At 44.2% G+C, this 72,089-nt stretch overlaps 1 protein-coding gene and 2 pseudogenes across 7 annotated transcripts; 1 reads left to right on the top strand and 2 right to left on the bottom strand.

The window, feature by feature from the left end:
• Or1u2-ps1 (olfactory receptor family 1 subfamily U member 2, pseudogene 1) lies at positions 14,013–14,876 on the bottom strand (annotated as a pseudogene).
• On the top strand, positions 34,395–34,893 carry Btf3-ps8 (basic transcription factor 3, pseudogene 8; annotated as a pseudogene).
• A 15,357-nt stretch (positions 34,894–50,250) lies between these two features.
• On the bottom strand, positions 50,251–71,797 carry Ptgs1 (prostaglandin-endoperoxide synthase 1). Of its 7 annotated transcripts, none has more exons than XM_087648675.1 (11): positions 71,728–71,797; positions 71,534–71,629; positions 65,616–65,732; positions 65,150–65,290; positions 64,839–64,982; positions 62,235–62,416; positions 62,064–62,147; positions 60,095–60,302; positions 57,738–58,024; positions 53,338–53,485; positions 50,251–51,529 (listed from the first exon to the last, which is right to left on the bottom strand). In XM_087648675.1, the coding sequence occupies exons 1-11, from the start codon at positions 71,732–71,734 to the stop codon at positions 51,174–51,176; spliced, it is 1,770 nt and encodes a 589-aa protein (XP_087504801.1). In that variant the 5' UTR covers positions 71,735–71,797; the 3' UTR covers positions 50,251–51,173.
• Between the last annotated feature and the right edge of the window lie 292 nt (positions 71,798–72,089).

The following is a 72,089-nucleotide window of genomic DNA, read 5'->3' as shown; positions in this document are numbered from 1 at the left end:
CCCGTCACATAATTGTCAAAACACCAAACGCACAAAATAAAGAAAGAATATTAAAAACAGTAAGGGAAAAAGGTCAAGTAACATATAAAGGGAGACCTATCAGAATCACACCAGACTTCTCGCCAGAAACAAGAAGGCCAGAAGATCCTGGACTGATGTCATACAGACCCTAAGAGAACACAACTGCCAGCCCAGGTTACTGTATCCAGCAAAACTCTCAATTAACATTGATGGAGAAACCAAGATATTCCATGACAAAACCAAATTTACACAATATCTTTCTACAAATCCAGCACTACAAAGGATAATAAATGGTAAAGCCCAACATAAGGAGTCAAGCTATACCCTAGAAGAAGCAAGAAACTAATCGTCTTGGCAACAAAACAAAGAGAATGAAAGCACACAAACATAACCTCACATCCAAATATGAATATAATGGGAAGCAATAATCACTATTCCTTAATATCTCTCAATATCAATGGCCTCAACTCCCCAATAAAAAGACATAGATTAACAAACTGGATATGCAACGAGGACCCTGCATTCTGCTGCCTACAGGAAACACACCTCAGACACAAAGACAGACACTACCTCAGAGTGAAAGGCTGGAAAACAACTTTCCAAGCAAATGGTCAGAAGAAGCAAGCTGGAGTAGCCATTCTAATATCAAATAAAATCAATTTCCAACTAAAAGTCATCAAAAAAGATAAGGAAGGACACTTCATATTCATCAAAGGAAAAATCCACCAAGATGAACCCTCAATCCTAAATATCTATGCCCCAAATACAAGGACACCTACATACGTAAAAGAAACCTTACTAAAGCTCAAAACACACATTGCACCTCACACAATAATAGTGGGAGATTTCAACACCCCACTCTCATCAATGGACAGATCATGGAAACAGAAATTAAACAGTGATGTCGACAGACTAAGAGAAGTCATGAGCCAAATGGACTTAACGGATATTTATAGAACATTCTATCCTAAAGCAAAAGGATATACCTTCTTCTCAGCTCCTCATGGTACTTTCTCCAAAATTGACCATATAATTGGTCAAAAAACGGGCCTCAACAGGTACAGAAAGATAGAAATAATCCCATGCGTGCTATCGGACCATCACGGCCTAAAACTGGTCTTCAATAACAATAAGGGAAGAATGCCCACATATACGTGGAAATTGAACAATGCTCTACTCAATGATAACCTGGTCAAGGAAGAAATAAAGAAAGAAATTAAAAACTTTTTAGAATTTAATGAAAATGAAGATACAACATACCCAAACTTATGGGACACAATGGAAGCTGTGCTAAGAGGAAAACTCATAGCGCTGAGTGCCTGCAGAAAGAAACAGGAAAGAGCATATGTCAGCAGCTTGACAGCACACCTAAAAGCTCTAGAACAAAAAGAAGCAAATACACCCAGGAGGAGTAGAAGGCAGGAAATAATCAAACTCAGAGCTGAAATCAACCAAGTAGAAACAAAAAGGACCATAGAAAGAATCAACAGAACCAAAAGTTGGTTCTTTGAGAAAATCAACAAGATAGATAAACCCTTAGCCAGACTAACGAGAGGACACAGAGAGTGCGTCCAAATTAACAAAATCAGAAATGAAAAGGGAGACATGACTACAGATTCAGAGGAAATTCAAAAAACCATCAGATCTTACTATAAAAACCTATATTCAACAAAACTTGAAAATCTTCAGGAAATGGACAATTTCCTAGACAGATACCAGGTATCGAAGTTAAATCAGGAACAGATAAACCAGTTAAACAACCCCATAACTCCTAAGGAAATAGAAGCAGTCATTAAAGGTCTCCCAACCAAAAAGAGCCCAGGTCCAGACGGGTTTAGTGCAGAATTCTATCAAACCTTCGTAGAAGACCTCATACCAATATTATCCAAACTATTCCACAAAATTGAAACAGATGGAGCACTACCGAATTCCTTCTACGAAGCCACAATTACTCTTATACCTAAACCACACAAAGACACAACAAACAAAGAGAACTTCAGACCAATTTCCCTTATGAATATCGACGCAAAAATACTCAATAAAATTCTGGCAAACCGAATCCAAGAGCACATCAAAACAATCATCCACCATGATCAAGTAGGCTTCATCCCAGGCATGCAGGGATGGTTTAATATACGGAAAACCATCAACGTGATCCATTATATAAACAAACTAAAAGAACAGAGCCACATGATTATTTCATTAGATGCTGAGAAAGCATTTGAAAAAATTCAACACCCCTTCATGATAAAAGTCCTGGAAAGATCAGGAATTCAAGGCCCATACCTAAACATAGTAAAAGCCATATACAGCAAACCAGTTGCTAACATTAAACTAAATGGAGAGAAACTTGAAGCAATCCCACTAAAATCAGGGACTAGACAAGGCTGCCCACTCTCTCCCTACTTATTCAATATAGTTCTTGAAGTTCTAGCCAGAGCAATCAGACAACAAAAGGAGATCAAGAGGATACAGATCGGAAAAGAAGAGGTCAAAATATCACTATTTGCAGATGACATGATAGTATATTTAAGTGATCCCAAAAGTTCCACCAGTGAACTACTAAAGCTGATAAACAACTTCAGCAAAGTGGCTGGGTATAAAATTAACTCAAATAAATCAGTTGCCTTCCTCTACACAAAAGAGAAACAAGCCGAGAGAGAAATTAGGGAAACGACACCCTTCATAATAGACCCAAATAATATAAAGCACCTCGGTGTGACTTTAACCACGCAAGTAAAAGATCTGTACAATAAGAACTTCAAGACACTGAGGAAAGAAATTGAAGAAGACCTCAGAAGATGACAAGATCTCCCATGCTCATGGATTGGCAGGATTAATATAGTAAAAATGGCCATTTTACCAAAAGCAATCTACAGATTCAATGCAATCCCCATCAAAATACCAATCCATTTCTTCAAAGAGTTAGACAGAACAATTTGCAAATTCATCTGGAATAACAAAAAACCCAGGATAGCTAAAGCTATCCTCAACAATAAAAGGACTTCAGGGGGAATCACTATCCCTGAACTCAAGCAGTATTACAGAGCAATAGTGATAAAAACTGCATGGTATTGGTACAGAGACAGACAGATAGACCAATGGAATAGAATTGAAGACCCAGAAATGAACCCACACACCTATGGTCACTTGATTTTTGACAAAGGAGCCAAAACCATCCAATGGAAAAAAGATAGCATTTTCAGCAAATGGTGCTGGTTCAACTGGAGGGCAACATGTAGAAGAATGCAGATCGATCCATCCTTATCACCTTGTACATAGCTTAAGTCCAAGTGGATCAAGGACCTCCACATCAAACCAGACACACTCAAACTAATAGAAGAAAAACTAGGGAAGCATCTGGAACACATGGGCACTGGAAAAAATTTCCTGAACAAAACACCAATGGCTTATGCTCTAAGATCAAGAATAGACAAATGGGATCTCATAAAACTGCAAAGCTTCTGTAAGGCAAAGGACACTGTGGTTAGGACAAAACGGCAACCAACAGATTGGGAAAAGATATTTACCAATCCTACAACAGATAGAGGCCTTATATCCAAAATATACAAAGAACTCAAGAAGTTAGACCGCAGGGAAACAAATAACCCTATTAAAAATGGGGTTCAGAGCTAAACAAAGAATTCACAGCTGAGGAATGCCGAATGGCTGAGAAACACCTAAAGAAATGTTCAACATCTTTAGTCATAAGGGAAATGCAAATCAAAACAACCCTGAGATTTCACCTCACACCAGTGAGAATGGCTAAGATCAAAAACTCGGGTGACAGCAGATGCTGGTGAGGATGTGGAGAAAGAGGAACACTCCTCCATTGTTGGTGGGATTGCAGACTGGTAAAACCATTCTGGAAATCAGTCTGGAGGTTCCTCAGAAAATTGGACATTGAGCTGCCTGAGGATCCAGCTATACCTCTCTTGGGCATATACCCAAAAGATGCCTCAACATATAAAAGAGACACGTGCTCCACTATGTTCATCGCAGCCTTATTTATAATAGCCAGAAAATGGAAAGAACCCAGATGCCCTTCAACAGAGGAATGGATACAGAAAATGTGGTACATCTACACAATGGAATATTACTCAACTATCAAAAACAACGAGTTTATGAAATTCGTAGGCAAATGGTTGGAACTGGAAAATATCATCCTGAGTGAGCTAACCCAATCACAGAAAGACATACATGGTATGCACTCATTGATAAGTGGCTATTAGCCCAAATGCTTGAATTACCCTAGATCCCTAGAACAAAGGAAACTCAAGACGGATGATCAAAATGTGAATGCTTCACTCCTTCTTTAAATGAGGAAAAAGAATACCCTTGGCAGGGAAGGGAGAGGCAAAGATTAAAACAGAGACTGAAGGAACACCCATTCAGAGCCTGCCCCACATGTGGCCCATACATATACAGCCACCCAATTAGACAAGGTGGATGAAGCAAAGAAGTGCAGACCGACAGGAGCCGGATGTAGATCGCTCCTGAGAGACACAGCCAGAATACAGCAAATACAGAGGCGAATGCCAGCAGCAAACCACTGAACTGAGAATAGGTCCCCCGTTGAAGGAATCAGAGAAAGAACTGGAAGAGCTTGAAGGGGCTCGAGACCCCATATGTACAACAATGCCAAGCAACCAGAGCTTCCAGGGACTAAGCCACTACCTAAATACTATACATGGACTGACCCTGGACTCTGACCCCATAGGTAGCAATGAATATCCTAGTAAGAGCACCAGTGGAAGGGGAAGCCCTGGGTCCTGCTAAGACTGAACCCCCAGTGAACTAGACTATGGGGGGAGGGCGGCAATGGGGGAAGGGTTGGGAGGGGAACACCCATAAGGAAGGGGAGGGGGGAGGGGGATGTTTGCCCGGAAACCGGGAAAGGGAATAACACTTGAAATGTATATAAGAAATACTCAAGTTAATAAAAAAAATATATATAGTAAAGACGGCCATGTTGCCAGAAGCAATCTATAAATCATTCCAATCCCCATCCAAGTTCCTACTCAATTCTTTATAGAGATAGAAAGAGCAATTTGCAAATTCATTTGGAGTAACAAAAAACCCAGGATAGCAAAAGATATACTCAACAATAAAAGAACTTCTGGGGGAATCACCATCCCTAATTTCAAGCAGTATTACAGAGCAATAGTCATAAAAGCTGTATGATATTGGTACAGAGATCAGTAGATAGATCAATGGAAAGGAATTGAAGACCAAGAAATGAACCCACACACCTATGGGCACTTGATCTTTGACAAAGGAGCTAAAACCATCCAATGGAAGAAAGATAGCATTTTCAACAAATGGTGCTGGTTCAACTGGAAGTCAGCATGTAGAAGAATGCAGATCGATCCATTCTTATCACCATGTACAAAGCTTAAGTACAAGTGGATCAGGGACCTCCACATCAAACCATATATACTCGAATTGATAGAAGAAAAAAGGCAGAAGAGTCTTGAACACATGAGCATTGGGGAAAATTTCCTGAACAAAACACCAATGGCTTGGGCTCTAAGATCAAGAATCGACAAATGGGACCTAATAAAACCGCAATGTTTCTGTAAGGCAAAAGAAACTGTCATTGGGACAAAATGGCAACCAACAGATTGGGAAAGGATCTTTACCAAGCCTACATCTGATAGAGGGCTATTGTCCAAAATATACAAAGAACTCAAGAAGTTAGACTCCAGAGAGCCAAATAACAGTATTAAAAAGTGGGGTACAGAGCTAAATAAAACATTCTCAGCTGAGGAACATCGAATGGCCAAAAAGCACCTAAAGAAATGTTCAACATCCTGAGTCATCAGGGAAATGCAAATCAAAACAACCCTGAGATTCTACCTCAGACCAGTCAGAATGGCTAAGATCAAAACTTCAGGTGACAGCAGATGCTGGCAAGGATGTGGAGAAAGAGGAACACTCCTCCATTGTTGGTCAGATTGCAAACTGGTACAACCACTCTGGAAATCAGTCTGGAGTCTTGGGCATATATGCAAAAGGTGCTCCAACATACAACAAAGACACATCCTCCACTATGTTCATAGCAGCCTTATTTATAATAGCCAGAAGCTGGAAAGAACCCAGATGCCCTTCAACAGAGGAATGGATTCAAAAAATGTGGTATATCTACACAATGGAATATTAGTTAGCTATCAAAAACAATGACTTCATGAAATTCATAGGTAAAGGAATGAACTAGAAAGTATTATCCTGAGTGAAGTTACTCAATCACAGAAAAACACACTTGGTATGCACTCATTGATAAGTGGATATTAGCCAAAAAGCACGAATTACCCAAGATGCAATCCACAGACCACAGGAAGCTCAAGAAGAAGGATGACCAAAATGTGGATGCCCCCATTCCTTCTAAAAAGGGGAAAAAATATATGTAGGAGGGGATATGAAAGCAAAGTTTAGAGCATCGACTCATTCAGAGCCTGACCCATACATATATATATATATGTATATATAGATATAGATATAGATATAGATATAGATATAGCCACCAACTAGATAAGATTGATGAAACTAAAAAATGCATGCTGAAAGGGACCGGATATACATCTCTCCTGAGAGACACATCCAGAGCATGTCCAATACAGAGGTCAATGCTAGCAGCAAATCATTGAACTGAGAATAGGGCCCTGTTTAGGGGAATTAGAGGAAGGATTGAAAGAGCTGAAGGGGCTTGCAACCCCCTAAGAACAACAATGCCAACGAACCAGAGCTTCCAGGGACTAAACCACTACAAAAAGAATATACATGGACTGACCCAGGGCTCCAACTACATATGTAGCAGAGAATAGCATTGTTTGGACACGAGTGGAAAGGGGGGGCCTTGGTCCTGCCAAGGTTGGACCCCCAGTGCAGGGGAATGTGGGGTGTATAGGGGGAATATCTGTATGGGGGAGGGGGAAGGGAGGAAATGGGGGCTTATGGACAGGAAACTGGGAAGGGGAATAACGTTTGAAATGTAAGTAAAGAAATATACCTAATAAAAAAATTTTAAAAACTGAAAAAAAAACAAGAAACCAAAAAAATAAATAAATAAATAAATAAAAATAAAAGCAGCAAGGGAAAAAGGTCAAATAATATATAAAGGCAGACCTTCAGACTTCTCACCAGAGACTATGAAAGCGAGAAGATCCTGGGCAAATGTCATGCAGACCCTAAGAGAACACAAATGCCAGCCCAGGCTACTATATCAAGCAAAACTCTCAATTAACATAGAAAAACCAAGATACTCCATAACAAAACCAAATTTACACAGTATCTTTCCAAAAATCCAGATCTACAAAGGAAAACAGATGGGAAACACCAACACAAGGAGGGGAAACTACACCCTAGCAAAACCAAGAAAGTAATCTCCCTGCAACAAAACCAAAAGAAGAGAGCCACACAAACATAATTCGACCTCTAACAACAACAAAAAAAAAAAAAGAAAAACAAAAACAAAAACAAAAAAAACCAGGAAACAATCACTACTCCTTAATATCTCTTAACATCAACGGACTCAATTCCCCCAATAAAAAGACATATACTAACAGCCTGGATATATAAACAGGACTACGCATTTTGATACATACGCAAAGCACACTTCAGTGACAGAGACATAAACTACCTCAGAGGAAAAAGGCTGAAAAACAATTTTCCAATCAAATGGCCCCAAGAAACAAATTTAAGTAGCTATTCTAATATCAGATAAAATTGACTTTCAACCAAAAGTCATCAAAAAAGATAAGGAATGTCACTTCATATTCGTCAAAGGAAAAATCCACCAAGATGAACTCTCAATCCTGAATATACTCCAAATACAAGGGCACCTACATTCATAAAAGAAACCTTACTAAAGCTCAAAGCACACATTGCACCTCACACAATAATAGTGGGAGACTTCAACATCCCACTCTCATCAATGGACAGATCATGGAAACAGAAACTAAACAGAAACATAGAGAAACTAACAGACATTATGAACCAAATGGATTTAACAAATATGTATACAATATTTCATCCTAAAACAAAAGAATATAAACAAAAGCATGTCATGGTACCTTCTGAAAAATTGACTATATAATCAGTCACAAAACAGACCTGAACAGATACAAGAAGATTGAAATAATCCAATGCATCCTATCAGATCATGACTGACTAAGGCTGGTCATCAATAACAAACAAAAGCCTGCATACGCATGACACATGGAAGTTTAACAATGCTCTACTCAATAAAAAAGTGGTCAATTAAGAAATAAAAAAGAAATTAAAGACTTCTTAGAATTTAATGAAAATGAAAGCACAAATACACAAAACTATGGGACACAAACAATGAAAGCAGTGCTAAAAGGAAAACTCATAGCTCTGAGTGCCTCCAAAAAGAAATTGGAGAGAGCATACATCAGCACCTTGACAGCACACCTAAAAGCTTTAGAAAAAATAAGCAAATACACCCAAGATGAATAAAGGCATAAAATTATCAAACTCAGGACTGAAATCAACCAAGTAGAAACAAAAAGGACTAGGCAAAGAATCAACAAAACCAGCATCTGGTTCTTTGAGAAAAATCAACAAGATAGATAAACCCTTAGCCAGATTAGCCATGGGACACAGAGAGTGTATCCAAATTAACAAAATCAGAAATGAAAAGAGAGACATAGCAACAGAATCTGAGGAAATTCAAAAAAATCATCAGATCCTACTACAAAAGCCTATGTTCAACAAAACTTGAAAAATCTGGAGGAAATGGAAACTTTTCTAGACAAACACCAGGTTCCAAAGTTAAATCAGGAACAAATAAACCATCTAAACAACCCCAAAACTCCTAAAGAAACAGAAGCAGTCATTAAAAGTTTCCCAACCAAAAGGGCCCAAGACCAGATGGGTTTAGTGCAGAATTTTATCAGACCTCCATAAAAGACCTCATACCAATACTGTCAAAACTATTTCACAAAATAGAAACAGACAGAGCACTAGACATTTTCCTCTTGACTCTGAAATGTAGGCAGAGAGTAGTCTCCTCTGGATACACAGAAATGTCCCCACTTCTAAGGGTCTAGCTCTTGCCCTACCCCCACGGGATTTAGATGCAGGGAACTGTTTGACGGAGCACTACCAAATTCCTTCTGTGAAGCCAAAATTATGCTTATACTTGAACCACACAAAGACCCAACAAAGAAAGAGAACTTCAGACCAATTTCCCTTACGAATATTAACGCAAAAATGCTCAATAAAATTCTTGCAGACCGAATCAAGAACACATTAAAGCAATCATCCATCATGATCAAGTAGGCTTCATCCAGGCATACAGGGATGGTTCAATATATGGAAATCCATCAACATAATCAACTATATAAACAAACTCAAAGATAAAAATCACATGATTATTACATTAGATGCTGAGAAAGCATTTGACACAATTCAACACCCCTTCATGATAAAAGTCCTGGAAAGATCAGGAATTCAAGGCCCATACCTAAACAGAGTAAAAACCATATACAGCAAACCAGTAGCTAACATTAAACTAAATGGAGAGAAACTTAAAGCAATTCCACTAAAATCAGGGACTAGACAAGGCTGCCCACTCTCTCCCTACTTATTTAATATAGTTCTCGAAGTCCTAGCCAGAGCAATCAGACAACAAAAGTAGGTCAAAAGGATACAAACTGGAAAGGAAGAAGTCAAAATATCACTATTTGCAGATGATATGATAGTATACGTAAGGTACCCCAAAAGTTCCACCAGAGAACTACTAAGCCTGATAAACAACTTCAGTCAAGTGGATGGGTATAAAATTAACTCAAACAAATAAGTAGCCTTCCTCTACACACACACAAAAAAAAACCAGACTGAGAAAGAAATTAGGGAAACAACACCCTTCACAATAGTCACAAATAATATAAAATATCTCGGTGTGACTTTAACCAAACTAGTGAAAGATCTGTATGATAAGAACTTCAAGTCTCTGAAGAAAGAAATTGAAGAAGACCTCAGAAGATGGAAAGATACCCCATGCTCATGTATTGGCAGGATTAATATTGTAAAAATGGCCATTTTACCAAAAGCGATCTACAGATTCAATACAATCCCCATCAAAATACCAATCCAATTCTTCATAGAGTTAGACAGAACAATTTTTAAATTCATCTGGAATAACAAAAAACCCAGGATAGTGAAAACTATCCTCAACAATAAAAGGACTTCTGGGGGAATCACCATCCCTGACCTCAAGTAGTATTACAGAGCAATAATGATTTTTAAAAAACTGTATGGTATTGGTACAGAGACAGGTAGATAGACCAGTGGAATAGAATCAAAGACCCTGAAATGATCGCACACACCTACGGTCACTTGATTTTTGACAAAGGAGCCAAAACCATCCAATGGAAAAAAGAGCATTTTCAGCAAATGGTGCTGGTTCAACTGTAGGTCGGCATTTAGAAGAATGCAGATTCATCCATTCTTATAGACCTGTACAAAGCAAAGTCCAAGTGGATCAAGGACCTCCACATCAAAACAGATACACTCAAACTAATAGAAGGAAAAGTGGGGAAGAGTCTCGAACACATGGGCACTGGAGAAAATTTCCTGAACAGAACATCAATGGCTTATGCTCTAAGATCAAGAATCGACAATGCGATCTCATAAAACTGCAAAGCTTCTGTAAGGTAAGGACACTGTTATTAGGGCAAAACAGCAACCAGCAGATTGGAAAAAGATCTTTACCAATCCTACATCTACAAATTCATAGGCAAAATTTACAAAGAACTCAAGAAGTTAGACACCAAAGAGTCAAATAACCCTATTTTAAAAATGGGGTACAGAGCTAAACAAAGAATTCACAGCTGAGGAATGCCGAATGGCTGAGAAGTACCTAAAGAAATGTTCAACATCCTTAGTCACCAGGGAAATGCAAATCAAAACAACCCTGAGATTCCACCTCACACCAATCAGAATGGCCAAGATCAAAAACTCAGGGGACAGCAGATGCTGGCAAGGATGTGAAGAAAGAACCTTCCTCCATTGTTGGTCAGATTGCAAACTGGTACAGCCATTCTGGAAATCAGTCTGGAGGTTCCTCAGAAAATTGGATATTCTACTACCTGAGGACTCAGCTATACCTCTCTTGGGCATATACCCAAAAGATGCTCCAACATGCAACAAAGACACATCCTCCACTATGTTCATAGCAGCCTTGTTTATAATAGCCAGAAGCTGGAAAGAACTCATATGCCCTTCAACAGAGGAATGGATTCAAAAAATGTGGTACATCTACACAATGGAATACTACTCAGCTATCAAAAACAATGACTTCATGAAATTCATAGGCAAATGGATAGAACTAGAAAATATCATGAGTGAGGTAAACCAATCACAGAAAAAAACACTTGGTATGCACTCATTGTTAAGTGGATATTAACCCAAATGCTCGAATTACCCAAGATGCAATGTATGGACCACATGAAACTCAAGAAGGATGGCCAAAATGCAGATGCTTCATTCCTTCTTTAAGGGGGGAACAAAAATATTCATAGGAGGGAATAGGGAGGCAAAGTTTGGGCAAAGACTGAAGGAACTGCCATTCAGAGCCTGCCCCACATGTGGCCCATATATATACCCACCAAAACTAGATAAGATGGATGAAGCTAAGAAGTGCATGCTGACAGGAACCGGATATAGATCTCTCCTGAGAGACACAGCCAGAACATGTCAAATACAGAGGCGAATACTAGCAGCAAACCACTGAACTGAGAATGGGATCCTCATTGGAGGACTTAGAGAAAGGACTGAAAGAGCTGAAGGGGCTTGTGACCCCATATGAACAACAATGCCAACCAACCAGAGCTTCTAGGGACTAATCCACTACCCAAAGACTACACATTGACTGACTCTGGGCTCCAACTGCATATGTAGCCATGAATAGCCTTGTTGGGGTACCAGTGGAAGGGGAAGCCCTTGATCCTGCCAAGGTTGGACCCCAAGTGTAGGGGAATGTTGGATGGGTGGTAATGGAGGTAGATGAGGAGAACAGCCATATAGAAGGGAAGTTTGAGGGAATAGGGGGCTGATGGACGGAAACCTGGAAAGGGAATAACATTTGAAATGTAAATAAGAAATACCCAATTTAATAAAAATGGGGAAAAATACAATAGTAGAAGACATAATAAAAAATGAAACATTAAAAAAAGAATCAACAAAAGAGACCCCATAAAACTGCAAAGCTTCTGTAAGCCAAGGACATTGTCATTAGGACAAAACAGCAACCAACAGTTTGGGAAAAGATCTTTACTAATCCTACATCTGATAGAGGGCTAATATCCAATATGAACAAAGAACTCAAGAAGTTAGACTCCAGAGAGTCAAATAACTCTATTAAAAGGGGGTACAGAGCTTAACAAAGAATTCTCAGCTGAGGAAAATCAAATAGCTGAGAAGTACTTAAAGAAATGTTCAACATCCTTAGTCATCAGTGACATGCAAATCAAAACAACTCTGAGATTCCACCTCACACCAGTCAGAATGTCAAAGATCAAAAACTCAGGTGACAAAAGATGCTGCCAAGTATGTGGAAAAGGGGGAACACTTCTCCACTGTTGCTGGGATTACAAGCTGGTACAATCAGTCTGGAGGTTCCTCAGAAAATTGGACATTGTACTGCCTGAGGACCCATCTATAACCCCCCTGGGTTTATACCCAAATGATGCTCCAACATACAGCAAAGACACATACTCCACTATGTTCACAGCAGCCTTATTTATAATAGCCACAAGTGGAAAGAACCCAGATGCCCTTCAACAAAGGAATGAATACAGAAAATGTGGTACATTTACACAATGGAGTATTACTCAACTGTTGACTATTAAAAAATAGTGACTTCATGAAATCCATAGGCAAATGGATGGAACTAGAAAATATCATGAGTGAGGTAACCTAATCACAAAAATAAACCACACATTTCCATGCACTCAGTGATAAGTGGATATTCAAGCCCAAAAGTTTGAATTACCCAAGATACAATCCACAGACCACATGAAGCTCAAGAAGAAGGATGACCAAAGTGCACATGATTCACTCCTTCTTAAAAGGTCAAACAAAAATATTCATAGGAGGAGATATGGAGACAAAGTTGGAGCAGAGACTGAAGGAATGGACATTTATAGCCTGCCCTACCTGGGGATCCAGCCCAAAACTAGATAAGATTGATGAAGCCAAGCAGTCCATGCTGACAGTAGCCTGATATAGCTGTCTCCTGACAGGCTCAGATAGATTGTGACAAATACAGAGGTGAATGCTAGCAGAAAACCACTGAACTGAGAATGGAGTCCCAGTTGGAGGAGTTAGAGAAAGGATTGAAGGAGCTGAAGGGGCTTGCAACCCCATAAGAACAACAATACCAACCAACCAGAGCTCCCAGGGACTAAACCACCGTCCAAAGAGTATACATGGACAGACCCAGGGCTCCAGCTGCATATGTAGCAGAGGATGACTTTATTGGGCACCAGTGGGAGGAGAAACTCTTGGTCCTGCCAAGACTGGACCCCCCAGTGTAGGGGAATGTCAGAGCAGGGAGCTGGGAAGGAAAGGAGGAACACCCTTCTAGAAGAAGGAGGAGGAAGATGGGATAGGGAGCTTATGTACAGGAAACCAGGAAAGGGGATAATATTTGAAATGTAAATAAAAATATCCAATAAAAAATATTGAAGTAGTGTAAAAAAAAAGAAACCAAAGGATTGAGCAATGTTACAGAGGATCAAGTAGGCAGGGGATTGGGTATGCATTCACTTGATGGTTCATGACTTGTCAAGTCTATCTTCAGGATTCTCTATGAGACAGGAATAAATATGATCAAAAAACAATATGCAAAATACTCATATAACTAATTTTAAAGATGAGAAAGAAAGGAAAAACATAACTTGAGTAGATAACTCTCACTTGACAAAGCTAATTCCTGTTCTACAGAATGGTCCATGGGCCAATTTTTATATTTCTATGCTGTAGATGAAGGGATTCAGCATGGGTGTCACCACTGTGTAAGTAGCTGAAGCAATCGCATCCTTAAATTTGGAGTTACTTGAGAAATGAAAGAAATAAATAATTGCAAGTATCCTACAGTGTGAATGCACCAGAAAGAACTTTGCAGATATTCTTGGTGAAGGGACACCACCAAGACAGTAGCCCCAGTACAGACATAAGATCCCGAAATGGTGCCCAGTGAAGTCAACACCTCCCTCAGTAGAGATCACTAGCTCATTGAAGGGGGTGTTTAGTCAAGACAGCTTCAAAGGCTCATTGAGATAACAGAAATGGTAAGGGATGGATAGGTAGAGGAAGGAATATACAACAGGGCATGTATACAAGAAATGAAGCAACACCCAGCCACCAATAAGCCATACAGCTCCTCCCCCATCATAATGATGTAATACAGTGTTTGTTAGATGGACAAATGCCTGTCATAAGCCATCACTTCAAGAAGCAAGTTGTCAACACATAGAAAATGTAAGAAAAATAGATTTGAGAAACACCCCTCATAGGGAATCCTTAGGTGCTGACTCTGAGTGCTCCAGGGCATCCCTGAGATGGTAACTGAAGAGAAAGAAGGCTAAGGAAGAAATACATGGGAGGTTGGAGGTGAGAGTTCAGCATGGTGTGCAGGATGATGAGGAAGAAGTACATGAGGGTGTGGAGACAGGAATCCAGCCTAATGAGCAGGATGAGGAGCAGATTCCAGAGCACAGCTATCAGGTATACGGCCAGTAACAGGGTGAAGAAAATGTTCTGCTGTTCTGGTCTGATGGGAGCCCCAGCAGGAGTTCAAACACAGTGCTCTAGCTCTCCCTCCTCATGCTGCTGTCATCTCTGTTGTAAGTGAAAGAGAAAGAAATAATCAGAGACCTGAACTCCTCACCCAATTGCCACGACAGACCACATGTTTCCTCTCAGGGGATTGACTGCATCAAAATTCAGACAAATTGTTTGATATACTGTCTGAATCCTAAGTTTTGAACTAGATATACTATTTCCAGAATTTAAAAAAAAAGAGCTTCCTTCAGGACACAGAATAAATTTGTTCATTTATTCAAACATTGTCAAAACGGTACTTTCAGCACAGAGAATCTAACAGAGAGCAAGATTCCTTCTTGGAGCCTGCATCTTAACAGCATTACACAGAATACCAAACAGGAGAAGAGAGACAGCTCCACCACCAGGAAGCTTGAGAGGGCCCCTCCTTCAGAAGTTCACCTCTGCAGCAGCCTTGGGCAGCATTTGCTGTGTGCCTAAGTTCTCTCTTCTATAAAGAGATAACATTATCTAGCTACCAGGATTTGAGGGAAATCTGAATTATAATGCATGTAACAATCTTATTGCAGACCCTACACATGGTCTCATCCACCCATGTCACCTGCTATACTAGGACATATTCAACAAAAAAAGTGTACTGTCAGAGTCCAGGAATTCATGAAAATAAAACAGTAAAGTGGACATCAAACTAGCACCAGGTACTAACATTAAAAAGTATAATAAATCACCAATTTTCTAAACTTTTACACTCTGAGGATATACAGACCAAGGTCCTACATCCTAGACCATGAGGATTGGCTCCCTGAAGTAGTAACAACAATGTGTGCATATACATGTATATGGATAAATATTCATATATGTGTGTGTTTGTGTGTATGTTATGTATGTATGCATATATATGTCTGTGTCTGTCTCTTTCTCCTCTCTCTCTCTCTCTCTCTCTCTCTCTCTCTTTCCTCCACTCTTTTCTCCTTTCTCCTCTCTTTCCTCACTTCTCTGTCCCAAAACAAGGGTTCCTTCACAGAAGCAGACTTGAAAATTTACCCCAGGAAGTTTCTCATGTCTGGAACGCAGAACTTTGTCATGCTGCAGGGTTTTGGGAGTCTGGTAGATTCATAACCATTCAGTTATAACTAATTCCTCAAGATTTGACACCTCATGGATCATAATTGGTGCAGAATGAGCCTACTTGGCTGACATTGATAACAATATATTCTTAAGTTTGGGCATCAGAGAGCTAAATCTCAGATGATAAAGGAATTGGTCCAAGTCACTAAAGTAAGACCTGATGCTATCACAATTTCAGACTTTATTAATATGACCATATCCAGGATGGATTTAGAGATATGTAGAAGCCAAGGCAGGAGGTTCATGATTTGAAGGCTAACATCAGCTATGCCATCTCAAAAAAAAATCAGGGACAAGACAGACAGAAAGAAAAAGAGAGAGGGAAATCTTAGTCAAGTCTGAAGCTATTTCAGAACTTTAAGATCACACTGTGCCACCTATTTCATTATCTGCCAATACACATACATGTATTTATCATGTACTCTTAAGTCTGAGAGTGGATGATGAAACTGTGTAATTAATACATATTTTAAAAAATATACACCAGTGACCCTAGTCACTTTGCTTCTGATACAAGCAAGCATGGTCTGAAGCAGTCATGAATCATACACAGGACTAGAAAAATTAGGGCTTGTCCTTGCTCCCTTCCATACCCCACAGCAAAGGTTCCATCTTCTAGCATTCACATCCCACTACTCTGAGAGTTTGAAACTCTCTCCATTCTACTGAGATACTCTGTAGAGCATGGACCAGGGTTTCTTCAGGAGACAGGGGGGCAGTGAGACTGATCTCAAGGTCATTAAATGTGAATTGAGCAGAAAACATTATCAGCTGTGCCCCTTGTTCACCGCGTACCCTAGCGAAGAGCTTAAGTTCTATGATAATAAATAAAACAAAATGTTGAAGTATTAAAATTTATGGGCTATGTGCACCCAACCAACAAACAGAAACTGCTGACCCCTCTAATTGAATTAGGGAAAAGCTGGAGGAAGCTAAGGAGGAGGGCAACCCTGTAGGAGGACCAGCAGTCTCAATTAGCCTGGATGCCTGAGGTCTCTTAGACACTGAATCACCAACCAGGCACCATACACCAGCTGAGATGAGGCCTCCAACACATATACAGCAGAGGACTCCCCAGTCTGGGTTCAGTCAGAGAAGATGCACTTAACCCTCAAAAGACTGGAGGTGGGTAGGGTGGGGACAATCTTGTGGAGATGGGGAAATGGGGAGGACTATGAGAGGAGTGGGAAGGAGATATGGGATGTGGAACCCTCAGGGGGTGGACCAGGAAAGGAATAAAATCTACAGTGTAAAAATAAATAAACAAACAAACCATGGGCAAGTGTAAATACATAGTATGCAAAATTATCTTGTACAGTAGTAGTGGTAGATAAATCAGTTTTATCCTTAACATAAATATTAAGGACATTAATGGTTATTAATGAATGACATCAATAGCATGACTGAATAGTTTTCCAACTTTATGCCCCACCTCTCAAAAAAATCCAAGTAATAACTATCCACAGGTAAGAATAAACCCATAACTACTCTAGAAAAGGATATTAAGGCTGAAACACCCACTTTGGGCCACAAAATGGGGGAAGCCACGACAAAATAAACAGGAAAATGAATCTTTGCATCTCCATCACTCCTCTTTCAATCCAGCACAATGCCAAATTCCTTCAGACTCCCACGGTTTTGAAAGTGAGCTTAAGAAAGGCAATGTGATTCCCCACCACCCTGGAACCCTTCACAGGAGGCTCGTTCTGTCCATCTTGTGAGTAACCTGGGGAGCAGCAATAGGGAGAGGCCTCCTGGGATGAAGTAGAAACAAAAGTGAGATGAGGGGATCCATGCAAAAGGATATGGTTGCCCATAGTTGTGCTAAATTCTGGCCAAAGGAGAGAAACTGCATGCTGCACACATGAAGTTTGCACACACCTCCACACTGAGACAAAATCAAACCATGGGTCTTCAAGCCTTGAACCCCTAGATGGCTATCCTGCACACTTCAAGTGCTGCTGGGAAGTCTTCCATGGACTACACTAACCAGACACTGTTCTAACCCTATTGTGCAGGAATCCCAGCCTGATCTATTTTATGTGTTCTTGGACTCTGTTTTCAAGTGTTTTATTGAGTATTTTTGTATCAATGTTCATGAGGGAAATTTTTCTATAATTTTCTTTCTTTGTTGACTCTTTGTATGGTTTAGGTATCAGGTTACTGTGGTCTCATGAAATTAATTTGGCAAAGTTCCTTCTGCTTCTTTTTTGTAGAATAATTTGAAGAGTATCGGTATTAGGTGTTCTTTGAAAGTCTGGTAGAATTCTACATTAAAACTACCTGTCAATAACAATAAGGAAAGAACGCCCACATATACATGGAAGTTGAACAAAGCTCTACTCAATGATAACCTGTTCAAGGAAGAAAAAAAGAAAGAAATTAAAGACTTCTTAGAACTTAATGAAAATGAAGGTACAACATACCCAAACTTATGGGACACACTGAGAGCTGTGCTAAGAGGAAAACTCATAGCGCTGAGTGCCTGCAGAAAGAAACAGGAAAGAGCATATGTCAGCAGCTTGACAGCACACCTAAAAGCTCTAGAACAAAAAGAAGCAAATACACCAAGGAGGAGTAGAAGGCAGGAAATAATCAAACTCAGAGCTGAAATCAACCAAGTAGAAACAAAAAGGACCATAGAAAGAATCAACAGGAACAAAAGTTGGTTCTTTGAGAAAATCAACAAGATAGATAAACCCTTAGCCAGACTAACGAGGGGACACAGAGAGTGTATCCAAATTAACAAAATCAGAAATGAAAAGGGAGACATAACTACAGATTCAGAGGAAATTCAAAAAATCATCAGATCTTACTATAAAAGCCTATATCCAACAAAACTTGAAAATCTGCAGGAAATGGACAATTTCCTAGACAGATACCAGGTACCGAAGTTAAATCAGAAACAGATAAACCAGTTAAACAACCCCATAACTCCTAAGGAAATAGAAGCAGTCATTAAAGGTCTCCCAACCAAAAAGAGCCCAGGTCCAGACGGGTTTAGTGCAGAATTCTATCAGACCTTCATAGAAGACCTCGTACCAATATTATCCAAACTATTCCACAAAATTGAAACAGATGGAGCACTACCGAATTCCTTCTATGAAGCCACAATTACTCTTATACCTAAACCACACAAAGACCCAACAAAGAAAGAGAACTTCAGCCCAATTTCCCTTATGACTATCGACGCAAAAATACTCAATAAAATTCTGGCAAACCGAATCCAAGAGCACATCAAAACAATCATTCACCATGATCAAGTAGGCTTCATCCCAGGCATGCAGGGATGGTTTAATATATGGAAAACCATCAATGTAATCCATTACATAAACAAACTGAAAGAACTAAACCACATGATCATTTCATTAGATGCTGAGAAAGCATTTGACAAAATGCTTCAACACCCCTTCATGATAAAAGTCCTGGAAAGAATAGGAATCCAAGGCCCATACCTAAACAGAATAAAAGCCATATACAGCAAACCAGTAGCTAACATTAAACTAAATGGAGAGAAACTTGAAGCAATCACACTAAAATCAGGGACTGGACAAGGCTGCCCACTCTCTCCCTACTTATTCAATATAGTTCTTGAAGTTCTAGCCAGAGCAATCAGAAAACAAAAGGAGATCAAGGGGATACAGATTGAAAAAGAAGAAGTCAAAATACACATGATATGATAGTATACTTAAGTGGGCCCAAAAGTTCCACCAGAGAACTACTAAAGCTGGTAAACACCTTCAGCAAAGCGGCTGGATATTAAATGAACTCAAATAAATCAGTAGCCTTCCTCTACACAAAAGAGAAACAAGCCGAGAAAGAACGTAGGGAAACAACATCCTTCATAATAGTCCCAAATAATATAAAATACCTTGGTGTGACTTTAGCCAACAAGTAAGAGATATGCATGATAAGAACTTCAAGCCTCTGAAGAAAGAAATTGAAGAAGACCTCAGAAGATGGAAAGATCTCCCATGCTCATGGATTGGCAGGATTAATATAGTAAAAATGTCCATTTTACCAAAAGCTATCTACAGATTCAATGCAATCCCCATCAAAATACCAATCTAATTCTTCTAAGAGTTAGACAGAACAATTTGCAAATTCATCTGGAATAACAAAAAATCCAGGATAGCTAAAACTATCCTCAACAATAAAAGGACCTCTAGGGGAATCACTATCCCTGAAGTTAAGCAGTATTACAGAGCAATAGTGATAAAAACTGCATGGTATTGGTACAGAGACAGACAGATAGACCAATGGAATAGAATTGAAGACCCAGAAATGAACCCACACACCTATAGTCACCTGATTTTTGACAAAGGAGCCAAAACCATCCAATGGACAAAAGATAGCATTTTCAGCAAATAGTGCTGGTTCAACTGGAGGTCAACATGTAGAAGAATGCAGATCGATCCATGCTTATCACCCTGAACAAAGCTTAAGTCCAAGTGGATCAAGGACCTCCACATCAAACCAGATACACTCAAACTAATAGAAGAAAAGGTGGGGAAGTATCTCGAACACATGGGCACTGGAGAAAATTTCCTGAACAAAACACCAATGGCCTATGCTCTAAGATCAAGAATTGACAAATGGGAGCAGCTCTCTGCTCCCAAACCGCGTGGGAGAGAGACCTCACCGCCTGGTCAGGTGGGCTCCTGAGGCTGCAGAGCGGAAGAGACCACCAACACTGCCCACCCCTGCCCACATCCCTGGCCCAAGAGAAAACTGTATGCAGTCTCTGGGTTCCCGTAGGGGAGAGCCCAGGAGCGGCAGGACCCCTGCGCCTGAGACACCGCCGGAACCTGAAGGGACAGACCAGATAAACAGTTCTCTGCACCCAAATCCCGTGGGAGGGAGAGCTAACCCTACAGAGAGGCAGACACACCTGGGAAACCAGAAGAGACTGCACTCTGCACACATCTCTGACGCCAGAGGAAAACACCAAACGCCATCTTGAACCCTGGTGCACGGAGGCTCCCAGAAAGGGTGCCGCAGATCTTCCTGGTTGCTCTAAGATCAAGAATCGACAAATGGGATCTCATAAAACTGCAAAGCTTCTGTAAGGCAAAGGACACTGGTTAGGACAAAACGGCAACCAACAGATTGGGAAAAGATCTTTACCAATCCTACAACAGATAGAGGCCTTATATCCAAAATATACAAAGAACTCAAGAAGTTAGACCGCAGGGAGACAAATAACCCTATTAAAAAATGGGGTTCAGACCTAAACAAAGAATTCACAGCTGAGGAATGCCGAATGGCTGAGAAACACCTAAAGAAATGTTCAACATCTTTAGTCATAAGGGAAATGCAAATCAAAACAACCCTGAGATTTCACCTCACACCAGTGAGAATGGCTAAGATCAAAAACTCAGGTGGCAACAAATGCTGGCGAGGATATGGAGAAAGAGGAACACTCCTCCATTGTTGGTGGGATTGCAGACTGGTACAACCATTCTGGAAATCAGTCTGGAGGTTCCTCAGAAAATTGGACATTGAAATGCCTGAGGATCCAGCTATACCTCTCTTGGGCATATACCCAAAAGATGCCCCAACATATATAAAAGACACATGCTCCACTATGTTCATAGCAGCCTTATTTATAATAGCCAGAAGCTGGAAAGAACCCAGATGCCCTTCAACAGAGGAATGGATACAGAAAATGTGGTACATCTACACAATGGAATATTACTCAACTATCAAAAACAATGACTTTATGAAATCCATAGGCAATTCATGGATGGAACTGGAAAATATCATCCTGAGTGAGGTAACCCAATCACAGAAAAACACACATGGTATGCACTCATTGATAAGTGGCTATTAACCCAAATGCTTGAATTACCCTAGAAGCACAGAACACATGAAACTGAAGGATGACCAAAATGCGAATGCTTCAGTCCTTCTTTAAAAGGGGAACAAGAGGGGCTGGGGATTTAGCTCAGTGGTAGAGCGCTTACCTAGGAAGCGCAAGGCCCTGGGTTCGGTCCCCAGCTCCGAAAAAAAGAACCAAAAAAAAAAAGGGGGGGGAACAAGAATATCCTTGGGAGGGAATAGCGAGGCAAAGTTTAGAACAGAGGCAGAAGGAACACTCATTCAGAGCCTGCCCCACATGTGGCCCATACATATACAGCCACCCAATTAGACAAGATGGACGAAGCAAAGAAGTGCAGGCCGACAGGAACGGGAGGTAGATCTCTCCTGAGAGACACAACCAGAATACAGCAAATACATAAGCGAATGCCAGCAGCAAACCACTGAACTGAGAACGGGACCCCCGTTGAAGGAATCAGAGAAAGGACTGGAAGAGCTTGAAGGGGCTTGAGACCCCATATGAACAACAATGCCAACCAACTAGAGCTTCCAGGGACTAAGCCACTACCCAAAGACTATACATGGACTGACCCTGGGCTCCAACCTCATAGGTAGCAATGAATATCCTAGTAAGAGCACCAGTGTGAGGGGAAGCCCTAGGTCCTACCAAGACTGAACCCCCAGTATACGTGATTGTTGGGGGGAGGGTAGTAGTGGGGGGAGGATGGGGAGGGGAAGCCCATATAGAAGGGGAGGGGGAGGGGCTAGGGGGATGTTGGCCCAGAAACCGGGAAGGGGAATAACAATTGAAATGTAAATAAGAAATACTCAAGTTAATAAAGATAAAGAAAAGAAAAGAAAAGAAAAATAACTGGGTAGTAAGATGGTTCAAGGAGTAAAAGTGCTTGCTGCACAAGTCTGACTACCTAAACTCTATCCCTTGTACTACATGGTGGAATAAGAGGACCTACATGTGTGTGCAAAGCATGTGCACACATTGAGGAGATCTGGAGAGAGTGAAAGGGAGAATTTGAACTAGATTTTATCAAGATCACACACATATGTATATATGAAATTTCCAAAGAATAAATATTTTTAAAGAAAAAAACTATCTGGCCCTGGGTTTTTTTAGTTGGCACACTTTTTAATAACTGCTTCCATTTCCTTAGGGTATGTTGATCTATTGAAATTGAAAGTATGACCTAATCACTCTTTGGATTTCCTCAGTGTCTGTTGTGTCCCCCTTTCCATTTATGGTTTCGTTAATTTGGATATTCTTTCAGTGGCTTTACCTAGTTTGAATAAGGATTTGTCTATCTTATTAGTTTTCTCAAAGAATCAACTCTTTGTTTCCTTGATTCTTTGTCCTTTCTTTTTCTTTGTTTCTATTTTATTAATTTCAGCCCTCAATTTGATTATTTCCTGCCATTTACTCTTCTTTGGGTATTGTGGTGGTTTGAATAGGAATGCCCCCCAAAAGATTTATGTGTTTGAATAGTTGGCCCATAAGGAGTGGCACTATTAGAAGGCATAGCCTTTTTGGAGCAAGTGTGTCTCTGTGGGGGACAGCTGTGAGGTTTACTATGCTCAACTATGACTAGTCTCCTTCTGCACACCATCTCCTGCTGCTGCCTTCAGATCAAGATATAGAACTCTCACTTCCTTCTCAAGCACCACGTCCGTCTGCATGCTACCACCCTGCTCAATGTGGTCATAATAGACTAAACATCTAACACTGTAAGCAAGCTCCAATGAGATGTTTTCCTTTATAAGAGTTGCCATGGTCATGGTGTCTCTCCCTAACAAGACAGGTGTGTTTGTTTCTGATGTCCTGGAGCTTTCAGGGGTGCCATTAAGCTGCTAGTAATTATTAGTTACACAACTTTACAGACAGGTTTGTACTGGACAGTGTAAACACTGCCAATGAAGACATTCATAGCACATCTCCAGCAGAACTGAAGAAGTTGACTGAAAAGAAAGACCCAAAGGAAGTCTTTGATAATGGTGAAAAAGAATAGCTGATGTTGGACCACAAATCACCACAACTGAGGAGTCCTCGTTCATTCAAGTTTTCACTGTGGTTGTGGTGCCCACAGACATCTCTAGGCTGAAATTCTTAGATAAAAACAGTTCATACACTGTTTGATGAACTGGAATGATGTGGCAATGATAAACAATGTGGTGAGGTCTGCTGTCCTGCTCCATCCTGTCCAAGGCATGATTCACCCCCTCTGTCCAGCAGGGCCACTGTTGTATACAGTTCCCATGCATTAGTCAGTCAGCAATGCTCTTGGTTATCAGATGCAGACATGCTTGTACTCAAGTAACCCTTATCTTTCGTAACTATGGCCCCAACATGCAAGAGTGGTGTTTGGGATATGCCGTAGAGAAGTTCTAAAGTGTTCTTAACTTTCACATAGTGGTTCTGAACTTTAGTACAGGTATTATGTGAGAAAAGAACATTTGAGTCCAGGTGTCTTTTTTTAGGGTGTTTTGTTCATTTTTTTTCTGGAACTGTGAACCAAAGCACCTGGGGTTTGTTCCATATGCCTTCTGTCACTGAGCTAAATCCCCAACCTTATAAGTAGCATTTGATACTATTCAGTTTTAGTCACCCTCTAGGGATCTTAGAATCAGTTCATACAGATAAGGTGGACACTCGAGATTAATACCATAAGCCAAAGTTTGAGGGACAACTGGGTACCAACGCACAAGGCAGATTAGCACAGGGATGACTAGATTCACTGGGGTCTAGTTTGTTCCTTCAACTGTGACAAATAGAAAACAATAGAAGTCAATATTGATGGAACATCTGATGCCCAAGAAGGAAATGTTGGCAAAACATGATTGTCACATACCAATAATTATTTTTTCCCCTGAAACTTCCAAAAAACTGGAATACTTGAACGGTATTGCATTGGGAATTCAGTAGCAATATCTTGGGAGCATAGTTCAGTTCTGGATCATGAAGTACACTCAAATTAGACTGGCACCATAAGTATGCTTGGTAGCAACACTCACGATAGCATATGCCATGCTGGTGGTCTGTTGTGCTAAATGGAACTTGGGAGGTTGGGAATTTGATTTTGCATATTGCTTCAAGTACTCGACTTTCCTGAAGAATTGCTGTTGTACTCAAACTAGCCACTAGAGGGTGGCCTTTTCCAAGAAACTGGCTGAACTTGGCACTTGGCCCAGAAATACAATAAAAGGGTATTTGGATGAATTACAAGCTTTGCTAGACTGACTCAGCATCTTGCTTGTCAGTAACTCAGGATTAGAAAACATATGCCCTTTATCAGAGAGCAATCACCATGTTGATAGCTTTAGCATCTACTTAAACAGCAGTAGCCAGAGGCGTTATAGGCGCAGGCAAGAGGTGGTCCTTGTGAGAATACTTCAGCATAGGACAGGAGGACTGATAAGCACGATTTCTTACTACTCCCTCAGCCAGAGGGTCTTAGAAGAGATTTTCAGGCTCTCTGCAGTGCCCTGGTCTTGCAGTCGTTAAGGAGTCTCACTGGATTAGCCCCATGGAATATACATGAGTTAGTATGTAACGTACTCATCCCTTAGGGCATGAAGGACAGCCATGACCCTAGATTATATGGAACCTAGAATTTGTTAAGCGACCACTAGTTATGGAAAATGCATGGAGGATGAGAGACCAGCATTTTTCTTGGTAAGGTCAGGCCATGATTTTAACAGCTAATATATTCCCTTTACAATGAGATGTGATGGAAGACAGATTTTGTAGGCTGTTTTAGTCTGTTTTCTGTTCTCATAATGGAACAACACAGACTGGGTGATCACTAAAAGAACAGAACGTGTGTCTCACAGTTGTAGAGGTTGTGAAGACAAGACAAGACGAAGACATCACTGCCTAGTGAAGACTTTGTGTGCTGGCATTGAAAAAAGACACCACTCAGCTCTAATCCCGTAACAAGGGTTCCACCCTCATTACCTCATCTCCTTCTAATGAAAACGCCCCACCTCCAAATACCACCAACCTACTGAGCGTTACATTTCCGCTATATGAAATTTTAGGGAATACATTCCGCTCACAACATAAGCTGAGACATGACGATAAGGCAAAGATTTGTAAGTAAGAAGTTATCTTGAGACAAACTGTAATCTCTAGCTGATGTAATTTCCACAAATACGTGTTAATCACAGAAAAAATAAACTTAACTTGGAAGATATTTGTAACCCAATGCCACGGTCAAGGACTATTTCTTTAAATGGGTGTGACAATGGGGGAAAAAGGAGAGCGAAGCAATGCAACTGGAAAACAAACAAAAATATAGAGAATACAGTCATAAAAAACACGGAATCCGTGGAAGAGTTTCCAACTTGCCATTAGATGAGACACTCTTATGGTCACACAGGTTTTCTTTGTTGTTGTTTTGCTTACTTTTCTGAGATTATAATTTAATTTGTCTATTTTTTTGAATATTATAGAATTGACCTAATTGAGAATTAATTTTGGAGATATGGTGGCTCGTGCATGTAATTCCTGCCCTTAGGAGGCCGAGGAAGGATTAAGTTTCAGGATAGTCTGAGCTGCAATGTAAGACTGCTTGGAGGGGAAAAAAGTAAGTCCAAAATGTGGTGGTTTGAGTGTGAAATATACTTCTCAGTTCCATGTTTTGGAACACGTGGAGCCCAACAAGTGCAATTTTGAACATTTTTAGAGTATGGTGGTTTGAATAAGCATGGTCCCCCATAGGTTCATATATTTGAATGCTTAGTCACCAGGGAATGGCACTATTTATTAAAGGACAGGAGATGAGTGTGAAGGAGTGTGGCTCCCCACAACTGATGGCTTCTGGTGAAGGCGTGGGAGGGAAAGGGCTCAGTGCCATTTGCAGGACAGGCCACTGAGAGTTTGACCATGCCCCAGTGGTGTACAGACAACGCAAAGAGGATTTGCTTGCCTGCTTGCTTGCTTGCTTGGTTTTTCTTTTTCTTCTTATTTTTGTTTTCTATGTTTTTGATGAGGTGGAGGTCACAAGTGAGGAGGAAAAGGAGAGACTGGAGAGGACAGTGATGTGAAACCCTCAGAAAATCAGTGGAAGTGTTATAAGAAAAAAGAAGACAAAGAGTAAATTTAGCCTTCTTAGGAGGTGTGTCACTGGAGGGTAGCCTTTGAGGTTCTAAAAGCCCAAGCCACACCCAGTCTCTGTCTCTATCTCTGACTATATCTCTCGCTGTCTATCTCTCTGCTTCTCTGACTATGTCTGTCTCTGTCTCCCTGTCTCTCTGTCTCTATCTCTGACTATGTCTATCTCTGCTTCTCTCTCTCTCTCTCTCTCTCTCTCTCTCTCTCTCTCTCTCTCTCTCTCTCTCTCTCTCTCTCTCTGCCTGTAGATTAGATCAGGGTGTAGCCCTCAGCTATTTTTCTAGGTCAGTGCTACCATACCTGCCTCTCTCCCTACCTCCCCCCCACCCCCGCAACCCCATAATGATGATGGCCTGAAACTCTGAAACTGTAAGTCATTGCAAATTAAATGTTTCCTTCATAAGAGTTGCCACTGTCACAGTGTCTCTTCAGTGGTGGAACACTAAAACATGGAGCTTTTAGGAGTTGGGGTCTTATTGGAAGAAGAGCCACTGAGAAGCAGGTTTGATAGCCTAGCCCCACGAATCCCTTCACAGAAGTAAAGCCGTTGGGACCCAAACACCTTTCAAAGACCCACCAGTTCTCAGTACTGACACACTAGGGACCCAACTTCAGCTTGAATTCCAGAAAAACCACGTCCAGATCACAAACAGCTGTGCTACCTGGCATTCATCAGATCATGGTGCTAAGTAAAGCTGGGCGAGTCTGTCCTGTCATGCCTTATCAGCTTGCCTACTAGTGCCTACCTGCCACGCCCCCTCTCTCCTGCCTCTGTGTTCTGTGCCCTTCCTTCACATGCACCAGAATATTTCCACTTTTTCTCTTTTACTTCTTATATCTCAGCCAGTATTTATTTATTGTTGGCTTCTTTATTTTGGTGCTGGGGATCAAGCCCAGGACCTCACATGCTAAATACATGGTACAACACTAAGCTATACCCTCCAGCCCCTATTTTTAATTTGTTTTCAACCTTATCTGTTGTGTCTTTCTTTTGAAAGTCCCTGTTTTTAATTATCATTGAATAATTTTCATTTATTCTTCACCAACTTCATATGAGTATATAACATATTTTGTCATATCCATGCCTCATTCCCCTGCCCCATTTCCTTCCCTTCTTTGTCTCAACAGGCCCCATAAATATACATATTTATAACTGAGTTTAAAGCTGCTGGCCTGTGGGTGGGTGTAGGGCTGTTGATTGGAACATGCGCAATTCATCAGCCATTTACTGCCAGTAGCTCCTTGGCTAAGGTATGGAGCCTCATGAGTACCTCCTCCATCCAAGCTAGAACACTGCAGGGCCCAACCTTGTGCAGGTTGTGACATTCATGAGTGCTGTGGCCACGTCATATCCAGAGACAGTCTTCCGTGACACTCCATCCCTGCCTTCCGGCTCTCACATTCTTCCTGACACCCCTCCCATGATGCTCCCTGACCCTTGAGAAGGAAGGTATATTCATTATTTTTATGTTGTTATAAAACACCCTAACCAAAAGCAACTTATAGAGAGAATTTATTTTGGCTTACACCTCCAGAGAGGTAAGAGCCTTTCAAGGCATAGGTAGAGGAATGTTTGAAAGTGGCAGGCATGCAGCAGGCATAGCAACCCGGCAGCTCGTGTCTTCAATGGAGCATGTAGGAGAGAGAGTAATAGCAAAGGTTTGAAACTCTAAGCCTGCCCATGGTGATTGCACTTCATCCAGCAAGACTGCACCTCCTAAACTCCCCCAAACGGCACCACCAGGTAGTGGCAAAGTACCCAGCCAAACCTCTGAGGAACAATTCTCATTCAAGCCACCACAGGCAGTGATAGAGAAGTCCCATGTAGGTTCACACGCAAAGGTCATAAACCATAAGTTTCTCCATTAACCTTTGCCTGTTGCAAAAAAAAAAAAAGAAGCTTCTCTAGACACGGTTTTGACACATACTGGATGCTAAAGGCCAGACTGTAGGTATTGGTTATCGGGAAAGTCGTCTGCTTCCGACCTCACAGTGTAACAGATGTCCTGAAACACTTCTGGGTGCCAGCCACAGCCCTGGCATCAGAAGAGGAACTTGCCTCCCGAGAAAACATTCCACATGGTTCTGACTCACACTGCTGTGGCAACGCTCACAGGTGATCAAGTAGCTGCCCTTGAGAGACGCTCGCTGGTCAGCTACAAATGTAAAATAATATGGGTTGGTTTCCTGGGTTTTGTTTCATTACTCTTGTCACGTTCCTGCTCTTCCTTTATTTAAACTTACAGCTGTGTCAGTACCCCGAAAGGGGACTTGGGGGTCACTGGGCCCCTTTACCAGTTCCTCTTCTCCATGAGCCACATTGGTTAAATCTCGTGGCTCTGCTTTTTGCCATTCCGTGTCTCTTCGAATGGTGTGTTGGGGAGGTTGGCTGAGCCCAGTCCTGGATCTAGGCTTCTTATAAAACTTGAAGGACATGGTGTCTGAACACCATCTTCCCCTGTGTCTGTGAGTCTTTGTCTCCAAACTTCTTAGTGTGAGATACCACTGCCCGGTAGGCTTAGGACCTACCCTAATGACCTACTTTAACCTGATTTTCTCCACAAAAATCTATAGCTAAGACCACACTCAGAGATATCCAGAATGGGAACTACCGCTTATCCTTCTCTCAAAACACAATCAGGCTAGAGTGACTGCGTTGGTCAATGTGAAGTCTCCCTGTTAACTGCAGCCTAAAATCCTGAGCTCACCGAGTCTGGACAATATGGCTCCTGCTGAAGTTGGCACACTCAGCCCTGGCCTCTCCTCCTGCTGCTTGCATTCCAGGCTCTAACTGTAAGCTATGGCTTGCTCCTTCATGCCTTAGGGACTCTCTAGTCTGTTTTCCTGAGTATGTCCATTTACCGGATCTGTTCTTCCCCCTCAGGCTCAGATTAGCTATCACTTTGTCTCAGAATTCTCCCTTGGCATTCTTCCTTCAGTCCCAGATCATTCTACCATCCTCTTGTACAAAAGGTTTGGCAAAGAACCGAATCTAAGTACTTACAATACTGTCTTCCTCACTAGACTGTGAGCGGCCCAAAAACGAAGCCTGCATCTGGTTGCTGATTACACCACCCACCATGGCAGGATGCCTAGAACACAATGCCCCTTGATAAATATTTTCAGAGTGAAAGAACGCCTGGATTGCCATTGAGGATTCCAAACAGATGCAATGAAAACATGCAGCAGACTTCAAACCAGCACCTAAGCCACTGCTCCATTTAATGAACTACAGGGAATAGCAGGGGCCCTCCATGAAGCTGCCTCTTGGTTCTCAAAGGCTACACTTTGAAACAGACTCCTTGAGTCTCTGAGCTGGGAGACGCTCTCAGAGATCATGAGGCGACAAATTTCTGTTGTCTGAGCCATCTTCTTTCCTTTGGTAATGTGGTCATAAACTAATGTGGTAGCTTTCTCATTTTGCGTTTTAAGGAAAGGGAGAGGAGAAATCAAGGAACTCAATTATTACTTTCATTGTCAGAGCCAGAACTGGTAGCCCAGCCTTTTGGCTTCTCTCAGAAGAGAGGAAATGCTTTGCCCGATGTGGGGATAATGATGCATGAAGCCTGAGTGTGTGAACCATGCTGTCCTGCCCCTTGTCAAGCAAGAGGTCCGGGGCAAGCTGCCTAACTTGCTTCAACACAGTTTCTTGCAAAGTGGATAACAGAAATACCCACCTAAGAACGTCTGGTACATTAGCTGAAATACCCAACAAAAGGAAGAGAGAGCTGTATCCAGAGGTTAGGCATGGCTCCCAGTAGAAGGATAGGGCCACCAACCCATCTCAAAAATATTAACCAAGAATTGCTCCTATCTAAAGGAAATACAGGGACAAAGAGTAAAGCAGAAACTGAAGAGAAAGCCATCCAGAAACTGTTCCACATGGGGATCCATCCCATATGCAGACACTAAACCCAGACACTATTGTTGATGCCAAGAAGGGCTTGCTGACAGGAGCCTGATATAGTTGTCTCCTGAGAGGCTCTGCCAGAGCCTGACCAATACAGATGCGAATGCTTGCAGCCAACTGAGCATGGAAACCCTGATGGAGGAGTTAGGGGAAGGATTGAAGGAGCTGAAGTGGTTTGTAACCCCATAGGAAGAACAACAATATCAACCAACCAGAATTCCCAGAATGCCCAAGGACTAAACCACCAACCAAAGAGTATACATGGAGCGACCCATGGCTTCAGCTGCAAATGCAGCAGAGGACGGCCTTGTCCAGCATCAATGGGAAGGGAGGCCCTTGGTCCTGTGAAGGATCGATGCTCCATTGTAGGGGAATGCTAGGGATGTGAGGTCGCGTCAGGGTAGGGGAGCACCCTCATAGGAGCAGGGGAAGGGGAATAGGATAGGGGGTTTGTGGAAGGGAAACTGGGAAGGGGGATAATGTTTGAAATGTAAATAAATAAAATAACCAATAAAAACTTTTTAGAAGTACATCTAACAACAAAACATTTAAAAAGTCCATTGCCAGACAAGTGTTAGCATCTCCATCCCCAAACATCCACTAGTTACTCAATACGCCAGATATTTTAGCTCAGTGAGTAGTCAGTTGTAATTAACCTTTGGGAAGCTTGCCTTGTATGCACTTATAATAACCAAACATATGAAAACCAGAGGCTTAGTCACAGTGGCCACCCACTTCCTTTTTGTACACACGGATAGCGCTTGATTTCATTCGGTTAATTTGGACACCAACACAGATAACACTTTCCTGATTCACCCAAATCTTATCAAAATGTGCAAAATGATTCTTGACAGTGTTTGATCTGTGGGCACTTTGGAGCCCACAGATCAAACAGCTGGCAGTGAGGAAGGCATGCCTGCTAGATGTGTGTGGTATACACTACTGTTAGTTAAAGTAGCTTTCTGTAGATGGATGTTACCTCTCCACTGCACTCTCTGAGAGCAATAGTCTTTTCCATGTTATCACTTCACGTTTACTTGGTGAAAGGTTTCAGCCTACTGACACTTCCCCCACTCTCCCCTTTCATGATCAGAACAAGGGAGGCAGAAGGGAGAAGCTAATGTCCATCGGGTTTTCCCGACACTACGCTGCTTTGTTTCTCCTCCCCTACTCTGTCTACAGTGCCAGTGCCACTCCTCATACAGATCACAGAGGTAGGGAGCTGCCAGCTTGAGGACAGATGCATCCTCAGTCCTTTGCCAGGCCTTCCTGAGTCCTTCGTGCACTGATTGAGCAGTGCATAGCCTGTCCCTGTCCCTGTCCCTGTCCCTGTCCCTGTCCCTGTCCCTGTCCCTGTCCCTGTCCCTGCCAACCCCTTTGGGAACTCTTCCCAAATTCTTTTTCAAGGTTAGGAAAGCAATACACAGACAGAAGGATAAAGAATACCAACTCCTCTCCCCTGATACTAGAATATTCACAGAGCCTCCTTGGTCTGATCTCAGAGCTGTGACTCAGTTTCAACATTGATAGGTGACCAGGATTAAGGAATAGTGGTGGAAATTTTGGAAGGTGGGGCTTTTCTGGTGTGTGTGTGTGTGTGTGTGTGTGTGTGTGTGTGCGTGTGTGTAATGTGTATCTATGTGTATGCTTATATATTTTGGGGTTGGTCTGTGTCTATATGTCTGTGTCTGTAATGTGTGTCTGTGTGTGTGAGTGTGTGTCTGTAATGTGTGTGTATGTTTGTATGTCTGTGTGTGTGACTGTGTGTGTGCTTGTATGTCTAAGTGTGTGTTCCTGTGTGTGTGTGCTTGTATGTCTGTTTGTGTGTTTGTGTTTGCACTAATCTACAGTCCAGCAATGAAAGTCCATCAGACTTCAGTGTTGACTTATAACACAGTATCAGATTCTCTGATTCAAGAGAGTGCAGAGGCAGGTTGATCTCTGTGAGTTGGACATAAACCTGAATGATGTTAGGGTACCCTTATGATTAGTTTTTTTTTTTAATATGGAGTCACAGTAATTTTCCATGGTTTATCAACTGGGAAGCTGGGGAATTGTTCTAGTTTCGGTTTCAATAATGGCACCCAGCAGCTCTTTCTAGTACTTGGTCTTTGTTATATGATGTGGAGTCCTTTGTCCTCCAAGACACACACTTGGTGCTTGAGTCAATGGGGGAAAATAAAATCCTAGCTCTCCAGATCCTGGAAATAGCCTTAAATATTTACATAACTTTGGAAGCTTGTCGTGCATTCTGCAGTAGGGATTTTCACCAAGTTTTGGCAGACAAGTAACAGCAGTATAATGTTGGGGGGTGGGGAGGGCTGAGACCTCTCTGGCTAACAAATAAGTCTCACGGAACTGATGTTTTCATATGGCAACTTTATGGCTTCTGTAGAGTGTCTTTTCCCACTCACAAACAGTACTTGGACTACTTTTTTACCCTCCTCCTTGCGTTTCTCTGTAAGATATTTAATGATCAGCATTTAAAAACTGAAATATCTTTTACAAAGGATGGGCAGGAACTCTGAAGGTCCACCACCGCCCCCTCAAGTCAAGTGACAATTGATCTTAGACAGATACTAAAAAAAGAAACATTCACAAGATAAAATGAGTGAATCTCTTATACCTGTCTGTTCTGTTGCTGTGAAAAGACACCATGACCAAGGCAACCCTTAGAAAGAAAAGCATTTAATTGGAGCTGGCTTACAGTTTCATAGGTTGAGTCTATTATTATCATGGTGGGGAGCATGGCGGTGTGTAGGCAGATATGCAGGAGAACTAGCTGAGAATTCTACATCTGGATCTACAGGCAAAGAGGCATACACTGGGCTTGGCATGAACTTTTGAAACTTCAAAGCCCACCGTCAGTCACACACTTCTTCCAATAAGACTACACCTACTCCAATACTCTAATCCTTCCAAATAGTGACACTCCCTGGTAAGCAATAATTCAAATCTATGAGTCTCTACAGGGTATTTTTATTCAAACCACCACATTCTACTCCATAACCTTGTACTCATGTCATAATGCAAAAATGCATCCCATCTGTACTGGGCTGGTTTTATATCAACTGGACACAAGCTAGAGTCATCAAAGAAGAAGGAGCCTCAACTGAGAAGACCACTCCAAAAGGTCAAGCTGTATAGCATTTTCTTAATAATCAATAAGGGAGAGCTTGATTCATTGTGAGTAGTTACCATCCCTAGGCTGGTGGTTCTGGGTTCTAGAAGAAAGACGTCTGAGCAGGCCAGGGTCTTTACATCAGCTCCTGCCTCCGGGATCCTGCTCTGTTTGAGTTTCTGTCCTGACGTCCTTCAATGATAAACAGTGTTGTAGAAGTGTAAGCCAGATAAACCCCTTTCTCCCCAACAACACAAAAATAGAATCTCTAACTAAGACACTGCTCCAATTTCAAAAGTCCCCATAGTTTATCACAGTGTCAACACTGTTTAAAAGTCCACAGCTCAAAGCCGCCATCTTGCGTCCCCGTATGTGTGCGCCTTATCTCAGCTGGTCTGCCCAAGACCCCCTGAGCGTGAGCCTTAGTCCCTCGCGCGCAGCCCCATTTCCACTCCGACAAGATGAAAGAAAAGATCATGAACCAGGAAAAACTCGCCAAACTGCAGGCGCGAGCGCGCATTGGTGGGAAAGGAACTGCTCGTAGAGAGAAGCAGGTGGTTCACAGAACAGCCACGGCAGACGATAAAAAACTGCAGTTCTCCTTAAAGAAGTTAGGGGTAAACAGTATCTCTGGTATTGAAGAGGTGAACATGTTTACAAACCAAGGAACAGTGATCCGTTTTAACAACCCTAAAGTCCAGGCGTCTCTGGCGGCAAACACCTTCACCATTTCAGGCCAGGACAAGACAAAGTAGCTGACAGAAACACTTCCCAGCATCCTCAATCAGCTTGGTGCAGACAGTCTGACCAGTCTGAGGAGACCGGCTAAAGCTCTGCCCGAACAATCTGTGGATGGAAAAGCACCACTTGCTACTGGAGAGGAGGAGGAGGATGAAGTTCTAGATCTGGTGGAGAATTTTGATGAATTTGGTGGAGAATTCTAAGAACGAGGCAAACTGAATTGAAGCGACTTCTGAAGAAGGTGACCCTTGGCAGAAGTTACAGGAGCTGCTATTTTATATCACGACTGCTTTTTGAAAATCTTTTTGTTTATTATGGATCTGATAAAAATCTAGATCTCTGATATTTTTAAGCCCAACCCCCCTCCCCGGACACTGCAGCTCTTTTCAGTTTCGCTTACGCCTAATTCATTCTTTGCAACAAATTAAGCTTAAGATGCCTGGGAATAAAGTTTGGAAAAAAAGGTTAATAAAATTCTTTAAATTATTTGCCTAGTTAAAAAAAAAGTCCAAAGTTCAAAGTCTCTGTAAGTCTATAAGTGTCTATAAGTCCCTGGACTTAAAGGACTTATAAGGACTATAAGTCCCTGTAAAATAAAAATCAAAAAGCACATCACATACTTCCAACAGAAAATACATTATCATTACAAATGGGAGGGAAGAGAACAGTGAGGAAATAATGAACCAAAGCAAGATTAAAAACCAAACAGGGCCAACTCCAAATTCTGAATCTCCATGTCTGATGCCAAAGCACTCTTCAGATTCCAGCTCCTTTCAGTTTTGTTAAACAGCAACACACCTCTTTCTTGGACTGATTTCACACCCTGTTAGAAGTTCTCCTTGGAAGGTATACCATAATTGACATCTTGGGGGTCTCTAACAATATCCAGACTTCACCTTCACAGCCTCTCACAGTAGCTTCTTTGGTCCTTATACAAGGGCACTTCAGACTCATTCCTGGCCTCAGAGGTTTTCCTTAGCTGTGGAGGGAGATTCCATAACCAACCCCTCTCTTGTATCCTTGGCTCTAGCGTCAGAATCGTGTGACCCAAACTGCCAAGTTTTGCTGTTTGATGAGGATGGAATCTGGCTCCCTTGTTAAGTTACGTTTGCAACAGCTTCCTGAAGTTGCTAGTTTCCTTTGATACTTGAGCTTTCCTTTAATTCCTTTCCACAGCTCTTGCCCTAAGGTTACCACTCCCTTTATTCCATGTAGCATAAGGCTTTTCTTTACATTTTTTTTTTATCTCCTTGGGCACTAGTCTTAGCTCCATAATACTTCCTGGTGCTTCTTTTCTCCCCGAACTGTACATTTTGTGTCTCTCTTTGTCTAACTTGCTCTTTTTCACGATAGTTCTGCATAAAAGTGATTACTGAGACCACACAACACAGACCATACTGAGCTGTCTGAAATCTCCTCGGCCAGTGCCATTAATCCAAAAGTCTTCAATTTACCCTCAGGCAGATTTTTCAGACAAAGGGCAGGAAGTAGCCACCTTCTTTGCAAAAAAGAAAAAAAATGGCCTTTGGGCCACTTACTAATATTCTTCCCCTCTGAAACTTCTTGAGTCTGACCATCATAATATACATTATTGTCAGCACCACCGTCTTCTATGCTCCTACCAGTATGGCCCATTTAGCCCCACCTAAAGCATTCATCTGGTTTCTTAATCCAAAGCAGCATGGTCAGGCCTACCACAGCAATCCTTCACTCCCAGGTACCAGCTTCTGAAGAAGTAGCTAAGAGAGCATGCAGAGAGCAAGGTACTTGGCTTGGCTTTGAAACCTCCTCAAAGCCCACTCCCAGTGGCACACTCACTCTAACAAGGCCACACCTCCTAGTCACTTCAAATAATGTCACTTCCTAGATACTAAGCCTGTGACGACCATTTTTATTCAAACATCCACACTATTGTTGTTCCAAAAAAGAGCGGTGAGGTTGGATGTAGCTCAGTCGTGAAGAACCTTTGTTGTTCTGGCAGAAGACCAGTGTTCAATTCTCAGCACCCACACAGTAGCTCACAGCATCTGTAACTCTAGTTCTAAGGGATCGAACATCCTTTTGTGACCCCTACAGGCCTAAGGCACACATGGGATGCACGTACATACTTTCAGACAAAAAACACCCATACACATAAACTTAATTTTTTTTAAAGAGCAGCATTGTCTTTAGCAGCATGCGTGGGAGACACTACACTATTGATCCATGTGTGATCCAGTAATTTTTCATGAACTACTAACCTCTTCATTCTGGGGTGCTGTTGTTGCCATGAGGAGGCTACACAGCTCTCTATTCCAATGATCTCAGAGAGGCCAGATTTCACTGTTTAGCCTGGCTCATGCACTCCCACGGGGAACCACTGACGCACTGCCCCCAGCATGCTATTCTTGCTGCTTCAGCTGCCACCTGGGTTATGACAGACTCGAGGGTAGCACTCAGTCCCTGCCTTTTCCTTCAGCCACACTTCACTGATGAAAGTGCCACGGGCCACACAGTGTTCATCCCCGGTACACTTGCACCCCAGAAATGGAAACAACTTGGCCATGGTCTCTGATCAAGTTCCTGACTTTGGTTTGCAGAATTTTGAGAATTTTTGTCTCTGCGTTCATGAAGGAAATCGGTTCATAGTTTGGGTTCTTTTTGTTTTGTTTTATTTTGTTTTGGGCCTTGTTGTCATTTGCTTTCTTACTGCATCCGTGTTTAACAACTTTGGTATCAGGCCATGGCTGTCTGTGCAGAAAGATCTGGATAGTTAGGTCTTCTTTAATGGCTAAACATCGAGAAAAACCAACAGCCTTGGCAACAGTCTATGATGTTTAGAGACAAAGGTCTCCTGGAACCTTTTGGCCAAATGATTCAACAAAACACTAGAGGGTTTAATAGTGGCACAAAGTGTCTAGTTGGGGCATTGTGTCCCCCATTATATAATATATATATATTGCCTCTACAATAACAGGTTTGTACATGGCTTTTTAGTACCAGTTGTTCCTCCCTATATTCTTCCCTTATCCTACCTTCTCATCCCCTCCCTCTTAGTTCCACTTTATCTCTTTGCAGCACTGTACACTATTTCCCCTTCCTTGGAACATCCCCTTCTCCCTCATGGTCCCTTACTAGCTACCTAATCTCTATGGGTATTCCAATTCAAATAAGACAAGGCTGAAGCTTAAAAAGTAACATCAACATATAGGAGAAAACATGCGGTACTTGTCTTTTGGCATATGAGTTACCACACTTGGGATGACCACTTCTAGCTCTATTCATTTAGTGGCAAATTTCTTGGTTTCATTTTTCTTAACAGCTGAATAATATTCCATCATGTAAATTAAATGTACCATATTTTAATTATCTATTCATCAGCTAATGGCTACCTATTCATCAGCTAATGGCCATCTATGTTGCTTCCAATTTCTGGCTATTATGAATAGAACAGCAATAAACATGGGTGAGTATGTGTCTCTGTAGTAAGATATAGAATCCTTGGATATATACCCTACAGTGCTACAGCTGAATCCTGTTGTAAAACAATTTTCAGATTTTTGAGGAACCTCCATACTGATTGTCATAGTGGCTGGATCAGTTTGCTCTCCCACCAGCGATGAATAATGTCTCCCTTTCTCCCCATTCTTGCTAGAAGTTGCTACCATTTGTTTTATTATCTTGGCCATTCTGACTGGGGTAAGATGAAATCTCAAAGTAGTCTTAATTTATATTTCCCCCAAATATCATTGCTTTCTCTCCATAACATGATGGCAAATCCCGAGTGCTGAAGATAAGACTTATTTATATCACCTGTATAAATTGAGCCAGCGCCCAACTAAAAGCTTCACTCCTACTAGTGTTCAAGCCACTGGAAGATACTTTGTAGGTTACTGGAGAGGAAAATAAACAATGTCACTCATCTACAAACCCTGCAACCTACAACAACCTGCCTGTAAGAAACACTGTTACAGTAATGAAATGTGTGGGACTAACCAACTACTTTTTGACTGAATTCAAGGCCCACTGCATGAGATATATACCTGTGCATGACACTGATAAAGTGATCAGGAAAAATGATTCTAGACAGGTATTCTAGGTATGTCCTAGGGCAAAACCTATTATTATTTTGCTAAAGGAAATTAGCAAAAGAGATTTCTGATGTCATATTGGTATACTCATATGTGGCGATTTGAATAAGAATGCCCCCTTCTGTCATCAGAAAGTGGCACTATTTGAGAAGGATTAGACAATGTGGCTAACCTTGTTGGAAGAAGTGGTTTTGAGATAAGCCTATGCCAGGCACAGCTCCCCCCCCCCTCTCTCTCTCCTTGCATCAGGATAGGTTTCAGATACTTCTTCAGCAGCACACCTACATGGCGCCATGCTCCTCATGATGATAATGGAACAAACCTCTGAAAACTGGAAGCAAGACTCCAATTAAATGCTTTCTTCTATAAGAGTTGCCTTGGTCATGGTATCTCTTCCCAGGTATAGAACAATGACTAAGACAACATAGTTCAAAAAAGTTTCTTCTTGCAGTGGATGGTATTTAACAGAGACCCATAGCTGGACTGTTCACAGAGAGTGGGAGAGTTTGGAGCATTCAGTCCTAAAGGATGTGTCTTTATCAAATCCCCTCCCTCAAGGGTTACGGATTTGTGTGGAAAGAAAAATTGTAGGGGCCAAAAATGACAGCCGACTCAAAAAAGAAAAGGTGTCTTCCAAACACAAAGAAACTGTTACACATGAATTCACAAAGACTATGAAGATATGCACAAGTTCAAACCAGCCAAAGTTCTAGCACATAAAGGGGGAAAGTGAACACAAAGCCCCAGCCCTTACCAAGAATATCTTCACAGCTGATATCTGCTGGAAAAGGAAAAATCAGTTTTCTGCAAAGGCATGTCACTGGGTGTATCAACAACATTCCAGGGCAGGCAACATGCCCAGGAGGAGTTGAACTACACAAGAGGGACTCCATGCTTATCTGTGCGTTTTTGGTTTTGGTTTTAGTTTTTATCTTGGTTACTGCTTTCTCTTTTTTGAGGAGGAGAGAGAACATGAAGTTGTAGTAGGGAAGTGGATAATATACAAAACATAAAAGCCAAAAATAAATGATTTCCTGGAGCCAAAAAGAGGAGAGAAGAGGGAAGAGGAGAGGGCCAGGGAAAGGAAGAGTTGGACCTTATTAAAATGTTTTATGACTTCTTTCTTCTTTAAAGCCATATTGAGAAAATCAAATGCCAGTCATGGTGGCACATGATTGCAACCTCGGAATGTGAGATGGAATCTGAAGGGTCATGAGCCTTCAGGCCAATTTCAGCTCCATAGCAAGACCTGAACAAAAACAGCAGTTAGATGGCTCAGGGAATAGACTCACTTATCACCAACTCTACCTGAATTCAACCCCAGACCCACAAGACGGAAGAGGTGAACTAACCCCTTCAAGTTGTCCTCTTATCTCCACACAGTGAGGTATGTGAACATAGGGGAATGCACACTCTCTCACACACACATGCACACACACACACACACACACACACACGCACAAACACACACACACACAAACACACACCGCACATACACACATACACACACACATACACACACACACACACACACACACACACAAATAAGGAAATATCATTTTAGGATCATACCTTACACCAATGATAAGGATGCAACTCAATGTGACCGGAAGTCTCAGAAGGAGACAACATAAAAAAGAGACATAACCTAGCATTGTGGCTCTAACCCCCCAGAGGATCCAATGCCCTCTTCTGACTCTCTCAGACTCTGCACTCACATATACACATTTACACAAATGCACACATATACACATATAATTTAAAAATAATAAAACGAGGGATTAAGAAGGGGGTTACGAGGACTGTCTTTTGTTTCAATTCCCAGCATGCACAACCTGAATTCCCAGACACTAAACAGTGTTTCTCTAGTTCCAAGGAACCTAACACTCTCTTCTGGCTTCTATAGGCACTGCATCCATGTGCATACATGTAGGCAAAATACCTATATACATTTTTTAAATGTAAATCTCAAAGAATAGTATATTGTTTAAAAATAATAATAAAATAGCTCTTTTAAGAGTAAAGTGAGCAAGAATTGCCATGATGCAGAACAATCGGAATTCCTACACACTACTGAGGAGCACAGCATAGCACGGCCATTTGGGGAAACTATTTAGCAGTCTCTTACAGAATTACACACACACCTACTACACAATCCGGCAGTTCTCCTCCAAATATTTATTCAACAGAAACTAAGATATATATATCCACAAAGGCTTTGTATCAAATGTTCATAGTTGGTGTGTATATGGTAGCTCCCACAAGAAACAATCTAAACGTCCATCAACAACTACAGGAATAAACAGATTACTGTATGTTTACACAATGGAACACTGCCCAGGTTTTTAAAAGAACATACTTCTGATAAACAGAGCATGGGTAATTTCACAAGACATGATGTTGGGCAAGAGAAGGAACAAACGCGTGTGCGTGATACACTGTCATCCATACAAAAGTTAAGAAGAAGCTGATTGGGCCATGTGTCTAGTAACCAGTAGTAACCACCTCCGTGGGTCAAACATGGATTACACTGAGCAGGAAAGATTTGTGCAGTGCAGTGTGTGTAAAATTGATTGCTGCAACTATTGTAATGGTTTGTTGAATCATCAATTTGGCACGGTCTAGAGTCATCTGGGAAGAAATCTTTAGTGGGAACGTGTCTAGATCAGAATCGGCCTGTGGACATGTTGGGAGCAGGAGGTTGTCTTAAATTAACTGATGTGGGAAGACCTGGCCTGAAAACAGGCAGCACTATTCCCAGCTTGGGGCCCTGGACTGGGTACGAATAGAGGAAACTAGACAGGCAGTGAGCACACCTATGTCCATTTCTCTCTGCTCTTGGCTGTGGGCATGATGTAATCCGGTGTCCTGGTGCTGTGACTTTCCTATAGTGATGGACTGTGGCCTGGACCTCTAAGAGTTCACCTATTTTCTGCTCTTCTATTAGCAAAGTCATGCTTATAAGTGGCCAGGACCATAACAGCTTTTGCTCTGCTCCAAGCCCATTCCATGGAACTATTTTTCGCTCTCCCCTTTATTTGCTAGTAATTTGGTATTCAAATAGGCAGCCATTTTGAATGGCAGCTACAAGATCTGCCGTAGAGTATGCAAAAACTATTAATTGAATAGGTCAGTAATTTTCCAAATCTTCAGAGCCCTCTCCTCTGAGCTCTGATCTAGCTGGGTGACAAGAATAGTGAGATTCCAAAGAAAGCAAAATGGCTTCCCCATCAAGGATTCTCATCTGGAGAGACCCACAGAGAGCCAGTTTATCTCAGATATCCCTGGACTTGGTGTCTCAATCCATGAAGCTCCTCAACTGCTTTCAGAATTGTTTGAGAGTTGAAAGAAAGGATGCATTTTTTTTCAAAAATACTAAAATAAAATGAAACAACAAAAATGTAAATGCCTAGAAAATGAAATGTTAATCCACTAAAAATAGCCTTACATAAGTACATTACATACGTGCATATATGTGTTTAAAGTATACACATATAAATTATACCTAGGTGTAAATGAGCACATGTAAATAATACTAAATTGGTACAATGGTACATTATAATGTACTTGGTGAAGGAGCATGCAAAAGAGACTTGCCTTAGTTGCATGGTGCCAGGAAAATATCGCCTTGACTACATCACAACCACATTCTGTTCAATGAATGAATACCTCCCTGCATCCTCCTTTTCTCTGTCTTTCTTTCCTTTTTGATTTAATTTTACTTACTTTAGTGGTCACTGCAGTAACTTTCTATAATCATAATGGAAGTCATCCTTCATGGCAACTAGACGTCCAAAGTTCCTGAACAGAGAATTTTCGACTCACACCAGACATCTAGTACTAGCTATAGCCTTCCTCTGGCCCCTCAGTGGGTAGCACACAGGATTCCCTCTGTTTCTTACACCATTGCCCTGAACATTATCCCAAAGTTTTCAAGGATACCCGACAGTGTCTTCTGTCTCATTGGGACTGTAGTAACAAACTGCTTCCCTCAACTCAGCATCCTGAATCCTGGAAAATTCCTAAGGCATAAGTCATTTGAGTCTGTGCTCCATTTTTTTTTGTTTCTGCTTGACCTTTGGGGTGGAATGGAAGGAATATTCTTTCATAATGGAGTAATGTGGGCTTAGAAGTCAGCCAGACCTGCGTCATCTGTGTTTATCCTGGGAAAGGTCTCAGAGTTTGCCCATCATTTGACATCAGGTGGAAACAGGGCCTGGAGCTCTGTCAAGATCCTGCTGGTTACAGGCTTTCTGACCTAACATACATCATTTCTCTCTGAGACCATGTGTTTCCCTTGTGAGTGGAAGAATCCCAGCCTCATGCATAGAGCCACTCTCCCAGTCCTCGAGGTGTGTGTCCAGCAAGGTCAGCACGATGCCTGGCACAAAGAGAATGCTCAGAACACAGTCAAGCAGAACAATTAATGGTCACCAGGGCCTGGAAGGACAGAAAACAGGGAGTGACTGCTTAGTAGATACTGGCTTTCTTACGGAATGATAAAAATGCTCTGGGGCTAAATATCAGCGATGATTGCACAATGTTCTTAACGTACCGAATAACACATCACTACACGGTGTAACGTGATTAAAATGGGGCGAGTGGGGATATAGTTCAGGGGTAAAGCATTTGTCTAGCATGGATGGGGTCCTGGGTTTGATCCTCACACCTCAAAAACAAGACTAAAACAGTCAGTTTATATTACATTTACTTTTACCACAATAAAAGATGAACGACAGTAGTTGTTCCCTGCCTTTATACCCATGGGGTGAAAAGAAGGAAGAACCTAGAACCAGTCAGGAATTCCTCCTATGAGAACAAGAACTGAGAATCAAGACAAAGGTCAGCATTGTGGTGGGGAACACAGAGTCTGGGTCAATGGGTGTCACTGGTCGTGACTGGAAGGGAGGGGCAACAGAGCAGGATAAGAAAACAAATGGCATCACTTTCCAGACTCCAGGGAACCAGCTGCGCTCAGTGAACTTTGTCATGGCCATGTTGGTGTGCAGAGTGCAAGTCACAGATCGGAAGGAGATAGCAGGCCTGGAAGAAATGAGTCATGGAGAGGAAGAGATCGTCACTCACCCACTGAGGAAGGCACAACCACAAGGCGGCATGATATGGAGCCCAGAGTTCCCTCTGAATCCTCTGGAAATGACTAACATTTCCAGCACCTGCCACATCTCAGCTCCGTCTGCTCTCCCATTCCCCACTGTAATTCAGCTCCTGGATGACCTAGGTGAGACTCAGATGGGACAAGCGCACACTTCGGGATATAACGACTACCCATTAGACTGCCGCCACCCCATGCCACTTCAGAGATGTCCGACTTTGAACATTCTCTCTCATTTCCCTTTCCCTCTCTCTCTCTCTCTCTCTCTCTCTCTCTCTCTCTCTCTCTCTCTCTCTCTCTCTCTCTCTCTCTCTGTTCATATGTGAGTGCAGTCATCTGTGTCTCATGATGCTATGTGGAGTCAAGGATGGTCCTCACCCTCCACCTTGTCTGAGATGGGTTTTTGTTGTTGAACTTTGTGTCCATCAAGCTCAGCCATCTGCGAGTGTCTGCAGGTCCTTCTGTCTCCATCTCTACCTTCCATCTCATCGTAGATTTGCTCGGCTTTTCTGAAATTCCTCATGAAACAGAGAAGCCTTGCCCGTGATCCTGCTCATAATACTGTCAGGAAGAGCCATGTGGCGGGCAAGCCCGCCTCAGAGCAGACTCCTGATAAACATAGTCTCTTTCTCCTCCAGAGAATCCATTCTCTCTTTCCACCAGCCCACAAAGTAGCAGACTCCTGATAAACATAGTCTCTTTCTCCTCCAGAGAATCCATTCTCTCTTTCCACCAGCCCACAAAGTAGGAGAGGACGTGGACATAGACAGTGAATAAAGGAAGAATCCACCCGGCACGATAAGTGAGCATAAAAGATGACTTTTAATATTAATGGGTTTATTCATAATAATCCTGGAAATGGAAGCTGCATAAATGGCCATCAGCAGGTGAGTACAAACATACACATTAAATATTTACACAGCCAAACAGATACCCATGAGAAAAAGAAGCCGGGCATACACCAAAAAAAAACATAACCATGTGGCAATATTCAAATGAAGTTAATAAGTAGTCAAAACTAACTACGATGAGAGGCGTCAGAAGAGCAGTTAGCTTTGGGGTGTTCCTGACCACATAAGAGCACAATAGAGAAGACTGAAAACATGGCTCACCTTGATGTCCTTGGTCCTTACATGTATAAGAAACTCATCAGGGTGTGTATGTAGGCTTGGCATTTTGTATGTTATACTACAATAGTTAGAGGTGGGAAGTGGGGACCTGCCATGGATGTCCTCAAAGACACACTATGAAAAAAAAAGACATACTATGAAGTCCCAAACCCAAAATACCAAGCCTGAAGTTGTGCAAATGACTCACACATACATTTAAGAAAAAGCATAAAGACAGAGAGCCAAAGAAATACTTAGCCAAGCCTGGGGGTGAAATCATTTCAAATAACACCAGAAGGATGGGTAGTGAGAGGAGAGAGGAAAATAGCCTGCTGCATCCCCACAAGTGACTTTTGTTTTCTTTTCTTTTCTTTCTTTTTTTTCCAGCATTGTTTATGGCTGGTGAGGTGGTCTGATAAGTACAGGGGCTTACTGAGAAAACATGGTGACCTGGGTCCCATCCCCAAAGCCCATGAAGAAGAAAACCAGCTCCCAAAAGTTGTCCTCTGACCTGCACATAATACCATGCACATGGCTGCACTCACTTACACACGTACACACACACACGCAGCAGTAAAGTTTAATATATAGACTCATTGTGTGTACATGTATGTGTATACTGTGTGTGAGAGCACTCACATACCACAGTATGTATGTGGACTGTAAAGGACAACCCCAGGGGACAGTCTGTACTTCGACCTTGTTTTCGAGGCAGGGTCTCTTTGTTAAGCCACTGCTACACATTACCCCATGCTAGCCAGACCCTGAGGTCCGTGGTGGGGGTGTCTCATGACTGCACATCCAGGAGTGCCGGGATTAGAGACATGTAACTTTCTGTCTGGCTTTTTACATGTATTCTGAACAGCCGAACTCTGGACATCAGGCTTGCATAGCAGACATTTTATCCACTAATCCATCTCCTTGTCCTGAGATCTGGTTGCTCCTGTGGTCATTCACGCTGGCTGTTTTAATTGAATCTCTTTGAGTGTGGTTAAGAGGGAAGATGAGCATGTCTAATACATTGATACTTTCCACACACATGGCTAGTTGATAGGCTACAAGCACTTCACAGTCCTCAGGGCTGTGCTCACAGCTCTACTGAGCTGTCACCAGTCCCCGGTACCTTCTAACAGCCTCTATAGTATTCTAAAACTAGGTATAGAGACAAAAAAGCTGGACACATTTCCAGCCTTTGGCTACTTTTTCATCATGGGCAACTTCCCACACAATGAATCCCTCCTCTCCAAGATCCAAGTCAGCCACAAAAGTCACCTCTTCACCCTGTCTTTGAGCTGTACACTGACACATAAGCAGTCAAATATGAAACAACATGACCATAAAAGAAGAAGCGAGCTGCAGGCGCCACACAGAACCCATTTTCTGGCAAAGATAGTGAGAGTAGCTGCCAGCTCTCAGGGCCCTGGAAGTGGAGTTTCAGCAACACAATTGTGATCTGAGATGCCAGCATCCTGTGGCATCTCGAAGGCAGCTTCCCCAGATCAATGGCCGCTGTTCTTAGGCAAGAAGCTCCCCAGCTGCCATTTTATCCACTAAAATGATCCTGCCAAGGTGTCTGTGAGGTATAGAGCCCGTAACAAATCCTTTCCTTGTCTGGATTGGAAGTGCTGAATGAGTTGACCAGTATAACAGCATCTCTCCCCAGGGAAATTAACCCAATCAATGAACCAAACTGTCATATAATACATACATGGGGAAGAGACTCTCCACATGGGGACGTTGGCTCACACACTTGTTAGCATTAGCCAACGTGAAATCTAGATGCAGGAGAGAGATTCAAGTGAAGATGGCGCTTGTGGGCCATGAAGCACTTTCTTGTTTTCCAAAGTAATTCAGTTTTTTGTTCCGGAAGCCTTACAGCTGACTAGATAGAACAAGTCCACCTACATCACCAAGAGCAACGATCTTTCCTAAACCCGGCTGATTCTAGATACAAACCACATCCATAGACTATCTTCACAGATCCACCTAACCTAAAAGTCCCTGCAGTCCCCCACCACACTCACCAACCCAAAACCCCAGGGATGAGTGTGACCTTTCACCTTGATCAAGACTTCTTGTTTAAACCAACATGATTGGTTTGAGAGAAAAAAAAAAAAACTGAGAAATGACTCAGGATCCAAGCTTGACTTGACACTGGGCTCAATGCCTGGTAAACTGACGTGATAAAAAGAGTCCTAAAAGTTGTGAATGCACACAGTAAGTCAATGAGAATCGTTTTAAATGTTTGCACAGTTGAATACTGAGCAAATCAAGGCAGTAGCACCCAAGAGAGCAGCGCCCCTTGTCGCCCATCCTGTCAAAGCCTAACCTAGCTGCTGCTGTCTCTTTCTTTGGACTATAACCACAAAGTTCTTCTGGTTCACTCTCCTGCCCAACCGCCAGAGACTACTATTCCCAAAGCAGTGCTCAGGGCTGGTAATTATGTAGTATGATTATGCCTCCCTGACTAAAGTCTCCCCATTACAGACCCAGCTTAGCTCTTCTACACCTCAGGTCTGTAGCCGACACAGTTTGGTCGCAAGCAACAGACACCAACTTTGATAGAAGCAAAAGAGAAACTCCTGAAATAGACATAGTGAGGAAGGAAAAGCTGAAGTGTTTTTTGATTGGTTTTTGGTTTGGTTTTGGTTTTGGTTTTAGTTTTGGTTTTTGGGACAGGGTTTCTCTGTACAGCCCCAACTGCCCTGGAACTAGCTCTATAGACCAGGCTGGCCTCGAACTCACAAGAATCCTCCTGCCTCTGACTCCCGAGCACTAGGATTAAAGGTGTGCATCACTACAGTACACCACACTACACCATATAGCACACCACAGCACACACCATACCATACCACCCTATAATACACACCACATTATACCACACCACACACTACACCACACCACACTATAACACTCCACATTACATCACACCACACCACACACACACACACACACACACACACACACACACCACACCACACCACACTCCACACCACACCACACTCCACCATACCATAGCACACCACAGCACACCAAACCTCATCACACCACAGCACACCAGCTTAAAAGCTGAAGTCCTTGAGCAGGACTGTCTCAGATCATCAAAGCAGAAGCTGCCAGTCTTCTGAGAAGTCAGGTTCAGGGATAAGTCAGTCAGCATCTTAATCTATGGAATACGTCCCCTGACCAACTTTCAGGGTCAGAGTGTCTGACTGCCTGGCTTTAATTCACATCCTACCCTTGGCCAGAATATACTCCTGATATAATTATTTAAATTGATGTTAATTAAGCCAGACATATAGGACACTTGGGAAACAGAAAGCAGAAGCAGGTAGATTTCTACGAATTCAAGGCCAGTCTGTTCTACAGAGCAAGTTCTAGGCCATCCAGGGATATATATAATGAGGCTCTGGAGAGAGAGTGTGTATGACAGAGAAAAAGAGAGGTGGTGGAGAAAGAGAGAGAGAGACAGAGAGACTGAGAGAGAGACAGAGACAGAGAGAGGCAGAGAGAGACAGAGAGAATCAGAGACAGAGAGAAATAGAGACAGACAGACAGACAGACAGACAGACAGAGAGGAGCTGTTAATAAGAGCAAAAATGACATGCCATGTGGGTAAGGGAAATTTCACACAGCCAAGACAAAGAAATACAAGCAATTAATGACAGCTAAAAGAGAGAATTGGTCTTCCCCAAGGATGAGCTCTCTAAATAGGTGTCCAATATTCCAATATCAAATGATCATCCCTAAAAGCATGTGTGTGAGTGTGAGTGTGAGTGTGTGTGTGTGTGTGTGTGTGTGCGCGCACGTGTGACATACATGCATAGGTATGCAACACTAAATTTACTCAGCATGTTTTATCTATATATTTATCCATATATTTATACCCATATATATTATATTTATATATAAAATAATTAAAGAGGCCACGGATTTGAGGAGGAGTGGGTACATGTGACATGGGAGGGCTTGGAAGAAAGTGAGGGAGGGGTAATGATGTAATTATATTTTAATTAAGTTTTTAAAAGACTGATATTAGTAAGAAAAGGCCAGAAGTTACACGCCAGCCTGGTTTACAAAGTGAGTTCCAGGACGGCCAGGGCTGTTAAATAGAAAAACCAAAACAACAAAAAGAAACAAAAAGAAAAAGAATGGGCCAGAGATGGTCAAAGAATCAGGTACGGAACTAGGAAAATAGAAACTTTGTGAGCAAGAACAAGACACAAGTGCTCTCTGGCCATGTTTGGCAGCCAAAGGACACTTATATGTTAGAGTTGGGAAACGGGATGCCAAAGATCACAGTCTTTGTGTCCAGGAGGGCCAAGGAAGAATGATAAGAGGGGCCCCTAACTAGCCAACCAGAAATAGGCTTTCTGAACTACAAGACAGTGGACCAGCACTAAAGACCTCCAGTTGAAAACCAGTTCCCCTCCTTTCATGGCCAGTCTGGAAGTGTACTTGACCCAAAGAATAGAGCACAAAGGCTTTTCCTGATTTCTCACCTTAGCTGTCTGTCCTTGCTTCCACATTGGCCACAGATAGTATATGGCACAGTAAAGGAAGTTAGGCCAGGACTAGAGAGTAAGGGTGCCAACCGCTGAGTCTCCACTGTGTTATTTGTTGTCTGCTCCCCTCCCCCACTGAAATGTGAGCTCTGAAGAGCAGAAACCACATCCACATGTCTGCTTACTGCTGTGTCCCCACCAAACTACTCAGTGTACAAATAAACACTGCTCATGAACACGTAGCCAGCACATAGAGTGGAAGCGACCCCCAAGCCTCTGATGTTGACCAAATATCAGGCCTGGCACAGAGCCAAAATAGAAGAGAACGGAACTGGCTTCCAAGCCTGGTCCTGGGTCATGTGGGACCAGCACATCACTTGGCCATTCTGGAGTCCTATCTAGGGTTATACCGCCTTCTGTCATGATGACAATACGTGGGGACTGGGTGTGCCAAGTTGGCTTAGAGTAGTGTGCTCTTATTCCCAGCTGTCCCTTCTCTGCCATAAGATGATATCAATGTAATCAGCTAGCAGAAACTGGTTGCTACGTCTCTAGGGCCTGGGAGTTAGGTGTTGTAGGTGAACAGACTGACAAAGGCAGATTCTGGCCCAAAGGGAAGGATGGGGCATCAAGGTAAGGCTTACATATAAGGGTAAGCTCCTGCAATGCCCTTGAAAAGTCTCATTCTGAGCCTCTGGCACACCTAGCCGGTGGGTGGGAGGAAAGCCTCATCCGTGTTAACTTGCAGATGAGACACAAAGAGATGCATAACAAGCAACTTTGGGAAGAGAATTTTATTAGCTCCACGAGAAAGAGCTGCCACGAGCAAAGACCTGCTTGGGGATAGGACTGTGGTGGCTTCCAACCAAAATCGTAGATGAGTCCACCTGTTCCCTCCACATCTGTGGAAAGAGTCTAAGCATGACACCCAAGAACACCTTACTGCCTTGCCCTCTGGTATAGACACAGACTTGGGCAAAGCAACCCTTGCTGGACATTGGGTTCTTTTGTTCTGTGTCCATTTCACTGAACAGGAAAATGAACCAATTCCACATTCTAGACATTCAAGTTGGGAATGTTTTGGCCCATGTTATAGATCATTGACTTGGAACAGGACCTTCTGAGTCACCCGTCAGATAGTCAACATTCTAAGGGGCCTCCAGATTCTAAGAAGAAAATTAAGAACCCCTTTAACTTTCAAGGGAATTTTTTAAGGAGTTCTACATTCTAAAGTTGTGTGTTTGATTGTTTGTTTGTTTGTTTGTTTTGAGAAAAAGTCTAACTATGCAGCCATGGCTGGCCTAGAACTCACTGCATAAAGCAGACTGGCCTCAAACTCACAGAGATTCAACTGCCTCTGCCTTCCAAGTGCTGGGATTAAGGTGCCTGGAACCACACCCTGCCCTGTGATATAAAGTTCTAAGCCTGTATTCCAAATCAACCAGAAATCTAACTTTCTGTGTTGCCAACAAGGAGCCAAGTTCTAAGACGCCAGACAAAACCACTCCTAACTTTCTTAGTTAGCAAAGGATTCAGCATCCTAAAATGGCAAAAAAAAATAAAATAAAATCACAATATTCTAGGCAAGGGTGAGACCCCAAGTTCCAAATGTCAATGTCAGCTCTCACAATGCCCAGCCAGGAAACCCACATCAAGGACTGTCTTCTTCAGGAACAAAACTCCTCCCTCCAGAAGAGCCCCCTCAGAGCTCAGTGGACGGTCTCACGAAGACAGACCCGTCATCTCCAGGGTAATCTGGCACACGGAAGGAGACATAGGGGCAGGTCTTGGTGTTGAGGCAGACCAGTTTCTTCAGTGAGGCTGTGTTAACGATGTTGAAACCCACATCACCACCGAATGTGCTGGGTTTCCAGTACTCTGGGGAACAGATGGGATTCCCTAGGAGGCCCTTGAGGGAGAAAGGAGCCCCCATCTCTATCATGCTCTCCCCAAAGAGGGAGTTGGGCTGGCACTTCTCCAGCATCAGCCCCGGGTAGAACTCTAAAGCATCGATGTCACCATATAGCTCCTCCAACTCAGCGGCCATCTCCTTCTCTCCTGTGGAGCAAGAGGATATAGTCACTCGCAATTTTGTTAAGATTGACCTGGCGATGGAAGCTTCTAGATTCAGTTTTCCTCTGGGGATGACAGAGACTACAAAAGAACAATTTGAGCAACTGGGGGGAAATGTCCTAAAATTTGACCCTACTACCATCAGGGAATAGTCAGGAAAGAAAAAATAAATAAGCCCTTCAATCTAGACTATGTAGTGACATAAGAGGACAGAGGTCTAAACCTGCCCCCAAATAGATTGTGACCTCAAGCAACTAACCCCATTCTCTGGACTTAATTCTTGGGCCATCGTAACATGAAGAAAACAGCCTGTCTTGATTCCCTCAAGTAAGATCTCAAGGCCTTACCTATTACCTACTCTAGAGTCGTGTGTGTGTGTGTGTGTGTGTGTGTGTGTGTGTGTGTGTGTGTGTGTGTGTGTTTAAGTTCACACAAGTATTCAGAGCCAGTGTACTCTCTGCTCCTTGGAACCCTTTTTCATGAGAATCTTCAAGACTATTGCTCCAGGACCTGGCATCTACTGATCCCAGGATCTGTTCTACTCTGTGACAATTGCATGTCCACAGATGGTGGGCATATGAGACAGAAGGAAAGACAGATATGGACTTCTCCATTTATTTCCTCAATCCCATCGTCCTATGGGGTACAGGGGTCTGCACAACAGTGGAGACAAGAGGACTCTAACTGGACTGTCCAACATCTGGGGAAATTTGGGGAAAGAGAGAGGGGGAAGGAGAGAAAAAAGAGATCTTTTCAGGCCTATTTTATTTTTTACTATATATGTCTCTGTGTGGGCATACACATGTGAGACATGTGCCTGTGGCAGCCAGGGGCATTGGATCCCCTTAAGTGGAATTAAAAGCAACTGTGAGTTTCCCAAGCTAGGTGCTGGCACTTGTACTTGAACTCAGGTTCTCTGCAAGAGTCTATACTCTTCACTGTTGAGCCATTTATACAGTCCCCTGTATACAGACGCTTGATCACGCTTGATCACGATCTCCAGGAGAAACATGTGGTGGGTGGGTGTGGGTGTGTGTGTGTGTGTGTCTGTGTGTGTGCACGCGTGTAAATATATGTACATGTGCATAAGTGTGTGTATGTTTGTATAATGAGTGCATCTGTAGGTATCAGTAAAATATATGTATGTATGTTTATATTTGAGAGAGTGTGTATGTATGAGTACATATGCATATATGTTTATGCATGAGTATGTGAGTGAATGTGTGTGTGTGTGTGTGTGTGTGTGTGTGTGTGTGTGTGTTGTTTTGTTTTGTCAAGGGAGTTAAGCCAAGGACCTCTTGTATGCTGGGCAAGGTCTCAACCACTGAACCACAGCTCCACCAACCAACCAGATACTTCTATCATCTTTTTCAGTACTTAGGAACCACTAGATAGGATACAACCCAAGCCTTCAGCATCCTAGATCCCAGTGTAGTGACAACCTCCCTTTGCTACCTAGAATCTCCCAAGACAAGCCATTTGCTCCACCACATCTGTGACTATCCTTCCAGAGAGGTACCTACTTTTCTCACCTCTGTCCTTTTGTCTTCCCCTTGTTGTACCTGAAGCGCCCCTCCCTCTATTTTCTACCTGGAAAATTCCTATTTATCCCTCACTCCCACCTGGAAGGTGGTATCTCTTGACAAGCCACTGTCACATTCACTGTCTTCCCTGACAATGCTCGGCCACAGTGCTAGCCACCTGCATCATCCCAATCTCTCTCCTTGTGATCTCCTTCACTTTCTGGGCATGCCTCAAGGGCAGAGACTGTGCCCAGGACACAGCTGACATACCTGTGAACTCCTGGAAAGAAGTGTAAGGCTTCAGGCCAAACCTCTTTCGGTATTCATTGAAGGACTGCAGGCGCATTTCTCGGGACTCCTTGATGACATCCTCGGCCACATGCAGAACATGGTAGTCAAAGTTCCTACCCCCACCAATCTGCAAGAGATTAGCATGCCATCAGTCTCAGAGACAAGCCAAGCTCTTATATACCATCCTGTGTAAGGTCTAAGAGAAGAACTCTAAGGCTCCAGCTCTTCCTGAACCAAGACAGAGAACGCAGTGTTGCCCAGTAATCATGACGCTGCAGTCTAGCTCTAGCCCTACCCTGTCATTCTCACTCAAGAGGCCCACAGTGTCCCTGCTTCCTCAACACTCAAGTGTGCAAAGCTCCACTCTCCAGTAACTCAAAGTCCTTGGAGTCACACCAACAGGTAGTGTCATCTTTACTGAAAGAAAAAAAAAAAGTCCCTGTGAAAATGAAGACTTCAGATCCCCAAGGCCTGTTAGCCAGCCTGGCTAACTCATGAGGCAAGCTCCAGGCCAAGAAAGAAAGAGATCCTGTCTGAGAAACAAGGTGGACAGCTCCTGAAGAGTGACACACACAGCTGACCACACACACACACACACACACACACACACACACACACACACGCCCATAAAAAAGTCTTAAGGAAGTTCTACTTCTCCTGAAATAATCATGATAATGTTTAAGATTGAGATCTATTTCGATAGAACAAGAATAACTGAGCAGGAAAGAAAAACATAGCTGAATTGAAATCATACGGCTCAGAGCTTGGAACAGTGTGCAGAGAGTGGTTCCGGCCCCAGTTCTACCCATTCCAAGCTGTGCAGCTGGACTTGTGCCCCTCAAAGATGCACTGAAGTCTAACCTGCAGCACCCACAATCGTGACCTTAGCTGAAAATAGTCTCGCCTTATTGATGGCTTTGATTTACACACTTTCTATCACCCACAGGCAATTACAATCTGATAATAGTCAGTGGAAAATTCCAGAAACAAACAATTCCCAAGTTTTAAATTGCATGCTATTCTGAGTAGCGTGATGAAATCTAATGAGGACTCTCTCAATCCTGCCCAGGATGTGAATCATCCCTCTGTCCAGCATGTCTGTACTGCACAAGCTCCCTGACTTGTCAATCACTGAGCATCTGTTAGTTATCAACTCAACGGTCCTGTTAACTGAGGGCTACACCCAGGTAACCCTTATGCAGTAAACTAAATATCACATACCTATGTCATTCATCACATCCATGTCCTCGCATAGACACAATGTCAACTCACATCATCCTGTAGGGATGACTAGAGTACACCACTGAGAAAGACCACATTACATACTTGATTACAGAAAACTGTTTTACAATTATTACTGTGTCTCTTACTAATTGATAAGTTAATTTAACCTAATTTATAAGTTAAGCTTTGCCACAGTTTGTATGTATAGGACTAAAAGCATATATATGGTTTAGTATTCTACCATTTCAAACATCCATGGGGTGGGGGGTGTCTTAGGATGTATTCCCTATGGATAAGAGAACTATATAGTCTTCATGGGTATAGTCAAAATAAAGACATGCTTCATTAGGAAAGATCCTAGTCCAAGAAGTGATGCCTTGTTTGTTCCTGTTTGATTTTTGAGACAGGGTCTCATGTAACCCAGGCTGGCCTAGAACTTGCTATGGAACTGGAATGGTCTTGAACTCCTGATCCTCCTCCTTCCACCTCCTGAGTGCACCCCTGTGTCCATCCAAGCAGTGCCTCTTAAATGGTACTAGAGACACAGAGAAGACACCATGTGACAAGGTGATAGAGGCAGACAGTTGAGTGACCCTTCTACAAGCCAAGAAATACCAGAAACTGTGGGATCCCAGTGGAGAAGACATGGAACGGGTCCCCCATTAGAGCCCCCAGGGAGTGTTAGCATGTCCCTGCTGCCATCTAACCATAAGAGAATACATCTTTGTTACCTTAAGCCACCTGCTCTGAGGCTTTTTGTTGGGAAACCCCAGCACACAAACACAAGGACAGACCAAGTTAGTGTTTCCTCATATGCAAAAAATAAGGAAAGCGAAAGCATCCACCCAATTTGGTCGTAGTAAAATAAAGGGGATGAAGGAACAAAACAGTGTCATAGTGCAGTCCCTTGGCAACATCCCCAGACAGTAGCCATCTGTGATAATCATTAAAGAAAGCCTGCTTTGCCCAACCCTGCTCCTTTTTACAATCCTGAGAGTCAACACCTGCTACCTTCTGGCAATTTCAAAACCCAAACCTCTCACACACTCCACGGTCAACATAGCCCCACACAAAAGCTATTATCTCTTCTCACACCCATATTGCCACAGAGAGCAGATGGCAAAAAACCTGCCAACAAGCTAAGGCTAATTGCAGTCAAATTGCCAGGAGGAAATCTAAATCCACTAGGTGACACAGCTTCCTAGCAGGGCTGTGAGACAAGGATGACAGAGAAACAGAGGGCTGAAGATGACAAAGAGGGGTCCAGAGAGCTGGGGTGAAGGAAGGGGTGCTTCCAACTGTAAGGAAGAAGGGATTTCAGAGGCAGTTGGTTAGAAATCCCAAGAAAATGTATTCATTTGCCAGGGTTACAGCATAGGTGCCTTAACAAACATACAATATTCCTTCCTTCACACTGAGCAGGTTAGGGAGTCTGGTGCTTGGCTCCCTCTGAAGTGCATCTCTTTGGCCTATAGACAGCCACTTCCTCCCTGTGCCTGCATGTGCTTTTCTTCCTGGGCGAGACTGTCTTAACCTCCTTGTTTTACGAGGACATCAATCATGTCAGATTAGGCCCTACCCCAGTTTCCTAGTCTTAAATGTCTCTTTAAAGATATCTTCCAATGTTATTCTGAGGTCTTCAGGGTTGGGACCATAGCGTATTACTTTGGGGGATGACAATTCAGCTGATAGGAAATGTGGAATTCAAAAAAGCACTTTATGTAGGCACTTTCGTGTACATTAGCACATCCTAATAGGGTCCTCCTGCCCTTCAGAGGCTACGCCCTCTGACCCTCAGGCCTTTGCGGGTACTGTCTTCTCCACATAGAACAGGGTCCTCTCCTATCAGCAGCACCACTGCGCTCCATGGGAAATGCCTGCTCCCCTTACCATCTCTGCTTCACCGGTCACCCCTAACACTCGACTCTGGCTCACGGAGATGCCAGGATGCCATTGCTTTCTATACGATGGTCCTCAACACGTTCTTAGAATTCTGAGGACATTAGAAAGCACTTGCCATGGTCCCTTATACACAAGTACTCAAATGACGGTAGCTGTCACAGGATGGTTTCTCTTCTACGGGGAGAATGCCAAAGGGACAGGGTCCAAGAACCACATCAATCTTCTTCATCGCCACATATATCCGGGCATCTGGAGTAATGCCTGTGCTATGGTTTGAGCCTGAAATGTATTCAAGAGGTTTCTATTTTAAGCACTTGCTCCTCAAATGGTGGCACTACTGGGGGGGGTGTTGAATGATGTCATATAAGTGAGGCGGGTACAAGATAGAATGAGGCCTGTCATTGGACAAGAAGAAAGGATGAGCAGGAGAAAAGTTTGAGGGATGAGGAGGAGACTAGAATGGAATGATGGGAGGCTGGAGGAAACTGCAGAGAAGCCATGGAGAGAATATGGAGGCTGACGTTAAGATTCCACTCTGTGTACTTACAGGTTGTTATGAATGTTCTTAAGGGATGGATGCGCATGGAGCTTTGTATGTTTAGGTGGGCAATTATATCTTATCAATTGGATTAGAGGTTACTGTGTTGTGTGTTCTTTCTTGTGGAGAATTGAGTTTTGAAGGGTGTGCGGTGGCAGAGACACTGGGCCACCACAGAGTTGGGATATGTGTTTCTGGCAAGATATCTACCAGATATCTTAGGGCATTGCAGTGCCAGATCTAGTGGGGAGTAAAAGACAGCATTTTAATATAATTTTATAACAACAGGGGCGCTTTGGAGCCTTTAGAAGATGAGGCCCAGCTGAAGCAAATGGGTGACTAGAAAGTAGCCTTTGAGAGTTACAGCTCAGGCCCCTGGTTCCCATCTCATCTCCTGCTCTACTGGGATGTAAACAGCCTCTGCCTTGAGCTCCTGCTGCCATACACAGACTGAGACAGTCTGCCATGGTTTCTTCATTGTGACAGACTATAATGCCCCCCGAAACTGTGAGCCAAATCCTTCCTCCTCTGAGTGGTTTCTGTCATTGTAACATAAAAGTAACTAATAAAAACCTGGTACTGTCACCCAGATGAGAGACTTCATAAAGGGATATTTACAGCCACCTGTAGAAGTAACACTGTGTTTGTTCCACAATTGAAGAAACTGGGGTTTCCCAGAGACCACCCCCGATGCCTCTGTTCCTCTGAAGCTTACCCGGCCAGCCCTCTGGCGTGAGAAGGCATCCACCAGTGCCTCGACACCGTAGTCCACCAGCATAGATGTGTTAAATAAAAACTGCTCATAGCTGTACTCTTGTGAGCCCACTTGGAAGGAATCAGGCATGAGCGGATGCCAGTGATAGAGGTGGTTGAATTCCAAGGCGATGCGGTTGCGATACTGGAACTGGGCTCGGAACAGCAGCTCCGGGTCAAACTTGAGCTGCAGGAAATAGCCACTCAAGTGCTGTACGTACTCCTCGATGATAATCTTGATGGTTTCCCCTGCAGGGGTTGGGGGGTACAGATAAGAAACAAGGTCAGCAGAGCTCGATACGTGAGAAATAGACAGCTCACGAAAAGTGCTTGCTCTGTCTCCTTGCTGGTGCCGGCGCTCATTTATTTCCCTTGGTCACTTCTGCTTTGGGTTCTTGTAAGGGGATGTGAAAACAGAACTGTCTCGGACTTGACTGAGAGATTCAGACAAGGGCACTGCTGCTCCAAAGGGAGGCCTTGGACACAGGAAAGGAGTCATCCAAGAACTGGTTTCCAGGGGCTAGAGAGAAATGGCTGCTCTTCCTGGAGACCCGGGTTCAATCCCCAGCACCTGCATAGTGCATTCTTCTGGGCTGCATGGGCACCAGCCATGCACGTGATACACAGATATACACGAAGGCCAAAGTACAAGAATATATAAAATAAATTAAAAGAAGAAAGAACCCAAGCCTGATATAGCCTCCCTCCTACAGACCGTGACAAGGGTCTGGAGAAGTCGTGAATGGTAGCACAATCCTGTAAACCCAGAACTTGGAGGCATTGGAGGCACTGAGGCAGGAGGGTTCCAAAGTTGACGCTAGGGTGGCCTAAAAGACTTTGTCTCAAAAAAAAATTTTGTAAGCTGAGAAACTCTGAAAGATATAAAAACACAGTTTGCATTAGTAAAGAATGTCATTCTACTGAAGCCCTCAGTGAGAGACCAGGGCTTCAGAGAGCCCATCTGACAGCTGCTGCTGCAACCGAAGAAAGTCACACAGCTGGGGAGCCCAGCCCTAAGCGCTTGTTTAAATGTAATATATTTCTCATGTGCTATTATATATGTCAGAATCTCATGGGCAGGGGTTTCCCTTTGATCCCTTAGGAAGCAGCTATTCACAAAACAAGCGGCCGAGAAAGAAGTTTGAACACTGCAAAACAATATAAAAACTGGCCGGCTGGGTAGTTAAAGGAAACTGTTATCTGGACCAATCAGCCAACAGATAAACGGACTTTTTAGTAAACTGACCTGGAGCTGCAGGACTTGCGGTTAGCAGAGCCGGGCTCAAATCCTAGCTTCTCAATATGTGGGCGTCGGAGCTTGAATCAAGTTATTTATCTCATCAGAGCCCACTTTCCCCGCCTGTAAACTGTAGGTTCTATTGATTGTCATGGGATGCCCATAAGACCATGTAGCAGGTCATGTGAGGAGCGGACAACAGAGGCATTTATGCTGCTGGCACAGGACTGGCAACCTCAGCCGTGTCAACACGGGTGAGCGGAAGTCCTAGCTCTGATAACAGTGTCTCACACAGCAGGGTGCCGGGCAACCTCGAGTCACAGACCAGGCCTCTCTGGTAAAGGTCTGTGAAATACAGACCTCAGAAGAATCAGCTTGTTCACCCTTGGACTATTCTGATCCCCAGTGCCTAACTCTTCCAGAAGCTGGTGAATTAGGCTCTATAATTGGAACCAGTCATGTCCAGTTGTGCTCAGAGTAGTGACTCAGAGTAGGAGAGCATGGTCTGGATTGAGGTGTCAGGGTCCAGGCAGGAAACCATCTGACATTTTAGGTTATGGACCCACCCCCGTAGGAGACACAAAAATATCTTGTCCCTGAGTCACCTAGAATCTACCAAATTCGACAAAAGTTGATAGACAGAGAGAGAAGCTGGGGGTTTCCTGAGGCTGGGGTAAGCTGGGGTTTTATACTGGTGTGAAGAGGAAGTCAGTGCCAAACTGGGTACAGCACAAAGAGGAAGCAAATTGGGATTTGAGGTGGCCAATCAAATGTACTCAGCGCCTTCTTCCCTCTAGGCCTCCTAGCAAATCCTTCCATCAACCCATGTAGGAACTGAAGTCACAGCCTGGAGACCTGGGCCTGAGGTCTTAGCCACCAGTTGTCCCTCTCACCAATGTGACCACATTGGCTAAATCTTTTTTTTTTCTTTCTGCTTTTCACTATTAAGTTGCTTGTATTTTCATTTGTTTACTGAATATGGATAGCCAAACCTGGCTTGGGCTCACTCTGCGACTCTCCAGTTTTAGTAACACCAGGGTCCTAACCTGCCTGCCTTCCCCCTTCTCGGGGCGCGTGCTCACCTATAAGGATGAGGCGAGTGGTCTGGAAGAGCTGCTCGTCATCCCATGTAGGATGCTCCTCCTTCAGCAAGTCACACACACGGTTATGCTCGCGCAGCCAGATCGTGGAGAAGAGCATCAGACCCGGGAGCAACCCAAATACCTCCTGGCCCACAGCCATCTGCTTTTCGGGCGGGACACCTGGTGGGTAGCGCATCAACACGGACGCCTGTTCTACGGAAGGTGGGTACACCTCTCCATCCAGCACCTGTGGGATGAGGCCGCCTGGCAACCTGACTCCAGCCCTCCTCCAAGATCCCTCTTGGAGCTCTCCACAGCCGGCTCCTATGACTTCCTCAGCCCTGGCCCACCTGCCTACTGCTTCCTAAGTGCCTGCCCTAGACGCTTGCCCTTACCTCTTGGGTACACAGCAATAAGTATAGAGAAAGGGGAGGGAGGGAGGGAGGGAGGGGGCGGGAGGGAGGGGGAGGGATGGAGGAAAGGAGAGACTCCCTCCTCCACACAACACATCCCTACAGAGGTGGCTAGAATCACCCACAGTAGTTCCCTCCTCTCACCCAAACATCGCTTATCTTCCTGGATCTTCCTGCCTTCAAGCCTTCTCACAGCTAAACCCCCCAGGAGCAAGGAGAAGATGACCACGGCCCGTTCTTGACTTCCTCAATTCCATTGCAACTCTAACTTCCTAGGGCAGCAGTCCCAGCCTCCAGACTGTCTAATGGTAACAAATGGTTGGTGGCAGTTATCACAAGAATAATGAGATAGGTGGTGGTATCTTCGTCTATTCATGAAGCACACACACTGCCAAGCTATATGCAAGTGCCATTCTCCACTCTGAAGATGCCCCAGTGAATTTTCCTTCAGTCCTTACTGGTTTCCAGAATCCAATGTGGAAGCCACTAGCCACCTGTGGCCCCAAGACTCCAAATTTGACTAGACCGAAGACCTCTATTTTCATTTAGTTTATATTTTACTTGATTTCGTTTTGAATTTTCCTTTTTAAGGTTTATTTCTGTATGTACATGTGTGTATGTTGTATGTATGTATGTATGTATGTATGTATGTATGTATGTATGTGTGCCTCCAGTGTGAGTATGGCCACAGAAGCCAGAAGATGGCATCAGATCTTTTAGAACTGGAGTGACAGTAGTTGCGAACCACTATGTAGATGCCAGGAACCAGGGCCAGGTCCTCTGGGAGATCAACAAGTGCTCTTAGCTGCTGACTCATTTCTCTAGCCCTTTCGTTTTAAGTGTTTAAAGCTGATGTTTCAGCTATTGCACATGTGACTCTACTTATTCAATTAAAGATTTTATGAAAAATCTAGAGAGAAAGCCACCTCCAATGAAAACCTTTTCAATTTTTACTACTTTTTTTTTTAATTTATGTGTGCAGAGGCGAGAGCACCCTGGTATCAAAAAGGTCAGAGGATAACTTGCAGGAATCAGTTATCTCTCAGGGACCAAACCCTGGTTGTCAGGTTTGGTGGCAAGTGCCATCTGACCAGCCCAAGTAAAGCAAATTATTAAAATCCATCTTATCTGGGTTTTTTTTTTCACTTTTGTTACTGAAGCCACTAGGAAATTTGAATTCCATACAAGGCTCACACTACTATTGGACAGCTCTGGTTTACACAAGAAATCTTGCTACAGCCTGTATCCTAACAGTCATGTATGTGACCCCTGATGGGCGTGAGGTTGGCAGGGCTCACGGCTAAGACAGACACTGCTCAGTCAATGTTTAAGTCCCATCATGGCGCTCCTCCATGAAATGGCTAAGGAATAAAAGCATTCCCAGGAGGCCACAGAAATCCATCTCGTTCTTTATTTGCTTTTGCCCTATTAACTGCAACCAGCCTTTACTCTCTGCCCTCCTGGATACCCTCACCTTCAATTTGCCTACCCAGACATCTTTATAAGAGAGAACAAGGGAGACCCTCCCCACTGTCCCATCCCCAAGCCAACAGTACCTGGTACTTAAGTTTCCCATCCTTGAAGAGCCGCAGGTGGTACTGTCGTTCCAGACTATCTCCATAAATGTGGCCAAGGTCTACCTGAGGTCAGGGAAAGGTCCACTCAGATCACATGGACTCTGATGATAGCCTGCATGTGATACCTAAGGACCCCCCTTGCATACTCACCCCATGGCCTAAGGCCTTGGTAAAGCCAGGACCCATCTTTCCAGAGGTCTTGAAGAACTGGTGGGTGAAGTGTTGTGCAAAGAAAGCAAACAAGACGTTGGTCCCCTGCGGGGCGGGAATGAACTCCCTTCTCAGCAGCAATCGTTGGGCCAGAAGATGAATATCTGGTAACTGCTTCTTCCCTAGTTGGGGAGGTAAAGAACAGTAGATGTCTAGGTCTTGCTTGTACCTTCTACCCTAGGGATCGCTGAGCTCCCAGAAGTCCCCTAGGCAAACTAGCCCAAGCAGAAAGGCCAGAGACTCCTCCTCGAAGCCAATCCTCCCTCCCCTCAGGTAGTCTATAACCTGCTCTACCAAAAGAAAGACCTTGAAGTATTTGCCAAGGATATGGCCTGGTATTTGGAATTTGTTTTTAAATCCCCTACACGTGTACACCCATAATCCCAGCACTGAGGAGGCTGAGGCAAGAGCATCTCCAGTTAAAGGCCTGCCTGGGTTACACCGAGAGACTCTATCTCAAAATCATAAGACGGAGTCAGTGGGATGGCTCAGCAGATAAAAGTACCTAGGACAGAGACCTGACCACCTGAGCCCAAGCCCCCAAACCTACATTAAGGTGATAGGAAAAATCAACTCACACGCACGTGCACACACACACACACACACACACACACACACACGCACACACGCTAATAATCTATTGATTTTACATTTAAAAACCTCCATTAGAAAATGGAAAGTGGAATGGTGTGATATTATGGAACATGTATTTAATCCCAGCACTCAGGAGACAAGGTAGGCAGTCAAGACCAGCCTGGTCTACAAGAAGTTCCAAACCATCTAGGGTTTCATAATGAGATCAAAAGGTGGGGGATGGGGCTAGATGAAGTAAGGCTGGGTAAACTGTGGGTAGTGCTGAAACTAGAACATGATTCTCCATCCGTTCCTCTCAGCTTCTGTGTGCATTTTCAGCTTTCCCATAATGAGATAACAACAACAAAAAGTTGGGGTCTGGGGAAATGGATCAGAGAATAAAAGCACTGGAGGCTTTTCCAGAAGACCCGGTTTAGTTCCCAGCACCTGCATGGCAGCTCCATGGTCCAAGGAAGCTAATGCCTTCTTCTGGCCTCTGTAGGCCCCATATACACATAGGGCAAGGATTGCAGGTGAAACACTCATACACATAAAATAATAATAAGTCTATTTTTAAAATTAAATATCACAGATTCCCATTGCCCTGGAGCAAAGTAACCTGTATTTACATCTGACAATACTATTTGTTAACTCCATGAGCAGAGATAAGCTCACTGTCTTCATCTATGAAAGAGGGTGATGGTATTTGACGCAGTGGACCTGAGGAGCAGTGTGAGAGGACGTAAGCCCAACAGGGAGCAGGTGCACTGTCTTTCTCAGATCTATTCTGTCTTGCTCTTATACCATGAACACAGCCATGGGCAGCATGCATAACTGTGGCTGTGTCCTGGTTTAAAAAAAAATTTCAGCTACAAAACTGGCTATAATTTGCCTATTTCAAACAAGGTCACCCTTTCTACCCTTTCCACCCTTTCAAGTCATCATGAAGCAGAAGTCTGCCGAGGTATTACAAAGTAAAAGACCTTCCTTAATTATGTCCATGTCAGAGGAACTGTTGCCTACTGCCCTCACGGAAGGAGGCAGCAGGACTTCCTGCATCCTAGTAAAAGCTTCCCTTCGCCATCCCACATGTGAAGTCCTGTGTTGAAGACTCAGGGTCAATAGATGTGGATTAACATGGTCAACTGGACTCCTCAGACAGGAATCACCCCAGAAGAAAACAGAGGGAACAATATCTATCTTACACTTTGGAATCATCCTTAGGAAGGATTGGTTCCTGCAGTGTTGGAAGGAATCAGATGTCTCGGTGGCATTGGCCATACTTGGGGAACAGCAGGTAACCGTGTGAATGAAAACCATCAATGTAGCATCCTGGAGACCCAAGCAGGGACATCAGCACACACCTAAGCTTCAGGGTATGTGAGACTACAAGGCTGTAGGGGACTTGTGTCCAACAGTGACACCGTGTGGCAGCGGGTGAAGCGACAGCAGTGCAGCCTGTCCTAGGGTTGGTTCCTAGGATTGGTTCTGAGCTGAGTAGTCAACCGCAAAGGTCTCTTAACAGTTTGGGAGAGAGTGAAAAGGGGCCCCAGGAAGCCAAATGGGTCTTGAGCAACTGAAGAAAAAGAAAGTGACACTCTTTGCTCCCAGCCTTGGTGGAGCCTAGAAAGTGTAGCAATAAGGCATCAAGCTGAGTTAGCACCCAGAGCACGGAACTCTACTCCTTCCTTCTTCCATTTCAGTTTCAAGTTACCAGCCAACAGAAGGCCCCTTCATCAGCAGACAAGGATTAAGTAGACAGACACCCTGGGGTACCATGAGAGCCATAGTCAGCCTCTGCCTCTGACTTTCGCTGTCACCTTAGGCAAGACCCTTAGTTGCCTTTTCTGCCTTTCCTTGGTCCTAGACATGCTGTCTTGCCTTGCTTCACCCATCTATGAAATGGGTCAGTAATGGCTTTGCCTGAAGAGGAAGACTCAAGCCAGTTCCTTACCACAGCCCCTTCTTTACCTTTGGTTCCCATGGGTGTGGGACAGTCTTTGGGTACAGAGGGCAGAATGCGAGTATAGTAGCTCACGTTGGAGAAGGACTCCCAGCTGATGTAGTCATGTGCTGTGTTGTAGGTTGGAGGGCTGGGGATAAGGTTGGACCGCACTGTAGGACGAAAATAAAGATGGCACGGCATTCAGAACCTCAGTGACACCCCCTTCCCTGCCTCCTCCTATGTCAAGCCTTGCTTTATGTGGCAACCATAGTTGCTTCACCCACTGCTTTTATCAACTACCAAGATCCACAGATTGGTGGGGCCAACTCATACCCACCCGTGAGTACCAGGCGCATGAGTACTTCTCGGATGAAGGTGGCATTCACAAACTCCCAGATCCAGTACCCGTGTGTCAGCAGGAAATGGGTGAATGAGGGGCTGGGCCGCAGGGAACTCCGAAGCCAGGTCCAGATCTCAGCTGCAGGGATGGTGGGAGCCACTGAGTCCATCCCGTCTGGCAAGACCTGAACTACCCTTGCTGAGAGGATAGGGACCAAGCAGGAATCTATAGGAAGAATCCTTAGGAGCGATGACACATGAGAGAGCCAGGACCCAAAATAGGAGAAGGGACAGGGAGCACGAAGAACTACCACAGGGTGGGAGTGGACCAAGAAAAGAGCCAGGAGCTAGGATCAAAGCCAGACAAAGAGGGAGAAGAAGCCATGGCCAGAGAAGAAGGCAGGTGTGAGGGTATAGAGAAGATCCGGGGAGTGGGAGAGAGAGGGGCTGGAGGCCTTGCTCACGGATAGTACAGTTGGGGCCCGAGTAGCCCGTGCGAGTACAGTCACATTGGTAGTGGTCGAGGCCGAAGCGGACACAGACACCCTGGTTCTGGCATGGATAGTAACAACAGGGATTGACTGTGGATGAGAAACAGGTATTAGAGACACCCCCACATAGCCTCCTGACCTGCCCTGCCCCACTCCTACACCAAAGACAGAAACCCCATCCTGTGTCAGAACCTCCAGCCTATTTCATGCTAGGGGCGCAGGGGTTCCCTCCCTGCTACCACTAAAGTGGTCAGGGGAAGAATCCAGAGCTAAGCTGGTGATAATGAGGCTCGGAAACAGCTGATAAGACGATGTGCAATGGGCCCCACTTCCTGCCTTGGCAGAGCCCAGTGGCAAGGCTGTGTTTGTGGGCTCCAGAAAGGAGACCAGGGTATGGGAAGGTTTCTACCAGATGAGCACCCAGGTTGTGAGCACCTGGGTATTAGAACACAGGATCTGCCTAGCCTTCCATTTCTGCAGAAGGGAGGGGACATCAGGCTTCGTTATGCCCACTCTGCAGATGAGGAAAATAACACCAGAAAAGGTCACCAGGAAATGGCTATATCAGGCCAACTGTCCATTACTTCACTTCCTCTCCACCCCGCCTCCCCAGACTCAGCAATCAATTTCAGGAAAGAGGTTCTTCAGAACCAAGGATAAAGTATAAGAGACTAGAAGGGGGTTGGGGATTTAGCTCAGTGGTAGAGCGCTTGCCTAGGAAGCGCAAGGCCCTGGGTTCGGTCCCCAGCTCCGGAAAAAAAAAAGAGACTAGAAGGGTGACCCCAAGATTTCAGCTACCCTGAAAAGCAGTGACTTGACCTAAGTAAAGTTGGGGTCTATACTCTAAGATCTTGAAGAAGTCAAAGAGCGATCACAAGAAGCCTGACTGGAAAGAAATCTGACAGCGGTGTGTGAACTCTGCATCCAACCCCTTCCTCCCTATTCTCACCTCATAGAACCTCCAACAACAACAACAACAAAAGTCCCTCCCGGACTAGAAAGATAGCTCAGTGGTTAAGAGCTGACCTCTTCCAGAGGTCCTGAGTTTAAATCCCAGTAACCACATGACCTCTTCTGGTGTGTCCAAAGACAGCTGTGGTGTACTTTAAATAAATAAATAATAAATAAATAGTCCCTCCCTGTGTCTAAGCCCCATCCTTCTGACTGCCACCCTCTTTCTATAACTCTGTGACCTCAGAAACTCTTCAGCGATCAAGTTCAATAGTCATGCAATTCATCCAGGTCCAGCCCTGTCTTCACCCACTGCTCAGTCAGGAAAACTGAGGCTTGGAGAGAGGTAGAGGTTTAGCCAAAAGCAGAGCAAAGCCTCGCAGACCCAGGACTCCTGGCTGCTGGCAGGAGGCACCTGGCTCTGGCTTTCGCAGAAATGTCAGATCCTTTCTGTGAACGCAGCCGTTCCTGGGCACAGAGCCAACAGCATAGGGAACTTTAACACTGTGTGAGTGATGATTAGGGTCAAGAGGGTGGCAAGAAGTCAGATCAGCCTGGCACGAACTGGCAAGTCATCAAGGAGGCCAGCATCAAAAGGCCTGAGCAGCAGCAGAGCCTGGCCCTCCAGCCTCCTCACCTCATAGCAGAAACTCCCTTCAGCAGTACAGCACCCTTCCTTCACCTCCAGGGGCCTCCAGAGGTCCCCAGCACCACCAGCACCACACGCATACCAGCAGAAATCATACAGGCCACGAATGCAAATAGTTTTGCTTAAGCCCTGGAGACTTTGAACAACCCCACAATGGCATTGCCCTGATCTCTGGCAGAAGTATAGAAGAGAGAGGCTAGAGGGAAGAAGGCTGGACAAAAAGAGGCCTTCCCAAGCTGCCACAGGTAGATCTGGCAAGCGAAACCCAGGGATGAGACTTGCCAGGACCTCAGAGATCCACATCCCCCAAATACTGCCCCGCACGCTCCAGCTAGTCACAGTCCCAGAAAAATCCAAGAGACCTGGATCCACTTTCAGTCTGGGACTCCTCCGATCATCAATTGATCAAGCTCAGCTCACCTGCTGTGAGTCTACCAACACCCCCTCTCACTCTCTCTTACCACCGATACACTCTTGCTACTCAAAAGGCAGGGACAGAAGAAGGAAGGGGCTCCTCCTGGCCCAGTTTTCTACCTCAGCTGAAGTCTCAATGAGTCCAGAATCTCAAAGGGGGTACAGCAACCCCCACCCTTACCTAAGACTACGTTTCTCCTTCACACATCTTCCAGCCTTCCCCACGGAATCCTGCTCCGCCCTCTGCCCAAGGCTTCCCCAAGTCCTCCTCTCTGTTCTCCACCCTGAGGGAAGGCCATACCTTCCCAGTCATTCATCTCCCCGTTGGGCCTGGCTCACAGCCTGGGCTTGGCCCACCAGCTTTCAGGAAACCACTGGTGATGGAAGCTTAACAAATGGGATGTGGAACTAATAAAATGTCTTGATGACACTAGCCATCCCCTGCTGGGCAGAGCGACGCTTTCATCCTCCCAGCAGCCCCCTGAGGCTAGCTGTGAGGCCTCCTGATGTCACCAGGGTTTCATGCCCCGCCCCAATCCAAAAGAGGGCCCTCCCTCCCTCCGTCCCTCCAAACTGTGGCCAGCTTTCCCTCCTTCCTCCCCACTCTTTCCATAAACACCAGCTGCCTCAGGACAGGAAAAGTTCACTTGGACAGGGACAACAACCACAGGAGCTCCGGGATATGAAAGTGTGCAGAGAGGAGACCAGGTACCACTGGCCAAGCAGACTGTGGCAGCCAGGCTGGGGAAACTGGGGCTGTCACTGAGAATCCCCAGGGTGTATTTGTCTTCCAGCGCCCAGCAGAAAGATGTGCAAGTCTCCCACAGCACAAGGAGGAAGTCTAGGCTCAGAGAAGGCAAGAGGCTAACACGCAAACCCCACAGCTTCCAAGCTGCAGAACCAAAATTTGAACCTCCTTCCCTTTCCCTGCCTGACTCCACCCGCAATGTCTGGGACTGGATTTAGGGGAAGGATACAGCAGTAATGCTGATCCAAAGGCTAAAGGCATTGCTGTTTCCTCAAGGTAAACTGTAAAGGAGTGTGAGTGCCTGGTACCTCGGCCTCCCGGCCTCCTCTCATAAGCAGACCTCCAGACATTCAACGGGAAGGTTGTCCTTTCATTGTCCTTTCAGCCTGACTCCACCTCGGCATGATCCCCATGGCAACCCACACACATGGCAACACCTTTACACAGCAGAGGTGATCTCTGCTGAAACCACCCAGCTCCCTGGCCAACAGAGAGGTCCTCTCTACAGAGACCACCCATCTTTCTTGGTGGAACCAAGGAGGCATCAGAGAAGAGAACTAGGAGGTCTAGGCACACAGTCTAATCTACTTCTAGTGAGCCACACTCAAGCACAAGTCAGCTACTGAGGAAGAGTAGAGGAAAGATGAACTCAGAAGTGATCCCTGGCCATATGCATGAACAAGTGCCTTCCACACTTAGAGCCTTGTTTTCCTGTCTGTTCCATAAGCAGGTAGAGCGGGTATCTCAAAGGGGCTCCCCACCCTGTCTGCACTCTAGAGGAAGCCAAGCCACGCCTCTAAATTTTTCCCATCCTCAGCACAGAACTCTGGAACCAGTCCCATTGAGTGCCAGCCACTCATGAAGCAGGATGATGGACAGCCACCGTGGTGCCAGCAAAACACACAAATGTAAAGGACAAAGCAGCCAACCCATATTCCCACAGATAGCCCCTGAGCTCTAAAAGCCATCCGTGGATTTGAGTAAGATGTCTTCCAGCCCAAAAGTTGGGGATCTGGACTCACAGCCAAGCAGGGAAGGGAACAGGTAGAGCTAAGGAACACAAAGTTCTCCAGGATGTGTGCACAACATCAGGCAGAAGATGATGCACCCGAATCCCCTAAGAATAATATTTACAGAAGCTCCAGGAGGCTGGCGTCAAAGAGGGGAGCAAGCCTGAGTAGCCGGGCCGGGTCTTCCCTGACACCACGCTTGTAGGCAGATCCAGGACAGACATCTCCATGGCAGACCCAAGTAGCCGCCTGGTACACAGACCTAGCTGGGGCTGGAGATAGGAGTAACCAAGGCACAGGGAGGCTTTGGCCCATGTTCAAGTCTCACCCCACATGCTGGAGTCAGTCAGTCTAGCCTCAGGCTTCTAAGCCTGGTTCACAGCTCTACTCACCAGACCATGCCCTCTCCCTGGGCACACAAATGGGCTGGGCGTGCTGGTGCACACTTATTTAATCCCAGGACTAGAGAGACAGAGGCAAGTGGAGCTCTGTGAGTTCAAGACTAGCCTGTTCTACATAGTGAGTTCCAGGAAAGCGGCCTGCAGCCCCCAACCCACGATTCTTCACACAGAGGCAACACTCCCTCTTTGACATCCATATACTTTCCTCACCTTTAGCCACAGCCCCTATGAAACAATCTGCTGGCGCCTGTCTCCACCATCAGACTGTGGACTCCAGAATCACTCTGGGCACCTACATCACTCCACATCAGACTGTGACCTCTGCGTCACCAGGCCCTAACGAAGGGCCAACCACATAGGAGAAGCCCTTAGAATGCAAAACAGAAAAAATTCCACTACAGGCAGAAGGGACTCCATGACTCTGGCCAGGTACAGCTTGGGCCACCAGGTCATGCCTATTCCCTGGCTAAAGGGAGGACACCAAGTCAAACCCAGGGTCTGGAACGGAGGGGGAATGGGGTGGGGTACATGGGGTCAGATGAGAGCTGGGCTCATCCTGAAACTGAAAACCAGCATAATCAGCCTTGGCTTGACCATCAGCTCACTATGGGGTCTCCAACAAATGGCCCCAGTTCCTCAGCCCCTCAAAGTTCTGATCTATAAAATGGACCTAACGCATCTCCCTCCTGCAAGGCTGCGGTGAGCACCAAAGAGGTGCACGCAGCTAATCTTGGTAAATTGCAGTGCTGGGCCGGAAATGCTTCCTTTCCAACACCCAAACTGTCTCTGTTCTAGCACAGGTGACTCCAGTTCTTCTCACTCAAACCCCTCCTCCAGGAAGCCTACTGTGATTCTCAGTCCACTCTGTCCTCTGAGCTCCAAGGCCCTGTAGCATCCAGCAACAAGCCTGAACTCCTACTCCTTTTCCCGACAGCCAATCTTTCTTGGCCACATTTTAAAGATGGGCATCCAAACTGGAGAGAGAGAGGAAGGAAAGGTGGGGGACTAAGGAAGAGAGGATGGGGAGGGAGTTATTTTTCTTTCCTAGAATCCGGTTCTGCCCTGAGGGAGAGGAACGGGACAGAGTTGCAGGAGAACTGACTTCTCTAGAGCCAGGTACTGGGAATGCCTGGATTAGGCTGGCCCTAGGTTCAAACCCTGAGCCTGCTATGCATTATGTGAGCTGGGGCTGTTATTGCCCTATTGAGCCTCAGTCCATGTCCCCATTTCCAGGATGGCTGCCCCCACCCCCAGTATCTACTGTTTGGGTGATAGGTTGAGCATTAAAACCGACTCCCCAAAAGTTAGAGGCTAAAGAAAGGGAACTCACTGTCCAGCCTGCCTTCCCCTTGGCGCCTGCCGCTTCCTCCCCAAGGAGCCCCCACAGGAAACCGCCGGGTTCTGGGGAAGGGGAGGGAGTTACAGAGGCTGCTTGGAAAGTCGGACCACAGAACAGGTGAGAAGTTAAAGAACTTGCTCCCCCTGCCGGCTCAGGATCTCAGTCGGCTGTGTGCCAGAGAGATCCCAGGTAGGCCCTAGCCAGGGGCCACACCCCTGGAGTTCTCCAGGGACCCCATCCCATTAACTCAATACCCTACTCCCTGGCGCCGCTAGCCGAAAGGGGAACAGGGGGTACCTACGGGAGGAAGAAAATGGAGATGGGCCAAGCCCACGGCATAGGATTTGGGATCTTCACAAACATCCAGGGGGCCACCTACCTGGTGAGGGTACCCCAGCATCTGTGAGCAGTACCGGGGGTGGTGGGAGCAGCAGCAGGAGCAGCAGCAGGGGAAACTGGAGCGAGAGACTCCTTCCTGCAGAGGGAAGAGAGAGTTGAGCCTGACGTTCAAGGCTCCGCCTGCAGGCCACCGAATTCCGGGGCGCGTGGGGGCACCGCTGGGGTCGGACTCACGACTCATGACTCTGGGAGTAGATGGATGTGCAACGCCAACGGCTGGCTCTTCTGGTGTTACTCCAGCACTGCCCCAGCACCGGCGGGTCCCCTCCCACCCATCCCTCGGCTCCACCCCCACTCCTCCCTCTAGTTGTCACCTCGGAGAGGCCAACCGCCAACTTCCTCTGCTCCAGCCTTAGCCAAGACGTTTTAATAATTACTGCGTGATGACCGCTAAGACCATCACTCACGATCCTTGAGGTGCAAAACCCTTTTCTAGTGTCAGAAATGCATCCATTTGGTATATAATGAACTGAGGTTCTCTGAGGATGGGCACGACGGAGGACAGGGCTTGGGGGCAGAACAACCGGTGGAAGAGG

This window comes from Rattus norvegicus, chromosome 3 (genome assembly GCF_021556685.1).
Source record: "Rattus norvegicus strain SHRSP/BbbUtx chromosome 3, alternate assembly SHRSP_T2T, whole genome shotgun sequence".
Lineage (NCBI taxonomy): Eukaryota > Metazoa > Chordata > Mammalia > Rodentia > Muridae > Rattus > Rattus norvegicus.
This window is presented reverse-complemented; position numbering and strand designations above follow the sequence as displayed.

Coding starts and splice junctions, on each gene's coding strand:
- Ptgs1 (XM_087648698.1), bottom strand. Junction 60,367..62,063: donor ATGGGAAACTTAAGTACCAG/GTACTGTTGGCT, acceptor GGCTGGAGTCAG/GTTGCCAGGCGGCCTCATCC. Junction 53,486..57,737: donor CACGCCAGAGGGCTGGCCGG/GTAAGCTTCAGA, acceptor AATCTCTTGCAG/ATTGGTGGGGGTAGGAACTT.